General features: G+C 40.8%; 1 protein-coding gene and 2 long non-coding RNA genes across 3 annotated transcripts; 1 reads left to right on the top strand and 2 right to left on the bottom strand.

Moving 5' to 3' along the window:
• Positions 1-27,926: 27,926 nt before the first annotated feature.
• Positions 27,927-35,723, bottom strand: LOC136578911 (uncharacterized). Its single transcript, XR_010786685.1, has 3 exons — positions 35,105-35,723; positions 33,886-33,969; positions 27,927-29,861 (listed from the first exon to the last, which is right to left on the bottom strand). It is a non-coding gene; the product is annotated as an uncharacterized lncRNA (long non-coding RNA).
• Positions 35,724-36,065: 342 nt separating this feature from the next.
• LOC136578910 (uncharacterized) lies at positions 36,066-44,131 on the bottom strand. Its single transcript, XR_010786684.1, has 5 exons — positions 43,999-44,131; positions 43,463-43,533; positions 40,734-40,810; positions 38,063-38,158; positions 36,066-36,304 (listed from the first exon to the last, which is right to left on the bottom strand). It is a non-coding gene; the product is annotated as an uncharacterized lncRNA (long non-coding RNA).
• Positions 44,132-44,138: 7 nt separating this feature from the next.
• IRX2 (iroquois homeobox 2) lies at positions 44,139-50,046 on the top strand. The gene is made up of 5 exons (XM_066579087.1): positions 44,139-44,694; positions 46,153-46,558; positions 46,805-47,506; positions 47,885-47,947; positions 49,397-50,046. The coding sequence occupies exons 1-4, from the start codon at positions 44,458-44,460 to the stop codon at positions 47,926-47,928; spliced, it is 1,389 nt and encodes a 462-aa protein (XP_066435184.1). The 5' UTR covers positions 44,139-44,457; the 3' UTR covers positions 47,929-47,947; positions 49,397-50,046.
• Positions 50,047-72,089: the final 22,043 nt, after the last annotated feature.

Raw genomic sequence — 72,089 nt, 5'->3', positions numbered from 1 at the left:
TCACTTTTGCATGTTTTTTTGTGTGCAGAAGAGGGCTCCAACAAGAGCAATGAGGAGCTCCACATCAAAGTTCTTTGGTGTTGTGCCCTTCCTCCAGGGTTTTATAGTGTTCAGACAGGTTGAACAGAAGTTTTCAGGCATCCCCTGGGGCTTCCCCATTGACGTATTGAGTTTCATGTCCACAATCGCACATTTGATAGGACAGGTCCTTTTTTCATACAACCAAAATCCCAGATGTGCAAAAAAGAAGGTGAGAATGAGCCTATTGTCAGCAATGGGTTGTGTTCTCGCTGTTTGCGCACATAAGTTCTCCTGTCTATGCATGGAATTCATCTTGTAAAACCATGGCAGAAATCTGCTGCTCTTCTGACGCAGTTTTTGCATTGAATGTAGCCCTGTCAATGGGCTAAATCCATTTGCGGAATTCCAATGTGTTTCCGTGTGTATCGCGGTCAAGAACTGGAATCTCACCACTTCAAGCGGATCTGCAAGGAATTATGTCAGAATGTGACACAGATTTTGCCCAAAGACAGGGCTAGATGTGCAGCAAAAACCGCAGCAGAAATCCGCAGGTTTCTTATAGGCGGATTCAATGTGGAAAATCCTGAGGTGGAATCTGCCGTGAGAAGAAACCTCCCATATAATGCAGGCGGGAGTGCTGATAACAGCCGGCACCTCAAGTCAATCACTATGACAAAACCAGCTGCCGGCTGCTGTCAGCACTTCTCCCTCTGCGGTTGTTTATCTGTGTAACAGCAGCCTCACGGCTCACGCACACACATGTATATTCCATCCGTATGTTATCTGTGTATTTCAGACACAGACCCGTTATAGCCAATGGTCCGCTTGAAAAGAATCGCAGCGCATCCTGTTCAGTCCATATCACGGACAACAATTGGAAGTGCAATGTCTCGCGCAGTCCGTTGTGTGAGGAGGGGCATCCAAGAGCATCAGGCGCAGCTTGCGTGCACTGGTGTGTATGAGCCTCTACTGCGCTGTGAGAGATGGCACAACCTTGGTCATATACATACTGGCAGACAGCAGCTGTGAAGTGTCAGCCACCATCAGCAGCAGGGAATGGACAATTCCTTCCATGCTGGCTGGGGGTTACAGAGGTAGGTACTGCAGGACTGAGGTAACATACAGGTGCTGCCAGCCCTCCCTACGAAGCGCAAGAGAGGTGGTGGAGAAGGGGGCGTGGAGCTCTGGGGGAGGGGGCGTGTCTATGGGCGGTGTGTGTACGGGGGCGTGTCTATGGGCGGTGTGTGTACTGTGGGCATTTCTATTGCTGGCAGCCTGAGGGCTCATGGGAACTGAGGAGGAAGCGCCATAACTGAGGCTGAGCATGGAAACAAACAAACAGTGCAGCTGCAGCAGCTGCCATAGCAGAAAGACATGAAGAAACAAGCTAAAATGTATTTGGAGGTGTTTATTGAGTTGATTGCTATACGAGAATAGGCTTAGATAAAAATGACTTTGTGCCTTTAATATGTTTTTATAACTCAGGGTTATTGGTTCTCAATGACGGGCTTAGTGATTGTATGCAGATGTATTGGTTCCGGAGTTAGAGGTAAGGCGTCCCATCCAGCCGGCCATCACCCTGCACTGTGATGATGCCTTGCTCTTCCTTTTTGGAAGAGTCTCTGGTCAGGCTGACAAAAAAGAATTTGAATACAGATTGTTTTTTGTGGAAGGGATCTGGAGTCACCAAAGAAAGCCGTACAAATGCAGAGAGAACTAAGAACCCCCTAGCAGTATTGTCCATAATGGGGTTTGAGTAAACTGTCCCACTGCTAACCACAGAGTCAGCGATACTACTTACAGTGTAAAGTAACAATAACTAGCTTCAATTGAAAATGACATAGAATCAACATTGGAAAGATTCCACAATTAATAATAAAGCAATGGCTAATAATGACATGTTTGATGAAAGAACCATGACACATCACATGGACTGAGGCAGCACTTCAGAGATGTAACTAACGGCCTATTTACACGGGATGATTACCACTTAAAATGCATTCAAACAAACGAATGTGAGTGATAACCGTGAAGTGCAATGCACAGAGTTCGCTCACTATTCAGTCCTAGGTTTTTAAGCGGACTTTTTAGGAGTCTTAAAAACCATCGCTGGATTGTAGGTTTGTCGTTTTGGGTAAAAACTCCCTGCTCAGCATTCCACATAGAAGATGAAGCGCTGAGCGGGAAGCCAGTGAGAAACCCGCAATCCAGCAGGGAAGTCTTTCAGTGTAAACGCTCTGCATGAGCGCTAACAATGTTAGCGGGGTCGTCAGCGCTCGTGCAGCCGTTTACCCAACTGTTGGCCCAGGAAAATGTGCCATTAGCAAGAAATTCATATAACTTGACAAGCAAAGACTCAAATTGTGATGACCATTACACTACTGCTACTACTTATACTTATGGCACTTGAAAAATCCACCTTCCTTCAGTGATAAATGAAACATTATGTGGAAGCTCAAATACATGATAGTTCTAAAATGTAATACATGGACAGGCCTGGTCCTCTAGAGCAAGAGTTGCTGTTTGCAGTAGCTCTCTGCACTGGCTTTTATAGTTAAGCCTCTTTCACAGGGCTACAAAATCTTGAGATTTTCTAGCGATACAACATCACTACACTATGTGAAGCCCATGCTTCCCAATGGGGTATTTCAGGCTACAAAACATCTCATGTGAAAGAACCCATTGGAAAGCATTGGCTTCACATTGGAATCCCCTTTCCTTAAAATAAAAAATAACCAAAACTTTCTAAAATGCATGATGACTAATGCTAGAAGTGTGACCAATAAAGTAGACAAGCTGAAAGTAATACTTTCATAGGAAAATGACAACATAGTGGGAGTAAAGGAGACCTGGTTGAATGAAAGCTATGGCTGGATGGTGAACTTACAGGGTTACAGTTTGTTCAGAAGGGATCGTAAAAAACTGAAAATAGAGGGGTTTGTCTTTATGTAAAATCCTGTTTCAAGCCAACATTATGGGAAGATATATGGGAGTCACTATAGGTAGAAATACATGGAGAAAAAAACAACATAAAATCCTCATAGGGGTTTTCTATAGACACTAAATATGACAGAAGATATCTAAAAAATATATAACAAAACAAGAAGGCAGCGAAGAAGTAGTAAAAACCTATAGGGAAAAAAATAAATTGTGTAAAAATCAGATGAAAACACTAAAAATGGAGACAGGGAGACTTATTGCCAAAGAGAGTAAACTAACCCTAAACTGGTCTTTAATTATATAAATAGTAAAAGGATTAATTCTGAAAGTGTTGACCCCTAAAGAAATTACGTAGGGGAAATTGTACAGGGCAATGAGGAGAAAGAAAATCTTTTAAACAGCTTTCTCTCCAGTGTATTCACAGAAAAAAATGAAATGTCAGATGAGATACAGAGTGATAATGTAAACTCTCCACTAAATGTCACCAATCTAACCCAGAAAGAACTGCATACCCGTCTTAGAAAGATTAAAATAGACAAATCACCAGATCCCGATGGTAAACACCCATGGGTTTTACGGGAATCAAGTAATGTTATAGACAGACCTTTGTTTCTTATATTTCAGTTTTCAATTATGATGGGTTCTGTTTCACTGGATTGGTGCATTGCCAATGTAGTGCCAATGTGATTTTTGAATTAAAGGGGTCAAAAAGTGAATGTGGAAATTACAATCCGGTAAGTTTATCCCCATCATTCTGAACTTAATACCGCATAATGACAAAATGAAAACAGAGTGTTAGCAATAGTGATAAACAATTAGTGGAATAATTGGTTTGAGTCATCATCGGGTCGATTTCATGAAAACCATCATAAATCGGAACAGTCAATCCCAACTCCCATTTAAGTCAGCAGGAGTAAAAACCAGGTCCACTAATTTGCTCTCCAAAAGGTCTCTTATACAGCCAAAGCTCCTTAAATTGCATGGGAATACAGTCACACATCTATTCCCCAAAATTGTAATCCCCCTGGTTATGCTTGCTGGACCACGTGTCCATAGCCAGGTACAAACTGACACTGACAGTATCCTTCAGTGCCAAGGACAGCTTTTTGGGCAAAGAAATAGAAACTGGGCATCTGGTAGTGTGGGTTAGCATGGGGTATTGTGTTTTGTAAGGAATCTGTGTCCACTAGCCTGAAGGGCAGCATTTCCATTGCAAGCAGCTGTGCAATGTTTGTGTTCAGACTCTGTACTCATGGGTGGTTGGGCTGCCCATAGGTGGGGAATGGAGCAATAGCAGCTGAACTAGTGCATGCTGGGATATAGAGTAGATGTTTATGTCAGTGAAGGTAATGGTGATGGTGGCGGCTCAACTTCTGCTCTCCGTTTCCCACTCCTGGCTCTGGAGCCTGCAGCCTGATTGTGAATTGTGGAGGAGAGGCCTGAATTAGGCGTGCTACTACCCTTATACAAAACTGCCTCTCTGTGCTCTATATGAACAGGGAGGGAGAAAGAGGAAGAGACAGCTACAGCAATGGAAGAGGGAACAGGATGAGGCTGACTCTTTGTCCTCTGGCCCAGGTGAGCTCTTCAAGGCAGGTAGTGGTGGGAGTTAATGTGACTATTCATACACATTGTGTTGAGGTTGTTTACTTACTTGCTGCATTTTAAATGCTTATTTCAGATATTACAAATGACCACTCTCACATCATCACTTGTGATTTCAAAGAATGCCCAAGCTACACAAGTCCTGTGAGCAGACCTAGCTGTGGAACTGATGTTGCTGTTGTGACTAGTAGTACCTGATGGTGGTGGCACTTCCCCCTTTGTGGTTAGACAGTACCCTACTAGCTGCCTTGGCAGGGTATTGCCCTACAGTGTCCACCTCTTCCGCACCCCCCCCCCCCTCCCACTTTCCTGTGAGCTATTATGATGATTCTACATGTTAGATTGAGTTCTTAATCTTCTTGCACCTCCTTTTCCTCTTCATCATCCTTCTCCTCTTGAGTGGACTGTGTCACAGTGAGAACCAGGAGCTGGCACCTCCATTTACACATCCCCCTGAGTACACATTACCTGTGGAGGGCTGACTGCACACACTGACCCGCCCTCATCTTCCTGTTCAGAGGGAAAAAATGGTTAAACATCAGTGCATACAATGTCTTGGTCTTCTCCCGCTGGTTGTTTGGACTGCCCAATTGACATCCATGACACTGAATGACCAAACAGCTCCTCAGACTGATCTATGTAGACTGCTTCGTAAGGTGCTGGGGATTTGGCACGAGGTGACATAGAGGGGGATTCTCATAGCAAACTGGGGCAGACTGACTGCCTGTGACTGGAAGGAAGAAGAGGTGGTGATACTTACGGTTTGCTGTTTCATCCACAGTACAATTTGTTCGGCATGTTGCGGATGAAACACATGAGTAGAACTACTTCTAAGGAATGGTAGTGGGCTGACTCAGCTCCTGTAGAACATGGAGCAGTTGCATCAGTGGGAGCTAACTTGGCCTTCCTCTACCACCTCCACCACCAACACGTCCCAACCCCTTGCTTTCTTCATGTTTCCTTCTTTTTTTGTTTATTTTGTTGTGTAGTTTTATTTAACTTATCAGCTAAGTTTGTAGTAAATCATTGCTAGCTGTGAAAGACCTTCGAATAATTTGTAGTGCCAGACTAGTGACTTTTAATGGCATCTAAGTCCACTGACACACACTGTGTGTATTTGCTGTATCCCTGTTTATTTATTTTTTGTTTTATATGAACAAAAAAGCACCACCAACTAAATAAGCTGCAATTCATGGGAGGCACGATAAGTGAGAACAAAAGGCTATAAAGTATGGCTTGTATCTTTCTGAGCTGTCCCTGCTTGGTGCAGTGTAATTGAATTCCCGAAACCTCACTGCTAGCTGTGTAAGGTTTGCAAAATATTTGTAGTGACCGCAGTTACAGCTTTGAATGATGTCTGAGGCCACACACCAAAGAGTATTTTATCTGTCTGCTTTGCTGCTATATGTGTTGACAGCAGTAGAAATACACCCTCTCCAAATATACAGACGACGTTTCGTATAGGCATATAAACATGAGGCAGCTTCTTTGTCTGCTCCTTCCAATAGAACTCTGTTTACCTTCTCTGCTGATATACAAACTTTCACACACAGCAGCAATATATCATCTGTAGAATATCTGTCTCTATTAACAACAGATCACATGTTAAATAGGCATACAAACATGATGTATCTTCTTTTCTGGTACTTGCAACATAATCCCAGTACACAAACTTTTACACCAGCAGCAATATTTCCTTTGTGGAATATCAGTCCATAACAACAGACCATGTTTTATATAGACGTATAAACGTGGTGCAGCTTCTCTGTGCTCTTTTCAACTGTAAAATGGTCCCTAGTTATACTTTATCTATATTATATGTGGCATTCAATGAAACTGCTGCCCATATGCAAGATGGAGGACACATTAAGGTGCCCTGGCTGCTGATTGGCTGCATGCTGACCTCTAAAGCAGGCATTATGGGAAATGTCATATTCCTGTGATTTTCTCCAAAAATCGGTTTGGATTACCCTGATCTGACTCAGCAAAAATCAGGATAATTGCATCGCTTGACTGATCAAGATGAGCAACACTAGTTAGCAGTATTTGTTATTTTTTTCTTAGTAATGAAAAACTGACATTTTAATTATAGAATCATAGAATGGTAGAGTTGGAAGGGACCTCCAAGGTCATCGGGTCCAACCCCCTACTCAGTACAGATTCACTAAATCCTCCCAGACAGATATTTGTCCAACCATTTTGTATGACACTTGAAATTTAGCTCTGGAGGCCTCCCATTTCTTTTGATCACCTTTGAGATGTTTCTACTTCTTGATTTGAGTCACCTGTGATAAGTTCAGTTCGTTAAACATAATTTTAAAATACACACAATATATATATATAAGGTCCCACAGCTCACAATGCATATCAGAGCCAAAACCAAGCCATAAGGATGAAAGATCTGCCTGTAGATTCAGAGACAGGATTGTGTGAAGGCACAGATCTTAAAAATAAAAATTCTGCTGCACTAAAAGTTCCCAAGAGCACAATGGCCTTCATAGTTATTACATGGAAGAAGTTTGGAACAACCAGGACTCTTCCTAGAGTTTGCCAACCCACCAAACTAAGTAGGGAGAAGTTTCTTGGTAAAAGAGGTGACGAATAACTGGCTGAGCTCCAAAGATCCTTGTGCGGATGAAAGGAACTTCCAAAAGGTCAACCATCACTGTAGCATTCCACCAATTTAGGCTTTATGGCAGAGTGGCCAGAAAGAAGCCTCTTTTCAGTACAAGACGCATGAAAATAAACCAATATTTTGCCACAAAGCATCTTAAGGACTCCCAGGCAGAGAAACAAGATTCTCTGGGCTGATTAAACTAAGAATGAACTTTTTGGCCTCAATTCTAAGCGTTATGTCTGGAGGAAATCAGGCACTGCTCATTACCCACCCAATACCTACAGTGAAGCATGGTGATAGCAAAGTCATGATGTGGCAGTCTTTTTCGGTGGCTGGGGCATGGAGACTGGTAAGGAAGGATGGGAAGCTGTATGGAGCAAAGTACAGAGATATTCTTAATGAAAATCTGATCCAGAGCACATGGGAGCCTAGACTGGGCTGAAGGCTCACCTTCTAACCAGACAATGACCATAAGCACACAGCCAAGACAACACATGGGGGGGGGGGGCTTAGGGGCAACTCTGTGAATATTCTTGAGTGACCCAACCAGAGCCCAATCAAACATCTCTGGAAATGCCTGAAAATGGCTGTCCACACATAGTCTCCATTCAACCTGACAGAGCTTGATACAGAGCTTCTTCTGCCAAGAAGAATAGCAGAAATTCCCCAAATCCAGGTATGCAAACATTGTGCAATCATACCCAAGAAGACTGGAGGCTGTAATTGCTGCCAAAGGTGCTTCTGCTAAGTGCTGAGTACAGGGTGTGAATACTTATGTGACTGCATAATGTTAGTTTTTCATTTTTAAAAAATGTCCAAAGATTTCTAACAATCTGCTTTCACTTTGTCATTATGGGTTATTGAGTGCAGAATGAGGAGGGAAAATTTGAATTTTTATTAATTTGCACAAGGCTGCAAGATAATAAAATGTAAAGAAAAATGAGTCCGAAGACTTTCCTAACCCACTGTACATAAATATACTGCAACTTCATTGCAAGCGGCTGAAAAGAAGAGTAATGCCTCTGGAAATATGGAGAGCCAGCCAACCTCCGTATGTAACTTTACTGTTAAATAGTTTATCACCTTCCCTGAAACCATTAATACAGCTAATGGCCTCAAAGGGGGAGAATATTACTTGGCTTTATTGCAATCACTTGACATTTTTATGAGTCATCTTAATGAAGGTGTTCTTGTTTAAAGGCAGCCTATAACTTGGACCTTGATGATAATTACTTAGAGGAAACTAATTAAGTACTCATCATAGCCAAATAAAACTGATCATCTTTTAAATATTATATCTTACCACAAGTTACAAGTTTTCATTTACTTACTTCTGTTTAACTTCTGTAAAAGGTTGTATTACATCTGTGCCAGTTAATTGTCCCTATATGAAAATTCACAGGTAATTAATCCGCCTTCTATGCACAAAATAAACTTTTTAGAATATTTTAGATATTCTGTATTGATAAGTTAATTTTAAAAAATGATGAAGGAACTTTCACTGCAATGTTCTAAAGATAGGTATGTATATATAATCGTGACACTTGGGATATGCCAACTCACTGAGATTACTATCTTCCTAGGGGCTCTTTCACACAAGCGAATATCAGCCACTATTTTCACGGCCAGCTAATATACGCTACAATCTGCTGCATTCCAATGCATCAGTGTAAAAGCGCTCGGTCAAGCAAATAGCGCTGGGCACTTTTACTCCAGACCAGAAAGATAGTCCTGGAACTATCTTTCCATCCGGAATATGTCGGCCGCTGCATGGGCTTCTATGGGAGCCAATGACAGTGACCAGAGAAGGGAGGTGGGAGGGACTTTAGCAGCGTGACTGCTAAACTCCTTCCCCTTCTCTTCTCCTCTTTCGGATGTTTGCAATAGTAGGGGGTGGAGCTACGTTCTGCCCTGCCCCATCCCATTGCTAGCTGCGGACAAGGGGTGGGAAGCTTAGCATCCCCTCCCTTTGCAAACAGCCGGAGGGGAGGAGAGAGGAGGTGATCCAGCGAGGGGGAGGGAAGGGGAAACAGCTAAGCTGTCTCCTAATGCCCAATGGCATTGCGGCCTCGGCGTATATGCGCCGGGGTTGTGCTGTCTGAACGGGCGCACAAACATTAGATGGGAACAGTCCAGCACGGTACTGAACTGCAGGGACTGTCAGCTGGAACCTCCTCTACCAGTGAGTAACCTGTAATACCCTCTACTACATGATAGCTACTGTTTATGTGCGGGGCGTGATGATCCATTATGTGCTGTATGTCCCAGGGCGGCAGGCATGAGGGTGTTTATGTGCGGGGCGTGATGATCCATTATGTGCTGTATGTCCCAGGGCAGCAGGCATGAGGGTGTTTATGTGCGGGGCGTGATGATCCATTATGTGCTGTATGTCCCAGGGCGGCAGGCATGAGGGTTAGATCTGTGTTTGTATGTGTTTCCTCATATAAACATGTGTTTCAATGTGTGTGCTTTCCATTTTATCTGTGTTAATCTATGTGCATGTTTGTGTGCAAGCATATTGTTATCTGCTTGTGTTTAGTTCTGTTTATGTACTTAAGTGTTTGTACATTTATATTTTTGTTTGCACGTTGATACAACTGCATTGTTCATGTATGTAGAAGTGAGACACAAAGAGATGAGCGAGCGCCCAAATGCTCGGGTCCTCGTTATTCGATTCAAGCTTTTCGTAAAATTCGAGAGCTCTACTCGAGTGACCCATTGACTACAATGGGAGACTCCAGCATTTTTCTATGTGGGACGCCGGGTCCCGAGCTTTTTTTTTTTTTTGGTTCAACCCTCTCACTCTCCCCCTCCCCCTCTCACTCTCCACCTCCCCTCTCTCTCTCTCTCTCTCTCTCCCCAAAAAATTTGCTGTTGACGCGCGCTGCGGTGGGGAGGGGCCAAAACAGGCACGTCACAGCGGGGAGTAGCCAAAAACTGGGACGGGGTCGAACACAGCTAGATGCTCGTTCGAGTAACGTGCACCTCCGTGTATGCTAATACTCGAATGAGCACCAAGCTCGGCAGACTACGTTTGCTCAACTCTAGAGACACACAATGGAGTTACACACCACTCATTTTAACATTTATATATCTTTATTGATTCCGCAATCTTTAAAATGTTCGTATTCCCATGTACAAATAGATTACAAAACGACACATACGGTATATAGTTCGCTATCACACCATAATGGGACAATAATTCAGAATATATCGTCATATTTAGATTAATAAACACCATAAATCTGCCTATTGTATGTGCAAAGCTCAGCATCACACTATCCAAAGCTAATAAGCTACAAAATGCCATAATAGAGTGCAAATTAAAATTCATTTAATACATTCATTTAGTGATTCCCAAATACCCACAACAACAAGCAGATCCACATCAAACCCACATATATACTTATTACATGCAGAATCGTAAATCATCTACACACACAAATGATCCCACAGTGGAAGTAACCACATTATAGATATTAGTACACCACCTTCCATAATAAATAGGAAGTCCAATTGCAATCACAGGGGGTATAACTAACCATACATAATCAACAGTGATCAATAAGACAACATAATGTAATCATTCCATACCCACATGGTGGACTAAAATCCCGCATCAAACGTTACGACACACGTTACCTAGTATTTCCTCAGGAGGATCTGTGCCAAACTATCCTGCCCTCCGTGATGTAGCTACTGATAATGAAACCCATCTGCTGAATGCGGAGCAGCACATGCACCCAGGTAAAGCGGAGCACATGACCCCCATCCCGTCAATCACATGACAAGCATGTCGGAGTTCTGTGACGTCACCAGAGCTTGGTGGCTACAAACTGATGCCACTTTCGGAGCAATGAGCCGTGACTCCACAGAGCGCACAACACAGCGATCACAATAACGATCAGCAATCTGATTTGGAGCGATATGTTAAAGGGGTTGTCCCGCGAAACAAAGTGGGTCTATACACTTCTGTATGGCCATATTAATGCACTTTGTAATGTACATTGTGCATTAATTATGAGCCATACAGAAGTTATTCACTTACCTGCTCCGTTGCTAGCGTCCTCGTCTCCATGGTGCCGTCTAATTTTCAGCGTCTAATCGCCAAATTAGACGCGCTTGCGCAGTCCGGGTCTTCTTCTTTTCTCAATGGGGCTCCGTGTAGCTCCGCCCCGTCACGTGCCGATTCCAGCCAATCAGGAGGCTGGAATCGGCAATGGACCGCACAGAAGCCCTGCGGTCCACCGAGGGAGAAGATCCCGGCGGCCATCTTCAGCAGGTAAGTAAGAAGTCACCGGAGCGCGGGGATTCAGGTAAGCGCTGTGCGATGTTCTTTTTTAACCCCTGCATCGGGGTTGTCTCGCGCCGAACGGGGGGGCTGTTGAAAAAAAAAAAACCCCGTTTCGGCGCGGGACAACCCCTTTAAATTATATTAAAAATTGACATAGTATTTTCTAGAAATATGATGATTTCTGACATTTACATGAAGTCTTCCTCCACATCATAAATGTCCTCAAATTCACATGTATCCAGGATCAATCGTGGAAAGTGGATGTCAATATTCTCAGTATATAATTCCTAGAATATCCATTATAATCAGATATTCTGGCTACATTGACTACTTGTTTGGCAGGGCAACAACTTCATGGCTTTATGTCTGTTCTGAATCAGAATGAACATAATATTTACTTGACATATATTCACACAGGAAGGTGCTGGGGTCCTGGGTTCAAATGTAACAACACCTGCATGGAGTTTGTATGTTCTCCCTGTGTTTCATAATCGCCCTTATTTCTATAGCACATACATATTACACAGCACTTTACATCACTTGACATTTTCTGCCCCATTGAGGCTCACAATCTATATTCACCTATTGGTAAGAGAAAGAAGGAGAACGAAGAAAAATGGTAGCTCAGTGGTTAGCACTGTTGCCTTGCAGTGTTGGGGTTCTAGGTTCAAATTTGACTGAGGACAACATCTGCATAGAGTTTGTATGATCTCCCTGTGTTTGTGTGTGGGTTTACTCCCCTACTCCAAAAACATACTAGTAGGTGGGTAGAGATTGTGAGTTCCAATGAGGACAGAAAATATCAAGTGATGTGAAGCAATGTGTAATATGTATGTGATATATAAATAAATGTGATCATTATGAAACACAGGGAGAACATACAAACTTCATGCATATATTGTCCGATTTGAACCTAGGACCCCAGTGGTGCAGGGCAACAGCATCACCACCACACATCATTTTTAGGGTTATTGGTCAAGTTCCAGTTTAGACCTAACGGGAATTTGGCAAATCGGCCCAATCAAACTTTTGAAAAATGGGTTTTTCCATAGTTTTATGGAGAAATATTCAGTATAATTAGTATTTATTTAAACCTCTGCTCATTCTGAGCTTTGTGGTCCAATGGGCGGAGCTATCAGTGATTGACAGCTGTCTGTGCATGAATATAATAAAAGTTCTACTGAATCTTTCCCCATAAAACTATATATCAATTTCCTAAACGGTCACTAACTTTTCAAACAACCTATGTATGATAGCCAGTGTGTAAAAACTAGCAAAATTGCTATTTACTTTATTTACCTAAAATATTGCATTTGTGGTGTAAAATCACTCCAAAGTGACAGGAGATGCTACGATTTCAGAAGAGGAATGGAAGAGGGGAATAAGTCACCATGTTCATTGAACTGTACAGACAGCAGAGAGGAGGGGAGGAGAGTGGGTAGGGAGAGACACTCACATATAGATGTAGAGCTAATGGTGAATTGTCTGCTGCTGCTTATTCATGTGTATGCTGATCAGTAATGCTGTACACCCCTACATTATGATGTTATCTATCCCTGTGTGCTACTGACTGTTAGAGATGAGGATCTGTAGTCCAGTATATAGAATACAGTACAGCAGCAGGATCCCCCTATTAAGGATCAGATGTACATCTCACCAAGCAAGAAAATAGGGGAAAATACAGGATGTGCCATATAATGGCCAGGAGTGGTGTTACTCATGTATAGACACATGGCAGCTTCTTCTGTAAAGTTAGATACACTTTAAAACATGAGACATATAATATTGAAACTAGAGAACACAGAATGAACCAAACGTTAAAACGCCTGCAATATAATCAGGTGCAGTAAAGTGAAAGAGTTATAGCATGTCAATTTTATAAAGACAATGAAGTACTCGGGGCTCATGAACATGACTGCATCGCATGATTGGGGAATGCATTGCCCATATGATTCGATCAGCTCTATTGTACTTCTGTGTGCTTCAATTCCTGCTAAGGACAAATTGGTGTATTGTGGTGGTACATGAAGCACTGCACCTCCCACCGGTGTACAGAGGTACATAGTAAGAGGGCGATATTACATTCTGGAATTGTAGTTCATTTTACGTCTCTCAGGGTCTCGGAGTCATTAATAAATGCATGGCTCGCACTTGTCTAGTAGATGCATGGCATTGTTTAACAATGACACTGGTTCTGGGGGGTCTTTAGTAGTGCTGGTCTCTGAGAAGTAATGAATGGGCTTTACAAATGTGATACGGAGGCCAATTCAAATGTATGATTTGTAATGTAACATCCCATATTACACACAAACACACATTACGATCAGCACAACAGTAAGGATAAGATTATTAGGCAAGCAGTACCAAGCCTCACATTTCTTCGAACGTCCAGCATGAGTCGAAAGGCTTTCCTTTGACTTTAGATCATGTGATCTCAGTTTTAAACTACTATTGTGCGCTGCAGGGATGATAGGAGACAAGCTCAGGGGACATTTTATGCTATATATGCATTATATTATATTTTCAAGTTCAAAGTCAGCCATATTAAAAAGCTCAAAAGTTCTAAAGCCACATGCAGTAGATACAGAATATTCTAGTGCAGGAAATCACTTGGATTTTGTTTTTCTTCGGCAATTACTAAATACGTCCACTGATTGACAGATGCAGCAGCAGCTCAGTGAAGCATTTATTCTAGCATCATGTTAAATGGTGTAAAAAAACCCCAGTCTTCACAGAAGTATGTAGGTGTCGGTACGCAAAAGGCAAATAGCTGTTTTGAACTATAAAGACTATTTAAAGGTTTAGTGTACACCTTGGATTCCTACTGCCGACAGAAGTACAGAGACCTAAATCCATTGCATACTGGGACTAACTGATCAAAGCAGTAGTTAAATCTATCCATGGAAAATCTAAGTAGTCTTTGGAGGCAGCTCTTTGAATGCAGATTAGTGATTTCATTGAAGTAGTCAATCAACTGCCTTTTTCCCTGGCTGCTGAAATGTCATTCAGTAAGCATACAAGATAAAAAAAGATGAGTAAAAAATAATATTTCAAGTTGAACAAACTTAGTATTTGTAGACTTGATCACATGAATCCGCTTCAGTCAAGATCATTTCAGAGGTAGCTACAGGAATGAATCTCACAAAGGGACTTGGTTTAATCATCCAATCCCAGACTGTATTGATTTTGAGACTGCTTGCAATGACTATATAAATAAGCCATTTCTTTGCAACTGTATCTGGAGTCGGTCATGAACCCGAAAACCTTCACAACCTGGCCCAAAGTGAATGATGCCCCGCAGAAATAAATTAATAAAGCGAACACATCTCGGCTTCCACACCAACTTACTTTCACGTTTCAAGAGCTTAAAAATATAAAATCAATAATCATTTAGTCATAAGAGTAAATGAAGCGACATAACATCAAAGTATACCCTTTAGCCATTCCAGTCATTCTAGGTAATTTATCTCATCAAAAGCCACTGGTAATAATCCTTTTCATTCTGAGACAAGCAGTCACACAGCTGCTGCATTATCCCACAGTAAACAGGTTGGAGGGAAATATTAAAAATCAATATCTGTTTCCTTCTATCAGGCCAGATGGCATCCATCATAAATGTGCCTTTGTAAAGAGTTTGTTAAGTTTCTCAAACCATGGTGTGAATGACAACTGAATTAACAACATAAAACTAGGTCTGACTTAATGACAACTGACATCTGGATTTGTTTAGACCTTCAAATACGGAGAAAAGTGGAGAATGTGATGAAATCCAATAACTAGCCAAAGACATTAGTAGCGTAATTGAATAAAAACAACAATCACAACTCACATCACTCCTTCTGGCAAACAGGAGATCTGCTAACAGAAAGCAGTCTGCAAGATTACAGGTGAGCTGAAGGCACCTGGATGGCGTCCCTGGGTCAAACTGGAAGGACTTCCTAATCAATAGTCTACAGCAATCACAGAATAGAAGGGGGGCTCCTTTACCAGCATGAATGCCATTATTGTACTGAGCCTAATATCTATGTGTAAGTTACTGCAGGGTAGATACTTGCTGGTAGGTAGGTGCGAAGAAAAACCAGAATGACCAATCCACTGATACCACTGATTTCGATGGGTTCATTCGCATAAGTGCGTTTTGTGTGCGTATGTAAAAAAGTAGGAGCTGTTCTATTTTCCTGCACTTTGCCCATCAAAAGTCCCTTAGACGTTTATGGAAGGTGTTAAAATACGCAAGGGGAGTGGTTTGATACTATGTAAAATACAGGGGAAAGGAGACATTGGAGCTCATTAGGCTTCAGACAGCCTTGAAATCTACAGAAAGGGTGTGTCACACGTGCGGTAAACGTACAGTACTATGTGCAGGCGCATACAATCCTCATTCATGAACACATGCTGCATTGAGGTGGGTGTACTTGCACATGAACACCCTTAGGGCGGCTTCACGTGACTGAATGCACAATTGCGCATGCTTCGGTGCAATGCATCTGCTCAGTGAACAAGGTTTGTGCAAATATCAGCGCATAGTACTCACTTTTTGTGTATGTAAGGCCAGTACACATGCGCACAGCACACGCCTTCCGTGATTTAAAAGTGTATTTAGCCTAATGAGGTCCAGATATGTTCTATTGCCGTGTGCTGCCCAATTGCGTGGCTATTGAGTGCACATTTGCACACCTCCTGCAGACGTCCATGGGGCCCATTGTGCACAAATACACAGGAAAATAGAGCACCATTTTTTTGTGTGTGCAAAACATGTTTGTGAGAACAAACCCATTGAAGTCAGTGGGTTCTATCGCCATGCCGTGCTCACGTATAATTTATATGCGCAAAAACACATGCAAATACGGTTATTTGAAGAAGCCCTTACATCTCCGGTGGCGCATTGTCACGTCCCAGCAGTAGACGGAGGACAGAGCGGCTCTTTATACTCCTCCCTCCTTTTGTATCAGATTACAGCAGCCGGCAAAGTAGCAAAGACCGGAGAGGAACATGAAGGGTGGAATCTCCAGAGCCCCATGCCTTGTGTTCCACACCTCTACCTGACCGCACCTACAATAAGTGACCCGCTCCCCGTTTCTATGCCCCTAGTTACAGCTGGAGTCATGGGCACTCTATGTGCCGCTGTAGAATGGAGTTGTTCTACCCCCGTAGCAGTGCTCTGTACCACGGCATCTGAGGGCCACGCCACAATTATATCCATGGGATTCATATGAAATCTAGCATAAGAAAAAACGCTCTGTATGCCATTGTATGAAATCGGAGGCACACTATGCAGTAAGGGCTCATGTCCACAGGCATGGTCAGGAGCCCCTACTGATCATGGAGTCACACAGAAAATGGGCTGTATACTTCAGTATAGGCAGCATATGAAACGCTGTACATACCAATACATTGCCTGTGCAACCCCGCTATGAAACGGAGAATGTAAAGACTAATAAAAAAAAAGTCCCGCTGTGCGTGTGATACGTGGGCAGTACACTCAGCCATGCACGGTCTCTGACCATGTGCGTGTGATACGTGGGCAGTACACTCAGCCATGCACGGTCTCTGACCATGTGCGTGTGATACGTGGGCAGTACACTCAGCCATGCACGGTCTCTGACCATGTGCGTGCGATACGTGGGCAGTACACTCAGCCATGCACGGTCTCTGACCATGTGCGTGCGATACGTGGGCAGTACACTCAGCCATGCACGGTCTCTGACCATGTGCGTGTGATACGTGGGCAGTACACTCAGCCATGCACGGTCTCTGACCATGTGCGTGTGATACGTGGGCAGTACACTCAGCCATGCACGGTCTCTGACCATGTGCGTGCGATACGTGGGCAGTACACTCAGCCATGCACGGTCTCTGACCATGTGCGTGCGATACGTGGGCAGTACACTCAGCCATGCACGGTCTCTGACCATGTGCGTGTGATACGTGGGCAGTACACTCAGCCATGCACGGTCTCTGACCATGTGCGTGCGATACGTGGGCAGTACACTCAGCCATGCACGGTCTCTGACCATGTGCGTGCGATACGTGGGCAGTACACTCAGCCATGCACGGTCTCTGACCATGTGCGTGTGATACGTGGGCAGTACACTCAGCCATGCACGGTCTCTGCCGGCTGATCCGCTGGTTATAAAATCGGTAAAATGCTACATGGTATGGTAGAGCCATGAGGAAGACTATGGGTTCTATATCACAGCCCCTTACAATCCGCATGTTATGCAGGGCCACAGTTCTCTTGTGTGTGCAAGGCCTAATTTTGATATTAGCTACCGCACGCTTTGGCATTACTAACAGTCAAACCTTTGAACGCTTTAACTGATTTCCACACATTATACTGTATGTTAGATGGAATTTTTGGTCGATATGGTTTGAGTTTATTTATAAACAAAACATTAAATTTACAGAAAGTTTTAAGAAACTACACTTTTTCACTCGCCCCCCCCCCCCCCATTCCTGTCCCAGGCCAAGTCAGCACACACACAGCAAACGTGAGTCCAGCTTCATACGACCGGATTTCTATTGCAGAATTGGCATTACGGATGGGCAGTGGGTACCCACGTCGTCGCCTAGCAGCGGCACAGGTAAAATAATTTTTTTTAAATAATCTGTACTGCGCATAACCGACGGTGAGCGTCCGCGGTCGTTCACAGTACAGAGGGTTGCTGGCTGGGGTCACAGCCGAATTCTACTGTGGGAACCCGCATGCCGAATCCTGCTTTGCTGTATGCAGCCAGCCTGACTCTTTTCAGAATGCAGTGTGAGCACACTACCATAGAGATAAATGGGAGAGCACACTCCGTCACGCTTGCTGTGCATGCACTGACTTTGCCGAGTCACACTGCAGCAATGGAGGGACGGATGAGTATAAAGGAGGCTCCATGGATTCCGCATCACTTAGACTCCAAGCAAAATGACTTAGTTTCTGCTACTCTGGGCTCATTCTGACCACCGTATGTGCGCACATTTCAGGACAATGATTTTGCGCCATGAACAAGGTGCATAGTGCTGCACTTTTTGCGCAGACAGGACCTGGTCACATTTGCGAACAAAACACTCCAGTTTAAAAGGCCTTAATTAGTTTATGGTACGAAGTTTAATGAGGTCCAGATATGTTCTGTTTTTCACAGAATTGTCTATCGTATTGTGCATTCGTGCACCGACCATAGACTTCTATGGGGGCCTTTGCTACGCAATATTCAGAAAGATAGGGCAGGTCCTATTTTTTGGTGCACGCATTTCGTTCAATGCATTCTAGTGTCTGTCCATTTCACGCATATGATTTACACGCACAACTCTGGTGCCTGAAGAGTTGATGACAGGTTCCCTTTAAGAATAGTTATATAGCTAATTGTTTCATTATTGGTAGAGACCTATAGGGGGGTGTTTTTTGAGGATGAGCTGACATTTCATGGTCCAATTTTGTGGTACATATAACTTTTTGACTGTTTTTTATTCATCTTAGAAGGACTGTGCTAAAAAAAAAACAGCATTTCCGGCGTTGTTTATTAAGTTACCATGTGGTATAAACAATATAATAATTGTATTATGTGGTTCCCGACAAATATAGCAATATCAAGTATATAAAGTGTTTTTGCATTTTACTAGTTTTGCACAATTAAAAAAAATTCCTCATAGGAAAAAGAAAACCTTGTCTTGTACAGAGAGTTGTGATTTCACCTTTTTCCATTGACAGAACTTTGTGGGATAAGTAGATTTCATTGATCCCATTTTGAGGTACATATGATTTTTTCATCATCCTTGATTCTGTTTTTCTGGAGCTGTGATAAACAGCAATGCTGTCACATTTCTATTTGATGGCGTTCATTATGTGGACAAGTGACTGAATAATTTTAGAGTTCAGGTCATTAAAGATGTATCACTACTAGAGATGAGCGAGCGTACTCGGAAAAGCACTACTCGCTCGAGTAATGTGCTTTATCCGAGTATCGCTGTGCTCGTCCCTGAAGATTCGGGTGCCGCTGCGGCTGACAGGTGAGTCGCAGCGGGGAGCAGGGGAGAGCGGGCGGGAGAGAGGGAGAGAAAGATCTCCCCTCCGTTCCTCCCCGCTCTCCCCTGCAGCTCCCCGCTCCGTGCCGGCACCCGAATCTTCAGGGACGAGCACAGCGATACTCGGATAAAGCCGATTACTGGAGCGAGTAGTGCTTTTCCGAGTACGCTCGCTCATCTCTAATCACTACCAATTATATGTACTTTTTATCTACAATAAAGCATTTTTCATGGGGAAAGGTTTTTTTGTGTTTTTTTTAATCTTCAAACTTTTTTTCTTGCATATCTTTAGTCCCACTATTGGGCATTACTATTGGATTGCACTATTTCTGTATTGTATTCTGCCTGCTAGTACAGTTCTCCGACATGGACTAATAGTCTTCCATCATAGCAGATCAAGAGTCTAGTGTTAAGGCCCATTTAGACAGGACGAATGAAGGGCAAACAATTCCCCGCACTCGTCCACACACATACTCGCTGCGGTGCTGCTGCACGGGAGCTAGTATTGCCGGCTCACAGCGGGGCGGCTGGAGGTGATTTCTCTCCTCGCGCTCCCCCACCCCTCTCCATTCGCTTAACATTGCGGCCGTTCAGTACTGACTATTACACTATTATTGCTATTTACACTGAGCGATCAGCTGATCATCCATCATTTATGCAGCATAAACGATGGACGATGAGCTGATCGCTCAGTGCTCAGTGTAAATAGCAGCTGTTCAGCACTGAACAGCCGCTATGTCATGGCAATGGAGATCGAGGAGTGAAATCTCCTGCAGCCTCCCCGCCCCTTGCTTGCCGCTCTTTGAGCGAGCCAGTGATACTAGCTTCCGTGCAACAGCACGGGAGCAAGGACACACATGGACCCTTAGGCCTCTGGCTGCCGTAAGCCATTAACATCCTGCAGTCACATTACGGGGGTGGATGAGGTACAGAAGGAGCTACATAGATGCCACAGTTAAAATTGAGCAAAGCATTTAAGAAATTAAACAGCCGGCATCAGAGTTATCTCTGATCCCAGCCATTGCAGTAGGACAAACACGTATGGCATAACATGGGAGTCATTGTCTCTCATGACATACATGTATGCCAAATGTTGAGAAGCGGTTAAGCAATTCACTAATATATTGTACAAAGTTCACTAGGCCCCAATACAAGCAGAAAAATCTGCCACAAATTTTACAGGAAATGGAAGGCCGGGGTCCGGCCCAGACAGCTCTCTCCAGCTCTTCTAACTAATTGTTAAAATAGCAGCTGATTTAGGGAGCTGGGAAGAAGTGGGATCCCGACCCGGTCCTTCTGAATTCCATTCTAATGACTCTGTTAGAACACGGACACATTTGAGCGGTCTGCGGGCTTGTGCTGGGGCGTTGTACTTGTAGTACTGCCATTTGTTGGGGAGTTTTGGTGCAGAATCCGTGACAAACAACCCGTTTGCGTACGGACTTACTGTGAAAGATTACGATCACACTAGAAAAATACTCAGCGGAACACAAAGAAATGCAGATGGAGCTCCACAGTGAAATGCAGGCAAACGTCATCTCACATTTCCCCAATTACAGCCCATTACAGCGGGTGAGAGTCTTCCACTGATACAGAATGCCGCGCGCCCGGACTGTGAAATGGACTGAAAAAATAAAAATCATTTGCATTTTCCGTACTTTTGCTGCAGATTCAACACTGACAATCCATACTAAATCCACAAAGAGTGGACATATCTCACAGGGGTTGTCTGGGACGGGAAAAAAGAGTTTAAAGGGCTTAAAATTAATGAAAATTACATACTCGCCTATCCTGGCAGCTCCCCTTCTGTCACTGCAGCCCGGTGCCTGCCGCCCAGGACCTATAAGGAGAGGCAGACAGTCAGGTACTGTTCATTGTGCCCATCACTGCTCAGCCAGTCACAGGCTTCAGTCGTGAATCTCCAGTGACCGCTGAAGCCTGTGAGTGACTGAGCAGTGATGTGCACAATGAGTGGCATGTGACCGCTACATAGCGCATTAGCATATGAACAGGGTTTTTATTTTTTTTGTTTTTAATACTCAAACTCTACAAAAATGCACACAAGTTTGAAAAAAACAGCGGGAGGATAGGTCCTGCCCTGACCTTCTCACACATAGTATTAACTGCACGCAGTGAAAAAATGCAACTTGCTCTATTTTTGTGCACATTGGCGTACCAAGGGTCCACATAGAGTACTAAGGGAGGTGCGCAAATACACCTGCAAATACGCAATATGCTGCACAATTCCTTGAAAAAAAGAAAGATCACATCTGGACCTCGTTAGGCTAATAGTCTTTTAAAGGGGCTTGCGCAAACATGCGCAATTGTGAAGGAGCCCTGAACATCGATAAATGCATAGAAAAAATGCAGCAAACGCACATTAGCATCCGTATTCACAGCGTTTTTTATGCACTCCACCATTTTCCCCATGCATGCTTGGGTGGCTTCAGATGGACGTATTTGTGCTGCACATTGCGCACGTGGAATTAGAGCACGCAATATGCAGAGAATAGAACCCATTGAGGTCAATGGGTTAGTTCACATTAACAATTTATTTGCGCACATTATGTATTTGCGCACCAAAGAGCCCCATAGAAGTCTATGGAAGGAGCATAAATGCGCGTGCAATACACAAGAGGATGCAGGAAATGCACAAAACCGCGGCGAAAAGAACACATCTGGACTTCATAAGACTAAATAGCCTTTAAAATCCACAGGGGGTTGTGCACATATGGACTGCATACACAAAAATGTACAGGACTAAGTGTAGACACATGCGCCAATCAACCTCATTCACTACGCAAATACATTGTGCTGAGGTGAGCGTATCTGCACATATGCTCACCTGAGGCCGTCCTTAGCTCTTAAAGTAGAGTGCAAAGTGGGCGGGGCTTGCCGCTTAGCCGAGATTTAGACACCTTTATGAAAAGTCACAACATTCTTGTGCATTTGGTATGTGTGGCGTAATAACTGGAGTGGCTTCTCTAGATATATACATAACTCCATACGTTTACCGCTAGTAGTAGACTGTTGCATCCAGCAAGTCTACGGAGGATGTCAAAATATGCAACAGGAAAGGCAAAATGCTGCGCAAGACGCAGGAAAAAGAGGACAGCTGGCCCTTGTTATGCCTAATTAGTCAGTAAATTCCATGAAAGGCTGTCACGCGAGCGTGTGCACTGGCCATGTGTGCGAAAAAATTACAGTCATTTGCGCAGCAATGCACGAAACACACTGATGACCCTCTTCAAACCTCGTTCATGCGCTAAAAAGCGAGTGCATCTGCACAAATGGCTGTGTGCCACCGTCCTTAGGGCTTCTTCACCTGAGGGTATTTGCGTGCATCTTAGTCAGACGGGCGTTTTTTTGCGCGATTTGCGCATGCGCATGCGTCCGGCGATTTTTTAAAACCATTGCTTTGCAATGGTATCGGACACATGAGCGCTTTTTATGCGCTCGTCCGATAAATTATAGAACAGAAATCGCAGATCGCACCTATCTGCAATCTGCGATTCCTGTTCTCTTCACTATATGCGCTCAATGGGGCCGGCGGCAGCAGCGCCGACCCCATTGAGAACATATAGAAGACAAATCATTCTTCTCTGCCACAGCTGTAACAGCTGTGACAGAGAAGAACGATGTTTGCCCATTGAATTCAATGGAGCGGCAATACAGCCGACTTCATTGAAAGCAATGGGCTGCCGGCGTGCGCGGGGTAAATTGTCGGGAAGGGGTTAAATATATAAGCCCATCTCTGCAATTCATCCAGAAAAGTGTTAAAATAAAAAATATATACATACTCACCTGCTCCCGGCAGCCGGAGTTCCGCGCGGCCGGCCTGCAGTGGGTGTGAGTCAGACCTGCCACCTGATTGGCTCAGCGGCTAGGAGCAGATTTTTGGGCGATTTTCGGGCATCGGTCACGCGATTTGCGGATGCGCATCCGTCATGCGATCCGCAAATCGCGCGAAAAAACGCCCGTCTGACTAAGGCCTTAAGGAGAGAATAGAACTCACTTATTTTACTCTATTTTGGCGTGCGTTTAGGAGTCTATGGGGCTGTGCCAATGCGCACCAATCAATGCGCAGGTATGCGCCAAACACTGGGCATACCTGCAAGCACCGCTACCTTATTTGGCTTAGGGGTCCTGCAGATGGGCAATTCTGCACACGTTTTCATGCTCTATTTTTATGCACATTTGCGCACCCAAGGCACCATAGGAGTCTACGGAGGTGTGTATTTCCACATCCCGTCTGCACAAAAATTGTGCACTGAACTTCGTGTTAATCGATAACACGGGAAACTAATTAGGCTGCCCAGTCAGTCCAATCACAGCGTGGATGTGTCGCTCGCCGATGTGAATGGGCCCGCAAGCGTAGAAAAGTCCAGTAGAATGTGTGGATACGCATGAGATAGCCAGTGAGAGCACTCCCTTCATAGCACAATTACGTCACGATCTCGCGAGCGTATATATATACCTACTCACATCTGCAGGAGCGCTTAGTAGCCATTTAAATCAAGGCAGCGGTGCTTCCCTCAGCCATATAAAGTCGAGGTGCCTGCACAAACACATATACCTGTGCAGGAGCGAGCATTTTTGCTCTTACGCTCGTGTGAAGAAGCCCTTAGGGTTTAAACAAACGGGCCTGATTTTGTCCTGTTAAGCGGCTATGAAAATCACGGCTGCATAACACGACGAAAAGAAGCCATTGATTTCACTAGCAGGCAAGAAAAGATAGGACTTGGAAGGTAAAAGGAAAAGGATTTGTACCTTGTTCACGCGTAACCATGCTCCGTAGCCGCGAGTGTAGCTGCACAGACGCCCGTGTGAAGCCCTTAAGCTGTAAAGAAGGGACAAACCGTATGGCTCCAAGTGAGCGCCTGCCCATCAGTCCTGACGCTGATCCGCTGCGGACACGCGGGGTCGGTGGCCGCCGACAGCTCTCGCATTCATCTCCCACTTACAAGTAGACCTTGTAACTTCCCCTCTTGTGAACGATGTTTACATCTATCTGCGCTCCCTTTACAGGTCAGTAGGCATTCACAAATAACACTTACATGTCCCGCTGCAGCGGCCGGCCACGTAACTCTTCTATCAAGCGAGTCTAAACTTGAGGAATACACGTTCTTGGTCAACGCCGCTGACAGACATGGACCGCTGATTCTCTGAATGTTACACTTATCTGTCATGTTCTCAGGTATCGGCACCAAATTCCTTACAAAGCTGCTAAATGACACCCGGTGTTGTCGGGAAGATTATTATATATCACAAGCAATGATCATATGTCCCTCCCAAGATCTTCAGACTTTGGATGTGATGAGCTTGAGGCCTCTTTCACACAGGCGACAGTGATATTGCTGCAAAAAAATTTCATCTGTGTGATATTGCTGCGGTTTTTTTGCGGCAATATCGCGATTTTGTGCTGCTACAAAGTCGCATTACTTTGTAGCACTCTTTTGCTGGGATTTTCGGGAAGGGGCTTGAAATATAAGCCCTACCCCAAAAATAAGCCCTAGCTACATCCAATAAACTCCCCACAATACCTAATATGGCGCTGTCAGCTCCGCCGCGTGTCTCCTTTGCAGCTCCGGCAGACTTGCTTCTTGCTTACAGTCAACCCTTCCTCGTTTGGAGGTTCAAAATCCCACCTCGAGGAAGCACTGGCTGTGATTGGTTCTTGAGCGCCGTGGCTCAGCCAATCACTTGCGCGTACTAGCGCTGAGTTTGAAGAATCCGGGAAGAAAAAAAAACCCTATGTAGTAGCGAGTGTAGTTTCACATGCGGCCAGTTGTTTTTTTGCCCTTAGGCCGCCTTCACGTGGGCCAAAAATGCAGCCGAATTTTCGCTCCAGAATCTTTGCAAAAATTCCGCAGCCCTTACAGTACAAGCCCTGTGGAGGGGGTTTAAAAAAATTTTCTTCACACGATATGGAAATTTTCCACAAAAGATCCCCTGTCTTTTTGTAAAACTATATATTTTAATATGAGCGCAGGCACAAATACGCTCGCCACAGTATATTTGCACATGAGTGAGATTTGGAGAGAACTACCATCAGGCTGTTGCTCGCATGTCTGCACATAGTACTGTAATTTTTGCGCACAGGGCCAGTTCAAACACACCCTTTCTGTGGAACTAAATGGCTATTAAAACCTACCAAGGATCAGCTGTGTTATTTTTCCTGCATTTTGCGCAGTGCCATGCCCCCACCCTTGCATATTTTGGAACCTGACATAGACCCTTATTGCAGCTTCACTGTGCAAAATGCAGGAAAATAGAGCAGTCCGAAATCAATGGGAATAAAAAAAAAATCGGATCCAATAAGACGTGTTTTTCTATGATTGTGGCAGGATTGGGTGGGGTCATCCCAACCCGATAGTTAGAAAAAATCTACAGAAAATTGTTCTACAAATAAAAAGGAAACAAAATGGATGTTATGAATGTGGTACAGTTATCACTGCTGCCTTTCAGTACTAGGATCCTAGGTTGAAATCCCATCTAGGATGCCATCTGCATGGACTGAAAATTCCATCCAGATGTTATCTGTTACGTTCGTGTGGGCTAGTGAGCACCTGGCCCACATGAACGTTACCATGGATTGGGAGCACCATGTGAAACAACCACCGATTGACACCTCTCCCTATCTTCTACAAATGAAGATGACCAAGGGCCTACCTGAGCGGGGACATCGCCCCAATAGGGAATGGCCCAGAGGTCTTCGGATCTGGGCCTTTGCTACCCCTAGGAACACATGCAGCCAGACTAGAATGCATACACATGTCACCACTGACAGGGACAGCTGGACAGGATAAGACATAATCACACCATACAGCAGCCAATACACAAACTCTAGTAGCAGATATTAATGCTATAAATGCCTGGTATTTGTTGACTTTTTGGCCAAAATATGAAAGCTAACAGGGCACGTCACGATTCCTGGCAATACCACTAGTCCCTAGACTAACCAGTGACATAACCAAACAAACATAACCAAAGAGAAGCCCATGCAGTTGTTTTCCTTGGATGGATTTAAACTTAGGACACCAACACTGCAATGGAACAGTGATAATGACCGAGCCACCATGCTTGTTCTTCCTGCTTCTTGTTCTTCTTTATTCTCTTTCTTCTACTTTCTTCTTCCTCTTTTTCTTGAGAAGAGGGAGAAGAAGAATAAAGTAAAGAGGTTGAAGAATACTGAGGAGAAGAACGAGACGAAAGAAAAGAAGGAGGAGGAGAATGAGGCAAAGGCGGTGAAGGACAATGAGAACTCCTTATTTTTCTCCTTTTCTTACTCATTCTCTGAAGAAAGAAGGAAGAAGCTTGATGGCTCAGTGACTAGCATTGTTGGCTTGTAGCACTGGTGTTTTAGGTTCACAGCTGGTTATGGACAACATCTGCATGCAGTTTGTATGTTCTCTTTGTGTTTATTAGTCGTGTTCTTGTTCACCCTTGGAGAAAGTTGAAGAAAGAAGTGTGGGTTTAGTTGTTAGCACTACTGCCTTGCAGTGCTGGAGTTCTAGGTTCAAATTTGACCATTGGCAAAATCTGGATGGAATTTTTATGTTCTCTTTGTGTTTTTTCTTGTTGTTCTTCTCCTCCTGTGGAGTAGAGCAGGAAAGTGTGATAGCTCAGTTGTTAGCACTGCTGCTTGGCAGTGCTGGAGTTGTAGATTCAAATCTGTCCAAGAGCAACAGTGCTAACAACTACGCCATATTCATTATAGCACTCTTTTTTCCCCCTTTTTATTAGTAAAATGATTTTTTTCATTGGTTTTTGATAAGTGTCTGGTGGGTAAGTTCCCATCCAATTTTGCTAAAATTGGTACGATTTTATTGCTCAGCTGATCATGATGAGCAATACTACTTGCAAATACTGAAACTAAATATTGATTAGAATACTGCCACATGAATGAAACTTTATGTTTATCTTGCATGCGTTTTTAAGGTAGCTTCATAAACATCATTTTTAGTAAAAGTATGATGTTTTATTAATGTTTTTATGGCTTTCATTTTCCTGCAAAAACAGTGGCCAGATGTTAAGAGTAGAATACCAAGGAAATAAAAACTACACTACAAACTGTTTTTTTTAGAATTGTTTTCCCATCTTTTTCTTGTAGGTTTGCCATTTTTCCCGGTTTATTTGCATAGGCTTTTCTATAGGGGAAAAAACGCCACACAAAACTGCATGTAAAAAAGTGTGAATAAAAAAATAAAGTCTGATAATGGCTCTAAAAATAGTTACAAAATTGCTGGCTTTTTAACATGTTTTTAGGGGGGGGGACATAAAAAAGAGAGCATTATTTAACAAAGAGGACAAAGAAAAAAAAGTGGATATGCAATTATCCCTAAACCAATAATTCAACCAAACAATTATAATACTCCAAATATGTATTGTTGTATTAATTAATACTAGAACAGTTCATTACATAAATACAGTCCCAGAACAAACATCAAAAAAAGGATAAACTGTAAAGTTAAATTAGTTCCTGTTATTTAAGTTTGTGCTTCCTAATATGATCTGAACAATGGTGAAGTATGATTGGAGTTGTCAATTCACAAAAAATAATGCTACTAGCCATCATCACTCTACAGACCATACAGAGGCTACATGACTGATCAGAAGTAGCCAGTGGCAGAATAAACAATAACAATGACTTACACTTGGCATCATCTTGAATTAGCATTGTTGTTTTCTTCTTCATCCAGTCCAGACCCACATGACAACTTTTCCTGTGCATAACTTGTTTCTTCAGAAGTAGCCACACAGATGACTTTGGTTCTCTGTAATCCTTATATTAAGATAAACTTTCAATAGTGCCACACATGATTTTCCCTAAATTCTGTATAATAGTATAACTAACAGCACCCCGTGAAAAATGAACTACTCCCCTGTAATGAACAATGATCTATACTGCAATAAATAAGGAGCCATACAGTTTTTCTGTAGTAGTTAATAGCTATAATGTCCCTGTAGTAATAAATAGCTATAATGTCCCTGTAGTAATAAATAGCCATGATGCCGTCTGTAGTATTAAGGAGCCGTACTGTGCCCCAATAGTAAATAAATAGTCATACTGTCCCCTATAGTATTAAATAGCCATAATGCCCCTACAGTAATAAATAGCCATAATATTCCCCTGTCATAGCAATAGTCACAATATCCACATGCAGTTGTAATACATAACCACAATGTCCCTCTGCAGTAGTAATGGCCACAATGCCCCCCTACAGTATTAATAGGCACAATATCCCCTTGTAGTAGTAATTCATAGTCCCAATGTTCTCCTGTAGTAGCCACAATGTCAACTACAGTAAAAAAAATAAAGCCACTCACTTCACCCATGTTCCAACAGTGCCTGCTGTACACTGCTAGACATACCCAGTGTCCTGCAAAACAATGCAGGCAACACAATGATATCATCGTGTCATCTACATTACATAGAAGGTGCGGGGTGGCATTCCAGGGAGCTCAGTGTGGTTTCTGACGCTACCCCTGCCACCGTTACAGTTTACCACAGATACATCTAACTTATCCTTTCTGTGACAGAGGAACAACAGGCGGCGCTGGTAGCCCGCTGAGCCCAAGCAGGCAGTGTCTACATTGCCGCCCCCCTGCTGTGCTAGAGAATGGGCACCGCCTTAGGTAGAGTACTCACCTCGCCTCATAGACAAGGCGCCCCTGTGTATAAAGGACGATTGTCTCACGGATCTATGATGCTGTGAGTTCGGGTCAATAGACCTGTGGTTTTGCTGGGACACTTGTTTGCTAAATGTGGCTCTAAAATGTGTCTGCAATGCAGTGACGTGACTAAGGTCTCACCCAGTCCTAGCTGTACAGGAGGACATATCACATGTGCAGCACATGTGTCCCAGTAAGCAGAGGAGCAGTCTACCTTCAGGGGTTCTTAGATTTTATTAAATTGCTCCAACATTCTGTTTTTTACAGATCTACAAACTTCCAGCTCTACTTCATAGAGACAAATACATAAATGATACAATTCTGTTAGTCTGGGGCCACCACTGTGGAGAGCTCATTGCATACAGTGGGGGTTTATGAATCCATATGCAGTGAGCTATTGCTAATGACATCTGCAGGCAGCAAACATTTCATGTTTTTTCTTACCATAGTAAGTTATGCTATATTACTCAGATTAACCATCTAATTGGAGGGGTCTGACTCATCGTTAGCCACAGATCTCTTTAACGAGCCATTACTGCCCCTCTGGAATTTTCTTTTCCAGGGTCCATCTTGCCAAACTTTGCCACCTTACCATGAAACTTTCAGAAGAGGCCACTGTGCTTTACTAGTGCTCTGTTCACTTTGTTTCTTACACTGGGCCTTTCTGAGGTCTGTGTCCACATTCAGTTAAAATATATCCTAAGACAAATCACAGAAAACAATAAGACTCAGGAATCAAATCAATGAAATCACAGCCTGAGAAATATCCCAATTAAAAAAACAGCACCATTAATAGATATACATTACAGACAAGTCCCACAGTTCAAGATAAATCATCAGATTCATATATATGCCAAGTAGGTGGCACACTGTCCCAAAACTTCAGTCTCAATAAATTATATGAAGAATATTCATCGTCAACGTGGCACCAGAGGGTACACAGATACAGATTCCAGGTGTTACTCACTGCTGGGAGAGGCGATGAGAGGACATCCTGATTTAATCCAATTGCATCTAATAAAATGATGCACCTATCCCTGCACCCATCTTATTGTGCCATTGCTTAACAACGGGGTAACCTTCCAGAGAACAACGGTGGCTGCCCCTATGATGTCCACTAAAGCACCCTATAATGCAGCATCAGAGTCATCAGTTACAGATGATAATAACCAGCCCCCATCGAGTCATTATGGGGATCCAAAGTTACTGAATCATAGCTGCCACAACACCGGGTACTGACATCTAAGATGGTCTGGTGTAGAACAGCCACACTAAAACATCTGAGGTGTTGCAAGGCATGTACACCTATTTCTTTAATTCTAGCTCCTTTAGAATAGTAAATCTTCTCTATTGTGATTTTAAAATATCACAAATAGCATTTGCATTCAAAGAAGGCTTTTTTTCACACCAGGGACTCTGCCATTGTTCTATATAGAATAAATGCATTATTGGAGCTCAACTTATGAAGAAGAGTCAGTTCAACTCTAAATATTCTGTACTAAAACTAACTGCTAGTAGAGCCCATTTTGCACCGCAAGAGTCTAAAATAGCCAGTTGGCATCAGTTATAAAACACAGGAAGCACAAAAACCGTGCCCATAGATTGTAGCATGGATTCCCCCTTTGGATTGCAATGGGTGAATTTCTCTGTAAAATCTGGAAGAAATCTACAGTTGCTGCAGGTAGAGTATGAAGATCCACAAGAGGACATGAAAGCCATTTGTTGTGTAGCATGTTTAAAGACTATTCTAAAATCTCCTACACATATTCTACTGTACTTTGTGGTTAAGAAGAAGAAGACGAAGATGAAGGAGAAGACTGAATCAACCAAGAGCACATTAACAGCATTTTACACTCTATATAGATAGAATCGTAGCACAATGTCTAATACATTTGTAAATCTAGTTTTTTGCTCCACTTATCTTGTATTGTTCTTAGAGCCCGTTTTGTGTCTTGGGGCGGTACTGGTAATTCTGCTTGTTGTTATTAGATAAAGAACAAACTTGTCATCAGGAAGAGTTCTAGAAGCTGAACTGAACTCCTCTATTGTAGTGATTCAGTTACTACAGCGATTACTGTAGAGTACCTGATCAGAAGTATTGGGACATTATGGTTTGGGAGGAAACACTTGGGGAACTATTCGGAAAGGGACACTTGATTTTACTACTACGGTGTTTTGAAAAGAGCACTTTGAGCCATTGTTATTGTACTTTGGAAGAAGCACTTGAGAACCATAATTATCTTGGAAGGAAAACTTGAGAACATTATTATGTTGGAAGGGGCACTGAGGGCCATAATTATGGGCATAATTCAAACCTTTCATGGGGCATTCAAAGGACATTATTACTTTCAAGGGGTCAAAAAGTATTATTTTGTAAGTGGCACTCTGCTGGGCATTATTATTATATAGGGGCACAAAAGATGACACTCTGCTGGGCATTATTATTATATAGGGGCACAAAAGATGACACTCTGCTGGGCATTATTATTATATAGGGGCACAAAAGATGACACTCTGCTGGGCATTATTATTATATAGGGGCACAAAAGATGACACTTATTGTTTGGGCACAAATGGGCACTATTTGTGTGGAACCAGTATTTGAGGTACTTTATACATGACACTATTGTTTTCAGGCATGCTGGCACTATATGTATGGGACATAATCATAGTTATGGCATTATTTCTAAAGTACAGTATTACAGGTGACACGTGCCAAACAGCAGGAGAAGTGATAGAGACGGATTTGACAGCAGCAGACACAAAATAAAGGTAGCAGCAGGATGAAAAGTTTGTGTAAGTTAGTAAAAAGGTGGGACACTGAAAGAATGAAAAGCCAAAGATGTCTGTGGTGAAAATGTTTACCCCAAATACACCGACCCCAATCGATCGGCTGAACGGGTGCATGCTGTCAGCGCCGCAAATACACAGAGGTCGAAGCGGAAGCAGCGGAAGTGTCCATGCCAACCTCTGTGTATTTGCAGCACTGACATGACAGTATGCGCCTGCTCAGCTGATTGGTCGGGGTCCCGAGCGACGGACCCCAGCCGATCAATTATTGATGACCTATCCTAATGATAGCTCATCAATAGTACTTCCCTAGAAAACCCCTTATTGCTACCAGCAATTCCGCATCAAAGTCTGCATTCAGACTTATGGATTTTGGGGTGGATTTCTGCAGTGACACGTTCCTCTGCTTGTTGAGGAACAATTCTGGTCCATGTGAAAGATCCAATGTGCAGTCTATAACTCAGGATGAGGGCTCCCTCACACAAGCGTATGCATTTATACGTTTGCCCGTATGCATGAATGAGTTTTTGCCACGATCGACTTCCGATTGTAATCGCAATATTTAAAGCCATTCACACGGAGCGCTGCTGCATGCATGTTAAAAGACACGCAGAAGCGATGGCAAGCAACGATCAGAAGAAATCGTCAGAATGACAATAAAATACCTAATTAGGGCCGTTGTACGCAAGGTAACTCACTCCACCTCCCTTTTTTTCAGCTGCCATAGAAGTCTATGGCAGCTCTCTGCGTTACACGGCGAAAGATAGGTCAAGACCTATCTTTTCACGCACCGTATAAAAAAACGGCCGAAGAAGATCGAGCAGGTCCTATTTTTTATTGCGCAATTCTTTTGCATGGAAAAAACACATTTGTCTGAAGGAAGCCACTGAAGTCCAATGCTTCGCATGGTCGCGTTTTATGTCTGACTTTAAATGTGTGGAAATATGGTCGACTGAATAAGCCCTCAGTGCAAGATAAATAATTCAATGTATTTTCATAGTGAAAATAGTATGCAGTGGTGGGCATTCACCTAAAAGGATAAGTACACTAATTGGGGATTGTGAGGGGCGCACATCATGGGCATTGCTTCTTACCGACTATGCCAAGTTTAAGAGCATTTGGACCTGGCCTATCACCCATAACATGGTACCCCACATGGGGATGGCACATAGACTTCCAAAGACTCAGCAAAGTTCACCTTGAATAGAAGTTTACTCAGATTAAAGCAATTAGTATAGCCTTTATAGTCTCACAATCTTGGAAGTTATACACAAAATTAATGCACCGAGCTTGGCAGTTACACTCGGATTTGTGGCGCAGGGTTTGGCAGTTACCAGTAGCAACTGCACCGTCTCTAAGTACAGCTTTCAATGCAAGTTTAACAGGAAGTTGCCAATAGCAAAAGTAACAGTCTCAACAATAGCTCACCGGAACTCAGAGCTTCCCCCCATTTGTCTGCCTCCTCTCCTTTCTCTTCTTAGCTGTCCCCCCACCTGACCGACACACTCAGCTTCCCCCCATTTGTCTGCCTCCTCTCCTTTCTCTTCTTAGCTGTCCCCCCACTGGACCGACACACTCAGTGCACATCATACAGATATACGCCCTAACTCTCTTGTGACATCAAAACACCCATATTTATAGAATTAGCGACTTCACCCGATGGGGTCCTACACACAGCAGACTTCATGGACTGCAGAACCTGCAGACATAGTCATGTAAGCCCAGGTGCTGTACACATTCAACAGAACAGCTTCAAAATAATGCATGCAATGCATAACGGTAAAATGCAGCTCAATATGGAGGTACAAAGTACTAGCAGTCATTGTTACCAATTTAAAGGAATACTACCTGCAAAATGAACACGTTAGTAACATGTGGCATAATATGGCACAAGATAAAATAGCATGTCATTACAAAGAATAGCATTGTTCACCACTTAGCTCCAAGAGGATATTAGGTAAGAGGCGGATGGATCACAGCTCTGGCAGTCTTCATCAGAGGGTCCCCTTTCAAGTCTCTGTTACCACAAGGGAAAAAAGATGCCTTATTTTGCACCACAAAAGACCAAAATAGGCAGTTTGCACCTGTTATAAAACACAGGCAGCAGAAAAACATTGTACATAGTTTTTAGTATGAATTTCCCTTTTTGGATTGAAATGGGTGAAATCCTCTTTAAAATCTGGAAGAAATCTACAGTTGTAATGCATTGCTGCGAGAAGAGTATGAAGATCCACACCACGACATCAAAGCCATGTGGATTTGTTCTGAAGCATGTTAGAGGACCATTGTAAAACCTTATTCACATATTCTACTGTACTTTGTGGCAGATCTTCAGTGTATTAATCCATGCCAAAAATGTGTGACAAATTCACATTGCGTGAACGTATGGCTGCATTGTGCATGGAGCAGTAGGAGGGTAGACATGGAGGCACGCGGACCTCCATATGCTTCCAATTTCATACAAGAGCAAACAATGTATTTTTATGTTGCATGCTTCATAAAACTCCTTATGTACAGACATTTTTAGTTCTAGGGAAGAATATCCCCTTACATATAGCCCAGAGCAGACCCTATAGGGAAGCACATTTAGGCTGCACCGCTATGTTGTACTATAGAGGAGCTCTATGGCCTCTATGTAATGGCCGGTAGATTCTCTGCCCATGTGCCTGAGCATTTAGTTATATGTCAACCAGCTTATTGATTGTTTCCAATAACTACCAGTATTGAACATGTGCTTTCAATTACTGAAAGCCAAAGCTGAGACCTAACAGCCCTGTTCCCCTCCTAATGTTTTGAGGTGGACAGTTTTATTTCCATGCTCACGTTTTCTATTCTAATAAGTTAAGCATATTTTTAAAATCCAATGTTTATAAACTTCTAACTCTCTTCACGATCTCTGCTTACAGAACGCTGTTAGTTAATGTTTCTATGGTAAATATGGTGTATATACTGGCATTTTTTCAGACTTTCAAATAATTGATCTTATAGCAAAAATGTCTAATTAGCAGATATATTAGAGACAAAATGACTAAGTACGGTGATATTAAACAAAGACTCCTGCTGCCCAGATATTAAAGGTCACATAACCAGTTATTTCCCATTTACCAAACACAAGTTCAGACCCTCATTACGTGACCCTGAGCAGTTTTTACCTTTTCTTGGTGCTACTCAGATTATTGTTCTGACACTTTGCAGACTCACTTGCTGTTATGAATATAAAACAAGAAAAAAAGGAACTGAAACTCAAACATAATGTACAATGTTCTTCAGTAACCACATGTGATGCATCTGTATGGGAAAAGGATAAAAACACAGAAACAATGAACAAATTAAAGTAAGAAATCAACTTTTTCAGGGTCCTTTCATACAGGCCAGAATTAGGATGCAGGGTGCACCGTAAGCTGCAGTAAATTCTACACCAAAATCTGCAGGCTACCAGTGGACTTTGACGTGGAATTAAAAATAGCTTAACCCTTTCCAATCCAATTTGTATCCTGGTTTTCCTAGGGGGCTTACTCTTTTTCTGCGGTCATACAATTGCACTATCTACTGGCTAAAGCCAGTACTGCATGAGGTGACACATTGAATAGGCTCTGACAGCAGAGAGGCTGGCAATATACAGTAAGAGAATCCCGACGGACGTCTTACAACATCGGGGCTGTACAGCCTTAAATCATAATGTCTTCATACGTCAGACAGTGGATTGGAAAGGGTTAAAACCTGCCTGCAATTCTGCATCAGAATCTGCAGTTAAACCTGTGGATTTGGGTGTTGAAGCTCTGGATTTGGTGTGTCCTGTGGACTAATTGAGGCCCATGTGAAAGCACCTTAAGGCCTCAGTCACACGGGCGCATCGGCACCCGTACACCGGCGCCGATGCACCTGTGTGACTGACACCAGCAGACGGACGTACCTGCAGACGGCCGTCTCTCTGCAGCGCTGGAGGAAAGAACATGTGACTGGCTTCATTGCCGGTCATGTGTTCTTTCCTCTGGCACTGCAGAGAGACGGCCATCTTTAGGTACGGCCGTCTCCTTCCTGCAGTCACACGGGCACATCGGTGCCAGTGTACGAGTGCCGATGCGCCCGTGTGACTGAGGCCTAAGAGTGCAATGTATCTGGCCAGGCAAAACTTTACATTGTGATAACAGTTAATTACTAAGAGGGTTTCAAAGCCAATCTATTAACAATCAACTGGCTTTTTTAAAGGCAACTTCACAAACAGGTTTTGGTTTACAGTTTCATGCAGTTTTTGTGCCAAAGCCAGAAGTGGATTCATAAGATATGAAAAATGTAACGGAAAGACTTATACTTCCCTTTCTTCTTGTTGCTGGATCCACTTCTGGCTTTAACTGCAAAAAAAAGAAAAAACTACATGAAAAACTGCCACAAAAATGTGTGTGTGAAATCCACCTTAGACAGGGGCTGTTTACTTGAGACATCCCTTTTTAAGTGAGCTAAAAATGCCTTTCATATTCCCTATGCTAAAGCTGGCTCTGCGCATAAGATAGATATTAGCTCAACCTCCCAACTCTGGAACAAAACGTATTGGGATAGTCCGAATCCTCTGCTTCTCCAGGGAATAATTATTGTCAGAGGCGTCTGGCAGCAGCTTATCCTCCCCTCTCTACTGAAATAATCATATATGCTACAAGCATTCATATTTAAGGGGGATGTGCTATGTGAAAGCTGTCAGCTGAAGGAGCTATTTCATGTGTATGGCCGTGAGGAAAGTGAACAACAGTTCCTTACATTTAAATGTATTTAGAAAGGAGTTGTTACTAATGTAATTTTGTAACAGCAAACAATGAAACAATGCTAGCAGAGATAGAAAAATGTTCATTCCTAGAAATATTAAACCTGTATGTCTTCTGAAAAACATAATAATAATGGAAAAAATAGACCATGTATACAGCTGTCGCAAACAATGCCACCATTTGGTGGCAAAGCTAATTAATTGGAACCACTGCAAAAACTACACTTTCCCCGCAATGAAGAACTGGTGGGATCATAAGCCCGAAAAAGTGGTTGAAAATGAAGCATTAAAAATACTGAGGGATTTCCGTATACAAGCAAAGTCTTGTCCCAAACGCTTGATTTGACCATCATTGAAAAGAAATGGGTGTGACTTGTCAACATTGCTATACCCAATGGTGGCAGAGTCAATAAGAAACAACAACAGAAAATGACCAAATATGAAGATTTGAAGGTTGAAATACAGCATCTCTGGCACAAGTCGGCCAGGGTGTTCCCAGTGATAATCGGCATACTGGGTGCTGTGCCTAAAGATCAACTCTTAAAACAACTCATTATTGACAAAATTAACACCTGTCAATTAGAAATGGCCACACTGCTGGGATCTGCATCCATGTTATGCCAATACATAACATCACTCAAGGTTCCTGCGTGGTTCCAGATGTGTTATGGATAGGCTCCACCACGCTGTAATCTCCAGCTTGTATTGTACTGCTCATTTGTGCATAATAATAATAATTTTTGCATTGCTTCAATCACTCCAGGTTGACTTTTGTCCACTTCAGCACTTGTTAGCGGTATTAACCCAGTGAAACATTTAGCACATAATATTATGAAAGGAATGTCTAGAAGCAATCTAGTTGACAATGATCTAGAACAAATATTCTGAAATACGTTTACATTATTTCTAAATACAATTCTAGACAAGATCACTATATAGTTATATGCCAACTGATTGCTTATTCACCCTTGAGTTACAGAGCTCTGAACTGTAGCGTTCTGTTCTTTTCTCTGTAAAGGAATTGTATATAATGTATGTAGCAGAAAGACACATTTGTATAATGATCTACATTTTTGTGTTTCTAGATAAATAAATGCTACAATATTACAATCACTGAAAATGTTGCTGCTCTTGTATATTATTATTATTACTGCTACTACTTAGAATAATAACTATCCTCTCTTGTTTTCTTGCAGAAGTGATCATTTCTTTTTCATCATTTCCTTAAGTGTAATTAGCTAAGTTTAGGTAACAATGACAATATGTATTCATTTCCTCAAGAGGCTTAGCATTTTTTGCCAGAATTTAACGTTACTTCATTAAGTACAAAAAAAGCAGGAGAAATGCAACAAACCTGTACCCCAATGCAAAGGCTCTTCTTATGCAAGTTCAATAATTTCCTCTTTTGCTGACGCTGCACTTTCCACGTTCCTTTTGATGTTCTTTATTTCTGTAATTAAGAAGAGTAGTTATTGAATGGGCTTCCAACAGCAGTATGAGCCTCGGATGCTTATGTTTTCTGGGAAGGAAAGTCTGTATCTAGAGGAGTTTCTTTGCAACAGGTGCACTCTAGTGTCAAAAGTGCTGAAAAGAAAACTCAGTGCAAGCAGCTGCCTGCATAGTTTGTTTTTTTAACTTCCCACCAGTTATACACTGAATGACAATAAGACCTATCCATTGATAAATCTTCATGTTATGTGCTGAAGGGAAATACAAATGTACAACACTGTACCATACACCCCAATGTGCAGATTTAATAATAGCTGGTTTTAATATACAGTACACCTATATAATGAGCATGTAAAGATCAAGTTGGTAATGTTTAGTACCTGATGTTATGACAGATCGTCACTATGTTACTTATAGGGAAGAAAACTTTAAATACACCTGCTTTCATGAACGCTCTATTTTGCAGTAACTTTTCACCAATTGCTGGGACTTGTAAAGCTTCATTTTCATAGTAGCGTGTTTATTATTATTTATTAATACTGGGAGATTTGTAGTGTGATTTATAGATACTTTGTTTTTTTCTACATTGACATTTGAAACATTTACATCAACATTTACTGGAAAAAACTAGTGTATCATTCTATACATTTTAATCACAGTTTTGTGTTTTTCGTACAAAAGGGATAAATCTGCTAAACACTCCTAACCATGACTTACATAATGCAAGGAATGCACTGCTTATATCCCTCTTAAACTAGTTACTTTATATATAGAATCAATATGATGATTTCTGGTCCTCTGTACTATTACAAAGGAGCTAATGATTATAGCTGCAAAATAGCACCCTGATTCAAACACATTGCTCGTTGCAGTGGATGACCCTCAGCACAGAGAGCGCTTCATAGCATTGATGTATTTGCACATAAGGCTATAGTGTTTTACTAATATTATAACTATATGATCATATAAGAACAATTGAACAGGCTCTTTTATCATTAGAAAACATTGATTGCAGATATTAATATTCAGATTTGCAATCTCTATACGGATGATCACCAAGGAAGCCTGATATTTCTTCTATTTGTAATATCTATGAAAGAGATGAGGAAGCATGTGTGCATGGGACTGACACACTACAGCCATCATATAGAATGATAATACAAGTCACATCACTTGACCAGTTTGCAAATTAAGCCAATTATAATCTTTCTCTAATCATCTCCACCATAAATTATTCCCTCACACCCTTCAATTTACAGCCTGACACCCAGAACTGCCTTATAATACTACAATCATGCTGCAAAAATTTTAATCGGAATTACTGTAAAAAATATAAAAATGATGACTCAACTTTTACATTATACAAAAACAAACCATAAGATATTTCGGTTATTAATGGAAAGAATTTTGAATTGCTGCTCTACTATTTTTCAAGGTTTCTTAAAGCTTATAAAATGTCGTAAACACTTATTTAAAACACATTTTAATGTTCTTTTCAACATTTAACTGTAACTAAAATGAGAAAAAAAATGAAAAGCAAGACTGAATATTATTATTTGACACAAATGCAAAAATGACAGTGGGAATTGCAAATGATCTTGTTCTATAGGATAGATAGATAGATAGATAGATAGATAGATAGATAGATAGATAGATAGATAGATAGATAGATAGATAGATAGATAGATAGATAGATAGATAGATATGAGATAGATAGATAGATAGATAGATAGATAGATAGATAGATAGATAGATAGATAGATAGATAGATATGAGATAGATAGATAGATAGATAGATAGATAGATAGATAGATAGATAGATACTCAATGTTCTTCCTTGTTAGTTTTCCATGAATGCATAATATTTAATCATAACCTAAATTATTTTATTCTGCCAGAATCATTTTAAGAGTCACTCATAAAGTATGCAGCTATAAAATAAGTGAAATATTTCTGGTCCATATTCTGTTCTGTAATTCAATAGTCATAATATAACACACATTGTGACCCTTTTTTAAGAGACTTCCATCACTGCTGGTTAAGTTTGACGTGCAAATATTAAAGAGTTATGCATAATTAAATGTCCATAAATAGCTTTAGTTATATTGATAATAATCAATCGACTATATAATCAGTAATTATGTATGAATACAATTATTGACTGGATCTTTGTATATTTATACACAAACTATTTGTTTGACAAATACAACCTTAACTTGCATTGTTCTAAATTGTAGCTTTCTGTAATTTTTTCTGGTATACCTTGTATTATTTGTATCAAACAATTAAATGCATGTACTGACTTATATATGCGTGTAAAATGTTTAGACTATTTCTATTGTACATCGGTAAATAAATTGCTAGATGCATATTACAATATAATTAAAAAGGTAGCAATAATAATTTCTTGCAGAAGTAAGGCTTATTGTTTAAATCATTGTTTTGAAGTGTATGCAATAGTTAGCGATGATAATATGTAATAATTTAGTCAAGCAGTCATACATGTCTTGCCAGTATTGTAACATGTTACTTCATAAAGTATCAAAAATAGTAGCAGAAATGCCACAAAACTGTACCCCAATGAAGAAGCTCTTCTTATGCAGGTTCAATAATTTCCTCTTTGCTGACGCTGCACTTTCAATGTTCTTTATTTCTGTAATTAAGAAGAGTAGCACAATAGTATGGGCTTCCAACAGCAGCATAAGCCTCGGATGCTTATGTTTTCTGGGTAGGAAAGTCTGTATCTAGAGGAGTTTCTTTGCAACAGATGCACTCTAGTGTCAAAAGTGCTGAAAAGAAAACTCAGTGCAAGCCGCTGCCTGCATACTTTATTTTTTCTGACTACCCACTGGTTATACACTGAATGACAATAAGACCTATTGGATAAATCATCTATATACTTATATGTTATGGGAAAATAAAGATGCACAATATCCTAATATGCACATCTAATAATAAATAGTATTGGTATACACATTAATACTGATCATCAAGTGGCTAATACTTTAGTACCCGATCTCATGACAGATGTCCATTATATTACTTATAGAGGGGAAAACTTTAAATACACCTGTATTGATGAACACTCTATTTTACAATAACTTTTACTGAATTATGTCACGTAGTAGCATGTTTAGTAGTATTTAATAATACTGTGTGTGGGATTTATAGTTGTTCTGTGTTTTCTACATTAAACATATGAAACATCTGTATCAAATTTTCTAAATAAAAATCTAGTGTTTTATTATCTGAACTTTACTATTTTGTCTTGCTTTATGTATACAAGTAATCTGCTAAATATTTCTAACTGTGTAGTTATATAATTCAAAAAGCTGTGCCATTTATATCACTAAAGGTCAACTAATTACTTTACATATAGAAACAATGTGATGATTTCGAGTCATCTATATATGAAGGAGCTAATGATCATAACTGCAAGATAGTGAAAATGTTTTTACATCCTGTGATGTTGCTTGGAAAATGGCTAAAGCCATGCTGCAGCGCCCTCTTTCAAACTTAATGGACATTGCAGAGGGTAATCCTTCGCACACAGAATGCTTTCTATCATTGATTTATTTGTAGATGGGGTTTTAGTTTTTACAAATATCCTAGCCTTATATGATCATATAAGAAGAAAGGAACAAGATTATTTTCATCATTAAACATTGGTTGCAAATATTAATTATCAACGTTGTTATATCAAGACAGATGATTGGTGAGGGAGTCCAGTATTTCTTCTATCTGCAATATCTTTGGACCTATGAAACAGATGTGAAAGCACATGTGCATGGGACTGATACACTACAGTCATCATTAAAAATGATAATAAAGCAAGAATGTATGCCTCAATTACATCACTCGTCCAGTTTGGATATTAGGCCAATTACAATCATTGCATAATAATCTCCACTATAAATTATTCCCTAGTACCTCTCCATGTACAGCATGAAACCCAGCACTGCCCTATAATATTACAACCATACTATACAAAATTAGTATTAAGATTTCAATTTTCAGATAAAATAAAAATGCATTATTGTCAGAAATCTGAAAATAATAACGCAACATTCTCATTATGTAAATATAAATTCTAAAAGATATTTCCGTTAATTTAAAGAAATGGGAAATACTAATCTGCTACATTTAAGATTACTAAAAGCTTAAAAAATACATCAAAATATAATTTAAAATACACTGAAATCATTTTTTGCACACTTAACAATTGCTAAAAATTCTTTTAAAAAAAAAATTATATATATATAAGTGGAGTTGAATATTAATGTTTGACACAAATGTAAAAATTACACATACCAGCAAATGAGAATAGAATTATAGAATTATAATGTGTGTGTATATATATATATATACACTACTTATTCAGAATCTACATTTCTTTTGCTTCAAATTTAACTTCAAAGATAAGTAGCACCAAAAAAAGATATTTTTAGCCTAGATTCTGTTTTGCATTAATTCAGTAGTTATAATGTCACACATATTGTGACCTATTTTTTTAGAGACTTCCATCACTGCTGGTGAAGTTTGGCTTGCAAATACTACAGAGTTATGCCGAAGATATAACATATCTAAATAGACACTGACAATTATATTTCAAACAAAATATCCAGAGTAAGATCTGTCATCTACCACCCATCCAAACATCCCCTAACCTGAAGTTAGTACCTATAGATATAGTAGACGTGTAAATGAATGTACTTGTGTGCTCTGTGGAATAACCCGTACTGTATACAAAGAAAGGAGTGATGTGTAATTTTTGGAGTCTCCCTCAATATTAATGTAACCAGAGCTCTATGCTAATTTTCTTCTATGCAATTGATTTAACTGTCACAATCAAGTGTCTGAGGCTTTAAGGATAAGGAGAAATCTAGAATTAAACTAGGAGACAAAGACAAATCTTTTATTCACATACTACAGCTTGCTATTGATTATTCTTCACTGACTCTTCTGTAGAAATGTCCAGTATTGTTTTATAACATTTAGGTAATGATGAACATTAGACAGGTGACTGCAGACTGTCATGCTACTGGGGAATTGTTATTACCATTTCATTTCATGGGGATACTATCCCCCAAAGTCTTCTGTTCCTGCTACAGGAGAGACATTTAGATCACCTATGCTTATTTTATTTTGGAAAAGTGTGCCTCCTGCAGGCCAAATCACAGATCGCTCTTTGGAGAAAATAAACATCTCTGATTACTGTAGGCTCCAAATGTGTTCTTATGGTGAAGTAATGACACACATACAGAAAGATAGCAATACATGTATTATAATTTGAGATGCCTCCTACCTGCGTGCTACAATACAGGTACATTTCTCCTCTGTCTCTAGGAGAAGTGGTTTGGGCTATGGCATGTGTCCCTACAAAATGGAAAAATATGGATATTACATTGTTCACAGGTTTTAACAAAGTATGAAGTTGCAGATTAGGAAAATGGTTAGTATTATTGTGCAGTACTTGTTCCCCTGTGTAATTCTCCCAACATATTAGAAACTTCACGAAGCTCCTGTTCCCACAGCAAGTTACAAAGTTTCCTCTCCAGGTAACATGATGCAAAGGTGCACTTGCCAAAAAAAGAAAAAAGTGTGTCTGTGTAAATAAAAAAAATATATAAATATATCATATATATGTGTGTATATATATATATATATATATATATATATATATATATATATTTATATATATATAATACGCATTTCCATGCACATATATCCTGCATAGAAATGACATCTGCACATTTGTATATACACATGTGACTGTGTGAAGCTGCTGCCATTTGTTGTGTCCAAGTGCAGAATGTGTAATGAAGAGTCAGAGTGACTTACCTCCCCCAGCTCCCTCCTCTTGGAGGCGGGTTACCCCGGATATGCAGATGACACCTCGGTGATAGACAGCTCTGCTCTACAATGTGGCTCAGTAAAGTCCAGAGCTGCTGCTCCTCTCTTCCCCGGATCACACAGTGTTCGCTCCCTCCTCCTCCCTCCTCTCCTGCCGCCTGGAGTTCCATATGCAGCAGCCAGCACTTTCCTGATCACCTAGAGCTCTGTGCACTTGATGATCGGCTTCTCCCCTAGATCGCGCCGACTCCAGTGATTGGATCGTACGTGTAGATGATCTGAGCTGCGGCTGGAGGGGAGGGGAGGAGGCAGGACACTTTTATTTTCCTGCTTGAGTCAGGACAGAAGAGACAAGGCACAGCTGATAGAGAATACGAGTGTTTATTGACCTCCCCCCCTCCCTCCTTCACCCTCACTGAGCCCCGGTGATCAGCAGGCAGAGCTGCCATGTCCTATCCTCAGGGTTACCTCTACCAGCCCCCCGGCTCCCTGGCACTCTACTCCTGCCCGGCATACGGGGCCTCGGCGCTGGCTGCCCCCAGGAGTGATGAGCTGGCCCGCTCCTCATCAGGCTCTGCCTTCAGCCCTTACCCCGGCTCCGCTGCCTTCAGTGCCCAGGCGGCCACGGGCTTCAGCAGCCCCTTGCAATACTCCAGTGACCCGGCCGGATTCCCATCCTACATGGTGAGTACAGACTGAGCCCCATGAGCTATGCCTACTGTGCCTGGACTGCCCCGTGTACCTATTGTGCCCCGACTGCCCCTGTGCCATGACTACTCCGTGTGCCCGACTGCCACCAGCCTCCTGCGCTGCTCTTTACAACTTTTATGAACACGACTTCAATAACTTTAATAATTCGGCGTCTTTGCGCTTTCTGATACTTCTGGCCATCTACCTTCATTCTGCCATAATTGCCACGTTGTTATTGTTCCTACATATTATAAGGTGCTTTTGACGCCATGTTATTACTTGTAAGGCTTATAACAGTTAGTACACGTGTTACATAAGCAATAGGGCCAGCATTACCTAAATGCTGTTATTATATAGTTAGGGCATATAAGAGTTGTGGAGTTAGGATATTGTAAAAGCGTTATCAATGTTCAATGCTAATTCTATTTACTCATTAAACCTTATTGCATTACAGATACTATGGAGCCACAATGCTCTTTTTATATTATTATTATTATTTTATTATGTCCTATATTATTGGGGAAAAAAGTTCCTTCTGACGTAAACAATTTATTATTTTGTGTCATTGGTGAGAATACTTCAGCCCTTCTAGTAAATGAAGAGTCTATTATAATTCCAAGTCTTTATTTTTACTCGGATTTGTAAATGATCTAAATAAAATTAGATGAATCATTTGTAGAGCAGCGAGCGAGGTGTAATGTGTCAGCATCCAAAGGTATAATTGCAGGTTTCCTTTACAAAGGCTATAATGAGCTTCCAGTGTTAAGTGTAAACTTTGCTGGGAGGAGGACAGAGTTCTGTCTTATTTTTGTCACTTTGCTTTTAAGCGTTTTAAGTCCATTAAGGTAATAATCTGGCAGGACAATGGATGTGTTGGGAGTGGAAAACTTATCACTAAAACTTGCTTGAGGGATATATTTAACTTTGCTGCATTATACGGAGTTAAATAAAGGCAATTTGAACTCTAAAGAGTGAATTAAAATGCAAATTGCATGCCATTTGAACACTTCCAAGTCATGCATATCTGCTGATTTGCAAATTGGATTTACAGTGCATTAAATCAGTGACTTGTCCATTGTTCTATGTACCAGCTTCCAAAGAAAAGAACTGTATGTGTACTGGGCAAGTATAGGAAGAGTGCATGGAGAAGAAACAGAAGAGCTTTCTAATAATTAGGTTTTATTTGTAGGATCTATACGGAGCCAGGCACAAGTGCATTCAGGATGACGGCTGAGGTGTTTAACTGTAACATAATGGCTTCTGGCAGCTGCGATGTAGTTAAGATTCAGCAAGGGAATAGGGTTAATCAAAATACAATTTTAGTTAAAAATTATTGCGCCAAAATAGTTTATGGCTCCGCTGCTTCTTGTGTAATATATAAACATGAATATTACATGAATTTCTCCATCACATTGATCTGAAAGGAAGTTTTTTTTTCTGATTTGTTTAAAGGGTTCTCCTTATGATGCACACACGACTGGCATGACAGGAGCTATCAGCTACCATCCATATGGCAATCCAGCTTATCCTTACCAATTAAATGACCCAGCTTACAGGAAAAATGCTACCAGGGATGCTACGGCCACCTTGAAAGCCTGGTTACAAGAGCACAGGAAGAACCCTTATCCCACCAAGGGTGAGAAGATCATGCTAGCAATCATCACCAAGATGACCCTCACCCAGGTCTCCACGTGGTTTGCCAATGCCAGGAGGAGGCTCAAGAAAGAGAACAAGATGACCTGGGCACCGAGGAATAAAAGCGAGGATGAGGATGAAGAGGATGGAGATGGAGAAAGGGGCAAAGAAGAACATGGAGATAAGATCCAGGACAGCAATGAGACCTCTGCAGAGGATGAAGGTGAGACCATATTGTCTATCTACAGCAGGCCGTGGATAAAGTTAACAGATTAAGTGCCAGACGTAACCTGATAGACGCTGTTTGTCCAAGACAATATAATACAAATAAAAGGTAAATAGGAATTGTGTCAATATTATAGTTATAGCCACATAAATAAATATGTGAATCGAGACGTATAATATCAGTATATATCGCTACAGAGGACACAGTATGACAATAATATGATAATTAATTTTTATTTTCCAGGAATAAGCCTGCATGTCGATTCCCTGACTGATCATTCCTGCTCTGCCGAATCAGACGGGGATAAATTGTCTTGCAGACCTGGGGAGCACCTTTGTGAATCAGGCACTGAATCCAAGGACAAATATGAGGATGAAGACGATGATGAAGACATTGATGAGGAAGACAGAGTTCTGCCAGTGAAGCCTGTGACCTCTTCACCCCTGACTGGTATAGAAGCCCCTGTACTGAATCATCAGCATGAAGGGAGCCCCAGAAGTTCCAACAAATCCACCCTGGACAATAGGATATCCCCCAGTTCACAGACACAGGCCAGCAAACCCAAGTTATGGTCCTTGGCAGAGATAGCCACCTCAGATGTTAAACACCAGAATATGGGCCAGGGCTGCCAGCCTTCTGCTGTGTCCTCTGCCACTTCCTCAGCTGCATCTCACAACTCTGCCTACCCTTCCTCTTCCATCCTGGGGAGACATATATACTATACATCGCCTTTTTATAGCAATTACACGAACTATGGGAATTTCAATGCTCTCCAGAGCCAAGGAATCCTAAGATATAACTCAACAGCGGTGACTTCTAATGAGGGACTAAGTCAAACAGTATTGAACAGTAACTCTCTGCACAAACATACCAGTGACTCTATAAAAACACCCAGCAGTCATCTAGATCAACACTACAGGTCAACCAGCTATGAATCCAAAAAAGGTAGGTTTCGTATTATAACCTTTTAAGTGGTTATTAAGGATATTTATGACAAATGTATGTAAAGGAGTTAATGCATAGAGTCGTCTCAATAGTTTAAGACTGTGAGATGGCAGTGGGATACAAAATGCACTAACAAATATATATGCAATGCTGTATAGAAACAATTGATGAATGCAATATTTCTCCCCTGTGAGACATTTGCCCTGTTTTCATGCCCTCTTTGTGGATGTGAATGAGAATAATACTGCTAATTCAATGCAGAGTATCTAAAGTACCTCCTAAACCTCCTGCCTGTAAACCGAGTTTGTAGGAGGATTGAACATATAATCTAGTTAGCTGGCTGTGTCCTGTGACTAACTAATGGTTATATTTTGACAGATCCTACAGAAGTGTGCACAGTAGGAGTACAACCATACATATAGATGTACAATCACACAGCAAGTAAGTGAAAATAGTCCGTCTATTGACTTGATTATCTGGGACTAAGTCCAAGACTTATTGTACAACCTGTGAGTGGCCATTACTTGCTTCATTACGTGGTCCTTTGATTAGAACCTCAAGCAATAGTCTGGTCTGACAACTATTATTTTAAGCTTAAATTCATTATATCTCCGTTTTGAGCCCTCATAAAATAATTAAAGTTGGACTCACGTTATTTGTTGGCCGTTTATTTAAATATCGTACGTAGTTATAATGTTTATCATTGCAGTATATTTTTCGTTGTGTGCTATGTTTTATTTTTTAATAACAGGTTATACATTATGTATTGTATAGCCCAATGCTAGTTTATTTTTGTTCTTAATAATTACTTTATTTGGTTGTTTTTGTTTAATTTTCTAATAAAACTACATTTAGTTTTATACATTATATATTATATTGTGTAGACGAGAACAGCATATTTTATATCATACATGGCTTTGCTGATATCATAATAGGATATCTTTATAACAATTCTATTGCATTATACAACATACATAATATCAGCTTGTTGTTATATCTATACACTGTTATAATATCATAAACAGGTTGTGTTTATATTAGAATACTATATTCTTGTATCATATTATATCATGGGAATAATGATGATACATATATGTGTTCTACAAATAGTTCTGCTTGATTATAGAAATAATATCACATTAGGTATATGTAGATAAGTGTAGATAAACAAAATGTATGCTTTATATTTATATTATGATAATATACTTTTATTTTGATTAAATCATATAGAAAAGAAAAATCTCTATCTTGATTGTTTTTAAGCATTACGTTCTTCATATGCCAACAGTTTATTTTGATTATACAAAGAATGTCACATACTAAGTAGAAATAAATATCTACTATCTATTTGAACAGAATATATGGGCAATGTGTATATGATGAGTATTATAATACTCGTTTCAATAATATATCAACTATGACAACAATTCTATTATTTGTTTGCCTTGATTATACAAATAACATCAAATTACATCTATTCAGGGTTGTGTTTATATTTCAATTCTCTTCTTGTTGGCTTTTATTTCTACTATATCATGAGTGGCGAATAATGATTACAATGTGTGTTTATTTGTGTGCACACACGCGTGTATGTGTGTGTATATATATATTGCACAGGAGTAGCAATCGTTACATTGACTGACACATTGTGATGACAGTCATGTTAGTACATTGTAGTGCAGTTGGCATATGTCTAGGTCTCTCTTTTTTCACTGTCTTTCTATAGTAATAATTATGATGTGTATATATACATGTCTATATAAGTACGTGTGTGTACATAAGTTTTTTCTGATATATAAAATAGTACGATACTGTATTTAAATAGCAATGTTTCGATGTTGTGTAACAAAAAACATTTAGTGATGTGTTTTTTTTTCCCTTGATTCACAGGTAGGTGTCACAATTGCTTTGAAAAAAAAAGTCAGCAAGCCATGATGTCTCCCCAGCTAATAAGTAGAACCTTTCTAAGAGTAAATCCGGATCACATCTTGTGCCACTGTATAAAGGAAAAGCCACAGAGCACTATTACATCTCCAGATTATTTTTCAAGGAGAGTCCCAGTCTACATATGTGAAATCCTTGGTATAGTATAGTCCTCCCAATGTATCTTGTGACTTTACCCAACAATCTATTTTCTCAGGATATCTTGACCTGATCACTTCATTGCCATGATATATATCCTATAGGTGTGATAGAATTTATTGTGTAAGAATGGACAGAGCGAAGAGAAACTATTTCTAAAAGATCTATACAATAGAGACATTATTACGTCGACATTGATGAACTGGAGTACATAATATGTGGGACAAAGAAAGGAAAAAAATTTGATATTTATTTTTTTAATAATATGAAAAAAAGCTTCTAGTAATTTATGCAAGTTGTATTGCAATGAGATTTAAAATCTTTTTTTGTAAATAAATCTTGCCTGGTTTTTATTTGAAAACGGATGATGACAGTTAATGATTTTTGTCTTGATTGTCAAGATTTCTTTAATAATTTATATATTAAATTGTAAATAAACATTAGTCTGAATGGCTGTGTTCTAGTTATGCTGCTGCTCACACACTGGCACACATTCAGCGTGCTTTATACACTTTGCACATAAAAACCTATATATATGCAAGATTACATACAACGTATACCTATAGGTATATGCCGTAAAAAAAATCCAATTATTATATTATTATGCACAGACTATCAGATGTGTTTTTGACCTCCCCTTGCCACTGACCATTAGCAATATATGATGATAATAATCATGGAGCTGACAGTCTGTGGTCTTGTTGGTCTAAGTCATGCAGTGAAATCACAAGATAACCGGGAGCAGTTAATGTGATATAGCTTGCTAGCAGGGACAAAAACTCAGCAATCATTTGTTTCCTGTAAAGATAAATTGAGTGAATATAGCATACGGTAATAAAACAAGAATAATAGCTTCTTGCATTGGCCTTTAATCAATCATACACTTATTTTTCAAGAGGCTCATCTATTTCATTGGGTGATTAATAAGGCGGCAGCGTCGGGGCATTATTAGATCCCAGCAGGGGAGATCCTGTAAGCTTTTAGCTGCTCTAGAATGGTCAGTCGGGGTTCATTATGAGCTGATATTGAACAATTTATAAAATCGTGTCTAAACATCTGCCAGCTCAGATAGGCCCATGGGTGCGAGCGTGGAGGATTGCTGCACCGACTCAAATTGACAAACACATCTCTCTCCAGTGGCCTTTTATGTTGCCAAAATCACTGGCCTCTGCTCTTGTTACAAAGGTCGTTTGAAAGTGATCTCCAATACTGTACTTATCAGCCCTGGCTACGACTGCTGCCTTTCAGTTGAGTGGAGATGGTTTATTTCAAATAACTTTCATTTCTAAAGTAGGAATTTAGTGCTAAACTAGGATTTGGCAAATCAGTGGTTAATCACACACCCGCTCTTCATTGTGAGCTCTACTAGTTCACACATTGGCGCTTGTGTTTTTTGTCTCAGACAATCACTGTTTTCACTTTTCTCAAGAAAGGGAACTCAACAATGTGTTTATATAATAAGTAACTTCCAGCCCTTGGCTGTTGTTTAGGAATTCGACTGCTCAGTCCCAAGCCAACCATTATGTTTTCTATGTGTCACAGCACAGGAGTTTTTTTCCTGCTTGCACATGGGCATTGATAGTTTCAGGTGATCATTTCATTCAGCCAGGGTTGTTTCAAATTGACATAGCTTCAGCTTTTATGATAGATAGATAGATAGATAGATAGATAGATAGATAGATAGATAGATAGATAGATAGATAGATAGATAGATAGATAGATAGGAGATAGATAGATAGATAGATAGATAGATAGATAGATAGATAGATAGATAGATAGATATGAGATAGGTAGATATGAGATAGATAGGTAGATATGAGATAGATAGATAGATATGAGATAGATAGATATGGGATAGATATGAGATAGATAGATATGAGATAGATAGGAGATAGATAGATAGATAGGTAGATAGATAGATATGAGATAGATAGGTAGATATGAGATAGATAGATAGATAGATAGATAGATAGATAGATATGAGATAGGTAGATATGAGATAGATAGATAGATATGAGATAGGTAGATATGAGATAGATAGATAGATATGAGATAGATAGATATGGGATAGATAGATAGATAGATAGATAGATAGATAGATATGAGATAGATAGATATGGGATAGATATGAGATAGATAGATATTAGACAGATAGATAGATAGATATGTAGCAATCATTAACACGGCTGGCACAACAGGATAATTTGATTTACAGTACTGAAGTAGAATGTAGTTAAATTACGTTACATGCTCTGATACATTATTATATAGATAGTATAAAGATAGACAGACATGTTTCGTAACATCAGTGTACAAAAATTAATGTGGTTTGTCGTAATTAGATATTCAGCGTGCTACAGAAATGAAACGGTATGGTAGACAACTCTCTTTATATTTACACATATACTATAGATTTAATGAGTACTGACTTCGGGGAATTAAATGAATATTTTTTTCTTATTTCTTGAATTATAAGTAGTGACAGTAAGATTTGCATTTGTTTACAATGACGTGAGGAGTGATTATATGTGACAGTGTTAACAGGCAGGTATTTAAGTCATGATTGACAATTACCTGTGTGTATAACGCTTTATAAATTATTAATCACCGCAGTCAGCAACATTGGTGTGATTATTGCGGCACACTGCTGAAATGAAGATTTATTTCTCCCCTTCCACCCGACATAATTATTCGGCATCACGTTGGAATAATGTCGCAGACCATTTCATGAAGGTTCTGCTTCTTCCTTCTGCCTGGTCACATTATTTCACTATAGAAACTTTCCCCAGGAAACAGAACGCAGAGTGATTAATGCCGCTGGTGCTGGGCTGTATTATAATAAGCAGTAGGTTCTAAATCTGAACAGATGACATCAAGAGTTACGTATTTTTTAGTAGATCAAGAGCCTGGAGAAAGCTGCATTTTAACCTTTGACCCTGAGAAGAGGACGAAAGTTTCTGTTTTCTATTATCACTAATACTTGGTGGCAGCAGATCACAGATACCAGAGGAGGTGTCAGATAAACCTGGAAATAAACGTGTTTCTTTTGTGTATGTGAAGCTATAATTTACAGTAATTGGGTGATAATGGCACTCATATGTTGTCATCCACTAGTAACAAGTATGAAAGCAAGCAACTTAATAACATAGTAGCACAGCAGCAACATGGGCTGATACACATCATCCTCACACCTCAATAATAAAATAGCAGTATGAATGAAGTAACTAACGTGTCTGTGCTAATACACTGCTCTATTGTTTAGAGAAAGGGCAACATTGTCATTAAAACAAGGACAAATACATGGCTTATTATTAATGCACACATCGCATGGCAAGGCAGAATGTCCTGGAGATTGATAAATGCTCATAAAGAATATAGAAGGGAATGATTAATGAGTTGTTCTTCATAAATCTGGGCACAATGTTGGGTTTTCCTTGGTCTTTTATATGCTTGTGATCTCATTCAGCCTTCTTCCAATCTGATCTTCTGTGCGATCTGTTCAATGACAGATGTGGATTGTTATTCTCCTATGGAGCTATTTAATTACAATAGCATGAGCATCTACTGTGTGATCAGCAATTAGAAAGTTTCACTGTTTCTAGTACACAAAATAATTGAGTCTGACAGCTCTGACATCACAGAGTGACATTTTTCACACAACTGAAAGTCGTTTGCACACTATATACAATTTGTCACATCAGAGGAAACAGAGGCTGCAAAACAAACGCAAACAGTGAACATTGCTGCAACAGGTCAAGAGAGCAGACTAATTGCTAACTAATGGTTCCTCCCCAGATCTTACCACATTAAGAAGTCCTTGACAGCAGTGCAAGAGAAAAAAGTTTGGTACCGTGTTAGCCAGTGGATCGAAATGTGATTGTTCTCAGTAAGACAAACAAAGTAATCCTGTAGCTATGATACCTTGTAACGGCTAACAAAAAGATATTACAGCAAGCTTTTGAATCTACTTAGGCCTCTGCCTGAGGAAAAACCCTAAGTAGCATTGAAAGCTTGCTGTAACATGATCTCTTTTTGCTGGCCATTAAAAGGTCTCATATCTACAAGATTACTTGGTTTCTCTTACTCAACAGTGCGAGAGTTAATACTCTGGCTGAGACTCGGCCCTTATTCACAGCTCAAAGTCACTCTAAACTCTAGCAAGATGTATAGCAAAACAGCGTGTTTTTTGTTTTTGTCAACCTGTCTGATGAAGGGGCCTCAGCGCACAGAAAGCCTGCAAATAGAATTGCTCTAGTTAGCTAATAAAGATATCACTTCTAGAATACATTTATCTTATTTCTACACATCTTTATTATCACACAAACTCTGAGAGAGAATTGTGACTGCTCTACAGAATTCTATTATTGTTAGAATATACTTCTCTGAAGCCTTCGGCCGGGTTATTTCTCTGTTTAATAAAAAAAAAAACTAGAATAGAATTAGAAGGGATTTTTGTATCTTGAATAACTCTTTATTGTCTTTCTTAATATCTTTTATGGTTTCCTTTTAATATCCTCAAATTCTTTTCTATGCATAGATAAAAAATTCGAATGATTTTACTTGAGTATCTAGGAGTGAGCTTTGTTCTTGGGTTTGGAAAAGACTAACCTATAGTACATAGCTATGCCATTGATAAACATCTTGTCCTTCATTGAGATATATATGAAAGTGTTCCATAAATTACAGTATACATTGTTCTAATTGCTAACCTGAGTCTATTAGAAGACAGCAGTGATGACCAGAAATCAGAATAAATGCGTAATAAGCCGCAGTGTTTGCTGTGATCGGCGACTGATTTGCTAGTGCAGAATACTGGAGGTTGCTCTCATTAGCACTAATCATCTCGCCATTAGACATGAATGCAGGCAGTGTAGGCCTCCTATTTCTTTTCTACCATCCACATTACATTTGTGTCATACTTTTCAGCAGAATACGATATCCCCATAGAGGAAAAGAGCTATCCTGGCAGCGAGTATTAGTTGGAAGCACACCGAATAAGAGCATCAGGACTAATGAAGATTGTGTTGAGCAGCTTTGCATGGAATGTTAATGTAGCTTTGACTAAATGCGAGTAAACAAGGGGAAAAGTGCATTATAAGTGGAATGTGGGGTGATAACATCTCTCACTTCAGCCGTCCAGGTCTCGTCATGAGCTCACATTACAGCACATTGGGCTAGCACAGGTCCCCTGGCATGGAAGTTCTAACTTGAGCCCAGCACAGTCAATACCCTCTAAGAGCTCCAAGTGAATGAGGCAACTATCCACCCAGCCAGGAGAGCTGCTGGTACCCGTCACTAGGGCACACAGAACCAGAATCCACCAGGCAGATTAATATCTGTTGCTGGCGTCTCAGCACAAATCCCTGAAGGCGTTCTGACCCTTTGAAGTTTCTTCTATTTTGCTTACACAGAAGTTTACATGATTAAGTCAGGTTTTTACAAGGCTCAACAAGGCAAATTTAATCACCTCGGAACATTCCACACCAGAGAAAAATCACAACAGTTGTCCTGCTCATTTACCAGCCGGAGATATACAAGAGGCTCTAATGTGTGAGGGAAATTAACGCTGCTAATTCCCATGACAGCAAACTACAGTCTATTATCAGTGCACAGGAGCAGCTCCTAGCTATGTTATCAGCACTGTCATTACTGTGGCGTGTTCACTACATACACAAACACCTCAGACAATAGCACGTACTCTATCTCCTATCTATCTATCTACCTCATATCTATCTATCTATCTATCTATCTCATATCTAATTATATATCTATCTTTCCATCTCATATCTTTCTATCTCATCTAACTATCTATCTCATTATCTATCTATCCCATATCTATCTATGTAGCTCATATTTATCTATCCCATATCTATCTTTCTATCTATCTTATACCTATCATATCTATCTATCTATCCTATCTATATTTCTATCTATCTAATATCTATCTATGTCATATCTATGTGTCTTTCTATCTATCTCCCGTTCTATCTCATATTTATCTCTCTATCTCTTTAGGTCATATCTATCTCATATCTATCTCTCATCTCTCTCTCATATCTTATCTATCTCTCATATCTTAGCTATCTAATCTATCTATTTATATATTGCATACATTTCTATCTCATATCTACCTATTTATTCATCTCATAGCTATCATATATGTTTATCTATCTATGTATCTATCTATCTTTCTATCTATCATATCTTTCTCATATCTATCTTTCTATCTATCTCTATCTATTTATCTCATTTTTCTCTATCTATTTATATAATGCTTATCTTTCTATTTATCTATATATTTATTCCATATCTACCATATCTATCTCATATCCATCTATCCTATATAGCTATCTATCTATCCATCCCATATCTATCTCATTTCTATCTATTTATCTATTTTACGTATCTATCGATTTATCTATCCCAAATCTATCTTTCTATCTATCTAATATTTATCTATCTTTCTATCTATATAATAACTATCTCGTATCTATTTCATATCTATCTCAAATCCATCTATTTATCTCTCTATCTATCGATCTATCTATCTATCTATATATCTATCTATCTCATAACTATCTTATCTATGTATCTATCTATCATATCTATCGTCTATCAATTTATCTATCTATCTATTCTTTATCTATGTCATATCCACCTATTTATCTATCCTATCTATCTATCTATCTATCTATCTATCTATCACAAACCTATCTATCTATCATCTCTCTATCTCAGATCTATCTATCTATCTATCTATCTATCTATCTATCTATCTATCTATCTATCTATCTATCTATCTATCCCATAGCTGTCTTTGTATCTATCTCATACCTATCATATCTATATATATATATCTCATAGCTATCTATCTATCTATCTATCTATCTATCTATCTATCTATCTATCTATCTATCAATCTATCTCATATGTATTTCATATCTTTTTTTATCTATCATATCTACCTATTTATTCATCTCATAGCTATCTCTCATATATGTTTATATATCTATGTATCTATCTATCTATCATATCTTTCTCATATCTATCTTTCTATCTATCTATCTCTATCTATTTATATATTGCATAGCTTTCTAACTCATATCTATCTATTTATCTATCTTACATCTATCATATCTATCTATCTATCCATCCTAGATCTCTCTATCTATCTATCTATCTATCTATCTATCTATCTATCTCATTTTTGTCTATCTATTTATATAATGCTTATCTTTCTATTTATCTATATATTTATTCCATATCTACCATATCTATCTCATATCCATCTATCCTATCTATCTATTTATCTATCTATCTATCTATCCATCCATCCCATGTCTATCTCATTTCTATCTATTTATCTATTTTACGTATCTATCGATTTATCTATCCCAAATCTATCTTTCTATCTATCTAATATTTATCTATCTTTCTATCTATATAATAACTATCTCATATCTATTTCATATCTATCTCATATCCATCTATTTATCTATCTATCTATCTATCTATCTCATAACTATCTTATCTATGTATCTATCTATCATATTTATCATCTATCAATTTATCTATCTATCTATCTATCTATCTATCTATCTATCTATCTATCTATCTATCTATCTATTCTTTATCTATGTCATATCCACCTATTTATCTATCCCATATCTATCTTTCTATCTAATATCTATCTATGTCATATCTATGTGTCTTTCTATCTGTCTATCTCTCGTTCTATCTCATATTTATCTCTCTATCTCTCTATGTCATATCTATCTCATATCTATCTCTCATCTCTCTCTCTCATATCTTATCTATCTCTCATATCTTAGCTTTCTAATCTATCTATTTATATATTGCATACATTTCTATCTCATATCTACCTATTTATTCATCTCATAGCTATCTCTCATATATGTTTATCTATCTATGTATCTATCTATCATATCTTTCTCATATCTATCTATCTTTCTATCTATCTCTATCTATTTATATATTGCATAGCTTTCTAACTCATATCTATCTATTTATCTATCTTACATTTATCATATCTATCTATCTATCCATTCTAGATCTATCTATCTATCTAGCTATCTATCTCATTTTTGTCTATCTATTTATATAATGCTTATCTTTCTATTTATCTATATATTTATTCCATATCTACCATATCTATCTCATATCCATCTCTCCTATCTATCTATCTATCTATCTATCTATCTATCTATCCATCCCATATCTATCTCATTTCTATCTATTTATCTATTTTACGTATCTATCGATTTATCTATCCCAAATCTATCTTTCTATCTATCTAATATATATCTATCTTTCTATCTATATAATAACTATCTCATATCTATTTCATATCTATCTCATATCCATCTATTTATCTCTCTATCTCTCTAGCTATCTATCTATCTATCTATCTCATAACTATCTTATCTATGCATCTATCTATCATATCTATCATCTATCAATTTATCTATCTATTCTTTATCTATGTCATATCCACCTATTTATCTATCCTATCTATCTATCTATCTATCTATCTATCTATCTATCTATCTATCTATCTATCTATCTATCTATCTATCTATCATCTCTCTATCTCAGATCTATCTATCTATCTATCTATCTATCTATCTATCTATCTATCTATCTATCTATCTATCTATCTATCTATCTATCTATCTATCCCATAGCTATCTTTGTATCTATCTCATACCTATCATATCTATCTATATATCTCATAGCTATCTATTAGAGATGAGCGAACGTACTCGTTCGAGCATGATACTCGTTCGAGTATTAGCGTGTTCGAGATGCTCGTTACTCGTGACGAGTACCACGCGATGTTCGAGTTACTTTCACTTTCATCTCTGAGACGTTAGCGCGCTTTTCTGGCCAATAGAAAGACAGGGAAGGCATTACAACTTCCCCCTGCGACGTTCAAGCCCTATACCACCCCCCTGCAGTGAGTGGCTGGCAAAATCAGGTGTCACCCGAGTATATAAATCGGCCCCTCCCGCGGCTCACCACAGATGCATTCTGACATAGCTCAGGGACAGTGCTGCTGGTGCCGGAGCTGCTATAGGGAGAGTGTTAGGAGTTATTTTAGGCTTCAAGAACCCCAACGGTCCTTCTTAGGGCCACATCTAACCGTGTGCAGTAGTGTGGAGGCTGCTTTTTGCAGTGTTGCACTTTTTTTTTTTTTTGTATATCAGCCGTGCAGAACATTGCGTCCTGCAGTAATTTTACATTTTCCAGGGCCAGTAGTGTTGAGGCAGGGACAGAAGACATATTTAGTGTATATAGGCAGTGGGCCTTTCCAAAAATATTTGGGAAAAAAAATCTATTTGGGCTGCCTGTGACCGTCCTCAGTGTACTGGGTCTCTGCTGGGGGTAGTTGTCCTAATTCATACCCAGCCAGCTAAGTGTTACAGCAGGCTTGCGCAAAATTCTTTCCTGGCTCTGTGTTGCCTGTTACATCACCGCTGTATTCCTGTCCACAGTGAAACAGTCTGCAGTAATTTCACATTGTCCAGGGCCAGTAGTGGTGAGGCAGGGACAGAAGACATATTTAGTGTATATAGGCAGTGGGCCTTTCCAAAAACATTTGGGAAAAAAAATCTATTTGGGCTGCCTGTGACCGTCCTCAGTGTACTGGGTCTCTGCTGGGGGTAGTTGTCCTAATTCATACCCAGCCAGCTAAGTGTTACAGCAGGCTTGCGCAAAATTCTTTCCTGGCTCTGTGTTGCCTGTTACATCACCGCTATATTCCTGTCCACAGTGAAACAGTCTGCAGTAATTTTACATTGTCTAGGGCCAGTAGTGGTGAGGCAGGGACAGAAGACATATTTAGTGTATATAGGCAGTGGGCCTTTCCAAAAACATTTGGGGAAAAAAATCTATTTGGGCCGCCTGTGACCGTCCTCAGTGTACTGGGTCTCTGCTGGGGGTAGTTGTCCTAATTCATACGCAGCCAGCTAAGTGTTACAGCAGGCTTGCGCAAAATTCTTTCCTGGCTCTGTGTTGCCTGTTACATCACCGCTGTATTCCTGTCCACAGTGAAACAGTCTGCAGTAATTTTACATTGTCCAGGGCCAGTAGTGGTGAGGCAGGGACAGAAGACATATTTAGTGTATATAGGCAGTGGGCCTTTCCAAAAACATTTGGGAAAAAAAATCTATTTGGGCTGCCTGTGACCGTCCTCAGTGTACTGGGTCTCTGCTGGGGGTAGTTGTCCTAATTCATACGCAGCCAGCTAAGTGTTACAGCAGGCTTGCGCAAAATTCTTTCCTGGCTCTGTGTTGCCTGTTACATCACCGCTGTATTCCTGTCCACAGTGAAACAGTCTGCAGTAATTTTACATTGTCCAGGGCCAGTAGTGGTGAGGCAGGGACAGAAGACATATTTAGTGTATATAGGCAGTGGGCCTTTCCAAAAACATTTGGGAAAAAAAATCTAATTGGGCTGCCTGTGACCATCCTCAGTGTACTGGGTCTCTGCTGGGGGTAGTTGTCCTAATTCATACGCAGCCAACTAAGTGTTACAGCAGGCTTGCGCCAAATTCTTTCCTGGCTCTGCTGTGCATTCCGTAAGCGAAGTCAGCCTCCAACCACAGGCCAATAAGCGGCACATTTAATTACTGCAGACTGTAATACACCATGCTGAGGGGTAGGGGTAGGCCTAGAGGACGTGGACGCGGCCGAGGACGCAGAGGCCCAAGTCAGGGTGTGGGCACAGGCCGAGCTCCTGATCCAGGTGTATCGCAGCCGACTGCTGCGGGAATAGGAGAGAGGCACGTTTCTGGCGTCCCCACATTCATCTCACAATTAATGGGTCCACGCGGTAGACCTTTATTAGAAAATGAGCAGTGTGAGCAGGTCCTGTCGTGGATGGCAGAAAGTGCATCCAGCAATCTATCGACCACCCAGACTTCTGCGCCGTCCACTGCTGCAACTCTGAATCCTCTGGCTGCTGCTCCTCCTTCCTCCCAGCCTCCTCACTCCTTTACAATGACACATTCTGAGGAGCAGGCAGACTCCCAGGAACTGTTCTCGGGCCCCGGCCCAGAATGGCCAGCAATGGTTCCGAATCCTTTCCCACTGGAGGAGTTTGTCGTGACCGATGCCCAACCTTCGGAAAGTTCCCGCCGGGGTCCGGGGGATGAGGCTGGGGACTTCCGGCAACTGTCTCAAGAGCTTTCAGTGGGTGAGGAGGACGATGACTATAAGACACAGTTGTCTATCAGTGAGGTAGTAGTAAGGGCAGTAAGTCCGAGGGAAGAGCGCACAGAGGATTCGGAGGAAGAGCAGCAGGACGATGAGGTGACTGACCCCACCTGGTTTGCTACGCCTACTGAGGACAGGTCTTCAGAGGGGGAGGCAAGGGCAGCAGCAGGGCAGGTTGGAAGAGGCAGTGCGGTGGCCAGGGGTAGAGGCAGGGCCAGACCGAATAATGCACCAACTGTTTCCCAAAGCACCCCCTCGCGCCATGCCACCCTGCAGAGGCCGAGGTGCTCAAAGGTCTGGCAGTTTTTCACTGAGAGTGCAGACGACCGACGAACAGTGGTGTGCAACCTGTGTCGCGCCAAGATCAGCCGGGGAGCCACCACCACCAGCCTCACCACCACCAGCATGCGCAGACATATGATGGCCAAGCACCCCACAAGGTGGGACGAAGGCCGTTCACCGCCTCCGGTTTGCACCACTGCCTCTTCCCCTGTGCCCCAACCTGCCACTGAGATCCAACCCCCCTCTGAGGACACAGGCACTACCGTCTCCTGGCCTGCACCCACACCCTCAACTCCGCTGACCTCGGCCCCATCCACCAATGTCTCTCAGCGCACCGTCCAGCAGTCGCTAGCGCAAGTGTTTGAGCGCAAGCGCAAGTACGCCGCCACACACCCGCACGCTCAAGCGTTAAACGTGCACATAGCCAAATTGATCAGCCTTGAGATGCTGCCGTATAGGGTTGTGGAAACGGAGGCTTTCAAAGGTATAATGGCGGCGGCGGCCCCGCGCTACTCAGTTCCCAGTCGCCACTACTTTTCCCAATGTGCCGTCCCAGCCCTGCACGACCACGTCTCCCGCAACATTGTACGCGCCCTCACCAAAGCGGTTACTGCCAAGGTCCACTTAACAACGGACACGTGGACAAGCACAGGCGGGCAGGGCCACTATATCTCCCTGACGGCACATTGGGTAAATTTAGTGGAGGCTGGGACAGAGTCAGAGCCTGGGACCACTCATGTCCTACCCACCCCCAGAATTGCGGGCCCCAGCTCGGTGCTGGTATCTGCGGCGGTGTATGCTTCCTCCACTAAACCACCCTCCTCCTCCTCCGCAACCTCTGTCTCGCAATCAAGATGTGTCAGCAGCAGCACGTCGGCAGCAGTCGGTGTCGAACGGCGTGGCAGCACAGCGGTGGGCAAGCGTCAGCAGGCCGTGCTGAAACTACTCAGCTTAGGAGAGAAGAGGCACACGGCCCACGAACTGCTGCAGGGTCTGACAGAGCAGACCGACCGCTGGCTTGTGCCGCTGAGCCTCCAACCGGGCATGGTCGTGTGTGACAACGGCCGTAACCTGGTGGCGGCTCTGCAGCTCGGCAGCCTCAAGCACGTGCCATGCCTGGCCCACGTCTTTAATTTGGTGGTTCAGCGCTTTCTGAAAAGCTACCCACGCTTGTCAGACCTGCTCGGAAAGGTGCGCCGGCTCTGCGCACATTTCCGCAAATCCCACTCGGACGCTGCCACCCTGCGCACCCTGCAACATCGCTTTAATCTGCCAGTGCACCGACTGTTGTGCGACGTGCCCACACGGTGGAACTCTACGCTCCACATGTTGGCCAGGCTCTATGAGCAGCGTAGAGCTATAGTGGAATACCAACTCCAACATGGGCGGCGCAGTGGGAGTTAGCCTCCTCAATTCTTTACAGAAGAGTGGGCCTGGTTGGCAGACATCTGCCAGGTCCTTGGAAACTTTGAGGATTCTACCCAGATGATGAGCGGGGATGCTGCAATCATTAGCGTCACCATTCCTCTGCTATGCCTCTTGAGAAGTTCCCTGCAAAGCATAAAGGCAGACGCTTTGCGCTTGGAAACAGAGCCGGGGGAAGACAGTATGTCGCTGGATAGTCAGAGCACCCTCCTGTCTATATCTCAGCGCGTTGAGGAGGAGGAGCATGAGGAGGATGAGGAGGAGGGAGAAGAGACAGCTTGGCCCACTGCTGAGGGTACCCATGCTGCTTGTCTGTCATCCTTTCAGCGTGTATGGCCTGAGGAGGAGGAGGAGGAGGAGGATCCTGAAAGTGATCTTCCTAGTGAGGACAGCCATGTGTTGCGTACAGGTACCCTGGCACACATGGCTGACTTCATGTTAGGATGCCTTTCTCGTGACCCTCGCGTTACACGCATTCTGGCCACTACGGATTACTGGGTGTACACACTGCTCGACCCATGGTATAAGGAGAACCTTTCCACTCTCATACCCGAAGAGGAAAGGGGTTCGAGAGTGATGCTATACCACAGGACCCTGGTGGACAAGCTGATGGTAAAATTCCCATCCGACAGCGCTAGTGGCAGAAGGCGCAGTTCCGAGGGCCAGGTAGCAGGGGAGGCGTGGAGATCAGGCAGCATGTACAGCACAGGCAGGGGAACACTCTCTAAGGCCTTTGACAGCTTTCTGGCTCCCCAGCAAGACTGTGTCACCGCTCCCCAGTCAAGGCTGAGTCGGCGGGAGCACTGTAAAAGGATGGTGAGGGAGTACGTAGCCGATCGCACGACCGTCCTCCGTGACGCCTCTACCCCCTACAACTACTGGGTGTCGAAGCTGGACACGTGGCCTGAACTCGCGCTGTATGCCCTGGAGGTGCTTGCCTGTACTGCGGCTAGCGTCTTGTCAGAGAGTGTGTTTAGTGCGGCTGGGGGAATCATCACAGATAAGCGTACCCGCCTGTCAACCGACAGTGCCGACAGGCTTACACTCATCAAGATGAACAAAGGCTGGATTTCCCCAGACTTCTCTTCTCCACCAGCGGACAGCAGCTATACCTAAGCAATACGTAGGCTGCACCCGCGGATGGAAGCATCGTTCTCTATCACCATCAAAAACGGGGACATTTTTGCTTCATCAATCTGTGTATAATATTCCTCCTCCTCCTCCTCCTCCTGAAACCTCACGTAATCACGCCGAATGGGCAATTTTTCTTAGGCCCACAAGGCTCAGTCATATAATTTTTGTAAACAATTTTTATGCGTTTCAATGCTCAATAAAGCGTTGAAACTTGCACCTGAACCAATTTTTATTTTAACTGGGCTGCCTCCAGGCCTAGTTACAAATTAAGCCACATTAACCAAAGCGATTAATGGGTTTCACCTGCCCTCTTGGTTGGGCATGGGCAATTTTTCTGAGGTACATTAGTACTGTTGGTACACAATTTTTTTTGGGCCCTCGCCTACAATGTAATCCAATTAATTTTTGGCCCACTTGCATTAAAGCTGACGTTACATCAGCTGTGCTGGGCACTGCAATGGGATATATTTATGTACCGCCGGTGGGTTCCAGGGAGCCACCCATGCTGTGGGTGCACACGGAATTCCCATTGCGGAGTTGTACCTGCCTGTGACTATTTATAAAAAACCGCGGTCTGACTGGGGCATGCAGACACCTTGACAGAATGAATAGTGTGTGGCACATAGGTTCCCCATTGCTATGCCCACGTGTGCAGCTCCTGATGGCGGTGGCACAGGATTATATTTCTCATTGCTTCTGTACAGCATTGTGGGCTATCGCCCTGCCCCTTTTAAAGAGGGTCGCTGCCTAGCCGTGCCAACCCTCTGCAGTGTGTGCCTGCGGTTCCTCCTCATGGCAGATGCACTTATAAATAGACATGAGGGTGGTGTGGCATGAGAGCAGCTGAAGGCTGCGCAGGGACACTTTGGTGTGCGCTGTGGACACTGGGTCGTGCGCGCGCGGGGGGGGGGGGGGGGGGTTGGGCAGCATGTAACCCAGGAGAAGTGGCAGCGGAGTGTCATGCAGGCAGTGATTGTGCTTTGTTGGAGGTAGTGTGGTGCTTAGCTAAGGCATGCATTGCTACTGAGGGCTTTTCAGAAGTAAAAGTTGTTGGGAGGGGGGGGGGCACTCTTGCCGCTATTGTGGCTTAATAGTGGGACCTGGGAACTTGAGATGCAGCCCAACATGTAGGCCCTCGTCTGCCCTATCCGTTGCTGTGTCGTTCCCATCACTTTCTTGAATTGCCCAGATTTTCACAAATGGAAACCTTAGCGAGCATCGGCGATATACAAAAATGCTCGAGTCGCCCATTGACTTCAATGGGGTTCGTTACTCGAAACGAACCCTCGAGCATCGCGATAATTTCGTCCCGAGTAACGAGCACCCGAGCATTTTGGTGCTCGCTCATCTCTACTATCTATCTATCTATCTATCAATCTATCAATCTATCTCATATGTATTTCATATCTTTTTTTATCTATCTCTCTGTCTCATCTATCTATACCATATGTATCTCTATCTATAGAAATCTATCTCTCTCTCATGTCTTTTCTTTCTAATCTATCTATCTATTTATATTTTGCTTATCTTTTTATCTCATATCTATTTATTTATTCATCTCATATCTGTCTATCTATCTATCTATCTATCTATCTATCTATCCCATATCTATCCTATTTATCTATCATATGTTTATCATATTCACTACCGTTCAAAAGTTTGGGGTCACCCAAACAATTTTGCGTTTTCCATGAAAAGTCCCACTTATTCACCACCATGCGTTGTGAAATGAATAGAAAATAGAGTCAAGACATTGACAAGGTTAGAAATAATGATTTGTATTTGAAATAACATTGTTTTTACATCAAACTTTGCTTTCGTCAAAGAATCCTCCTTTTGCAGCAATTACAGCATTGCACACCTTTGACATTCTAGCTGTTAATTTGTTGAGGTAAGCTTGAGAAATTGCACCCCACGCTTCTAGAAGCATCTCCCACAAGTTGGATTGGTTGGATGGGCACTTCTGGCGTACCATACGGTCAAGCTGCTCCCACAACAGCCCAATGGGGTTCAGATCTGGTGACTGCGCTGGCCACTCCATTACCGATAGAATACCAGCTGCCTGCTTCTGCTGTAAATAGTTCTTGCACAATTTGGAGGTGTGTTTAGGGTCATTGTCCTGTTGTAGGATGAAATTGGTTCCAATCAAGCGCTGTCCACTGGGTATGGCATGGCGTTGCAAAATGGACTTATAGCCTTCCTTATTCAGAATCCCTTTTACCCTGTACAAATCTCCCACCTTACCAGCACCAAAGCAACCCCAGACCATCACATTACCTCCACCATGCTTAACAGATGGCGTCAGGCATTCTTCCAGCATCTTTTCATTTGTTCTGCGTCTCACAAACGTTCTTCTTTGTGATCCAAACACCTCAAACTTGGATTCATCCGTCCACAACACTTTTTTTCCAGTCTTCCTCTGTCCACTGTCTGTGTTCTTTTGCCCATCTTAATCTTTTTCTTTTATTGGCCAGTCTCAGATATGGCTTTTTCTTTGCCACTCTGCCCTGAAGCCCAAAATCCCGCAGCCGCCTCTTCACTGTAGATGTTGACACTGGTGTTTTGCGGGTACTATTTAATGAAGATGCCAGTTGGGTACCTGTGAGGCGTCTGTTTCTCAAACTAGAGACTCTAATGTGCTTATCTTCTTGCTTAGTTGTGCAACGCGGCCTCCCACTTCTTTTTCTACTCTGGTTAGAGCCTGTTTGTGCTGTCCTCTGAAGGGAGTAGTACACACCGTTGTAGGAAATCTTCAATTTCTTAGCAATTTCTCGCATGGAATAGCCTTCATTTCTAAGAACAAGAATAGACTGTCGAGTTTCAGATGAAAGTTCTCTTTTTCTGGCCATTTTGAGCGTTTAATTGACCCCACAAATTTGATGCTCCAGAAACTCAATCTGCTCACAGGAAGGTCAGTTTTGTAGCTTCTGTAACGAGCTAGACTGTTTTCAGATGTGTGAACATGATTGCACAAGGGTTTTCTAATCATCAATTAGCCTTCTGAGCCAATGAGCAAACACATTGTACCATTAGAACACTGGAGTGATAGTTGCTGGAAATGGGCCTCTATTCACCTTTGTAGATATTGCACAAAAAACCAGGCATTTGCAGCTAGAATAGTCATTTACCACATTAGCAATGTATAGAGTGCATTTGTTTAAAGTTAGGACTAGTTTAAAGTTATCTTCATTGAAAAGTACAGTGCTTTTCCTTCAAAAATAAGGACATTTCAATGTGACCCCAAACTTTTGAACGGTAGTGTATATATATATATATATATATATATATATATATATATATATATATATATATATATATATTTCTCTATCTACTTCAATCTATTTATATATTGCATAGCTTTTTTAACTTCTATCTATCTATCTATCTATGCATCCAACCATCTTAGATCTATCTATTTAGATAATGCTTATCTTTCTATTTATCTATATATCTATTCCGTATCTATCATATCTTTATATCTATCATATCTATCTATCTATATATCTATCTCAAATCCATCTATTTATCTATCCTATCTATCTATCTATATATCTATCTCAAATCCATCTATTTATCTATCCTATCTATCTATCTATCTCAAATCCATCTATTTATCTATCCTATCTATCTATCTATCTATCTATCCCATATCTATCTATCTATCTATTTATCCCATATCTATCTATTTATCTATCTATCTCATATCTATTTATCTATCTATCTCATATCTATCTATATTTCTATCTATCTCATATCTATTTATTTATCTATCTTTCTGTCTATCTAATATCTATTTCATATCTATCTATCTTCTATCTATTTATCCATCCTAGATCTATTTATATAATGCTTATCTTTCTATCTATATACCTATTCCATATCTATTATATCTTTCTATCTATCTATTTATCTCATATTTATCTATCTTTCTATTCCATATCTATCCCATCTATCTCATATCTATTTATCTATCTATCTATCTATCTATCTATCTATCTATCTATCTATCTATCTATCTATCTATCTCATATCTATCTATCTTTCTATCTAATATCTATTTCATATCTATCTATCTATCTATCCTATCTAACTTTCTAACTACCCCTTTCCCCCTAAAATAAGACAGTGTAGGGTTTATACTTCAAGCATCCTCAAAAATCCAGAAGAAGCATTCTGCATCCTCAAAAATCCAGAAAAATCATGCTAGTCTTATTTCCAGGGTAGGTCTTATTTTTTCAGGAAACAGGGTATCTAATATCTATCTATCTCATATCTATGTATATTTCTATCAATCTATCTCATATCTATTTCATATCTATCTATCTATTTTATTTATCTCTCTATCTAGCTCTCTCTATCTCATATCTGTCCCATATGTATCTCTCATATCTATCTATATCTATCTGTTTATCTATCTATCTATCTATCTCTCATATCGTATCTATCTAATCTATCTATCTATATATTGCATATCTATTTATCTCATATCTATTTATTTATCCATCTCATATCTATCTATCTATCTATCTATCTATCCCATATCTATCTTATCTATGTATCTATCTATCTATCTATCATATCTATCACCTATCAATTTATCTATCTATCTATTCCATATCTATCTCATATCCACCTATCTATCAATCTATCTATCCCAAATCTATCTTTCTATCTATCTATCTATCTATCTATCTATCTATCTATCCCATATCTATCTATCTATCTTTATCTATCTCATATCTATCTATTTATCTTTCTAACTCTATAATATCTTTCACATTTATCTATCTCAATTCTGTCTATTTATATAATGCTTATCTTTCTATCTATCTACCTCCTATCTATCTATCTATCTATCTATCTATCTACCGTGTTTCCCCGACCTATGTGTAATGTTATTGTCCTCTGCTTTGTCATGCATGTGTCAATCATCCTTGCATGTGAGAGGAGCTGCTGCAGCACATTTGCTGTGGTTGGGGTCATACGTGTTATTCTTTTTGTGCGAGTCTGTGTTTGAGTTGAGCACAAAATAAATATATGAGCGGAGAGTAGTCCAAGTCTGGTAAATGATTCCTGCTGTGGAACTTTCCATAAAGTAGGAAATGGGCAGGAAATGAATCTCTGTACCTGGTTGTGTCTCTATTTGTGTTTTTGTTGCCAGTGCTGTGCCACTGTTTCTCTGGATTACACATGCTGCCAGCATTCCCTTCACCATGTACCTGACTGGACTATGCAGTCAACACTAGTCTATCTCCTAGACAATCACATCACTAGTTAGTACTACTTGGAAACAGGTTGTTCTGCATTGCTGTGCATTGTGACATACAATATGTTCAAATTATTGCAACCCTTGAACATTTTGCGCTACATCCTAAGAACACTTTCCGAGCTGTCACTCATTTCCTTTTGCACATTATTGCATGTACCAACAATCCAGTCAGGTATTCAGTGTTCGCCAAGTCCAAACTCATCACAAATCCTACAAAAGTAATAAGGGCTGAGAATGAATAGAATGGCACAACATAGGGTCAAGGCCATATTTACAGTTCATGCTGCCCTAGGAACTAAGCCTGAATGCAGCCCCATTGAAGACCCATTTACACTCGCTAGTTATTGTCATGATTCACTCGTTTCTGGGCAATCAGAGTGATAACTTGTTAGTGTTACCAAAAGAGAAGATAAAAGCAAAACTATAGTTGATTATTAATTGTAGTGGCATGAAAATAATTGCTATCCCTTTAATGATGGACCCATTTAAGACCTTAATAACTAACCAATTTTTCATTTTTTTCAGTGTTGCATTCCTGGAGGCATAACTTTTTAATTCTTCTGTCAACACAGCTGTATAAAGGCTTATTTTTGGATGAACATGCTCTATTTTTTAGATACATCACTTTAGGTTACTTATAATGTATTGTTTAACTTTATCTTTTTTTTGGGGGGGGGGGTCATTTATAAGGTTGTTCAGCATGCAGAATAAATCGTATAGTAGTGTTATTCTCTAGATCAGTAAGATTCTAGCAACACCAAGTTTATACCGTTTTTTTTTTTTACAAACTAAAACACTTTTAACGATTTGTTTTTGTGTCGCTGCATTCCAAGAGCCACAACATTTTTATTTTTCCATCAACACAACTCTTTTAAGGGATTGTTTTTCCAGGATGAGCTCTAGTCTTCATTTATTTAATTTTTGGGAATATAATATTTTTATCACATTTTGTTCCATTTTTTTCTAGAGGCGTGATTAATAAAACTGCAATTCTGACATTTTTTATTTACAGCTTTCACCATGCAGTATACATAATATGCTCAATTAATTCTGTGGATCAGTAGAATTATGTTAATACAAAATTTATAAAGTTTATTTTGTTTTTCACGTTTTTAAAAAGATGTATTTTTTTCTATAGCCTCATTCAAAGACTCCTAAGTTTTCTTTCCATCAATTGTATTGTTTGAAGGTTTTTTATTTTTTGCTGGACAGGTTGTACTTTTTAATGGTACCATTTAGTGATTCAAATGGCTTTTCAATCGCTTTCTGTTTAAGTTTTTGTGAGGTGAGATATGCAAGATTAGCTATTTAGGCCATGTTTTTTATATTTATTTTTTCCACAGTGTTCCCCATGCTGGTTAAATAATGTATTAGCTTTTTATGTGAATCATTACACTAGGCAACACTATTTTTGTGTCTAAGAAAAGTTTATTTGTTCCTGTTAGCTTATTGTAAAATATAATGGAAAATAGCTTTTAGTTTAAAAAAAGTTTGCTTTGATTTTTAATTTTGAATGTTTTAAGGACATACACAGTGAGAAAAGAAATTACTTACAATCATGAGTTAAAGTCATTATACAATGCAGAGTACGTCCATACAGTTCAAAATAAATGAAAATGTCCGGTTCTTTTTGATTGACAATTGTGTACTTAATCACTTTCATGGACCGGCCCCCAGATTTAGTCACCCTTCATATTCCTATTGTATAGTCCTTGATAGCAACGATCAAACTGCTGCATATCTTGGTGGAACCCTTCTCCTTGTTCCTCAGAGTATGCTCCCATGTTCTGCTTGAATTTATGTAGATGAGAATCCACATCATGCAGCCCATAGCATGGTATTTCTACACCTTCGTTTCCACCAACTCCACATAGTTGTCTGGTTTGTAATTTCCCAGGAACCCTTGAACCACAGCAACAAAACTGTTCCAAGCTGCTTTCTGTACTTCTGTGAGCATGTCAGGAAATGTTGGACATTCTATGATCCTCTTGATTTGTGGTCCCACAAAGATGCCAGCTTTTACCTTGGCCTCAGTCAGCTTTGGGAAGAAGTTTAGTAGATATTTCATCACTGTAAATTCTTTATCTAGAGCTGTGACAAACTGTTTCATAAGCCTGACTTTTATGTGAAGAGGTGGCATCAGAATCATCCAAGGATCAACTAGGGGTTCCCACTTGATGTTACTTCGTCCAACAGTGAAGTCAATACATTCTGGCCATCAATGGTAGTGTTCAGTTTAGGCTCTGCTATCCCAAGGACAAAGATTGCAAGGAAACTTTGTGAAACCATCTTGAAGACCCATTAGGAAAGCAACAATTTTAAAGTCTCCAATTACCTCCCAACCATACTGATTGTACTTCAGAACTTGCAACAGGAATTAAACACTACTGTACTCCTCCTTGAGATGTGCAGAGTGAGCCACTGGAAGGGATGGAAGTTGATTTCCATTGTGGAGCAGAACTGCTTTCAGGCTCTTGGAAGAACTGTTGATGAAAAGGCGTCAATTCTGTGTGTTACAAGATATCCCAATTTAACTGACTAGACCTATCATGTCATGGCCGTAACAGAGTCCATCTTGAAGGGTGAAGAAGGTAGAAAGCATTTAATGATCTTTACTTTGACTTGTAACTTGCACACTATCATCCAGCAAGTTCCAACAAATAAGGGGTGTCTTGATGGATACCTGTGAACATAAGTGTTATGTGTGCTGCTGAGACATGTTGTACTACTGTGCTTCCAGCAGCACAGCACTCTTAGGGTTAATGATTGAGCTGGCTGGGTGTGGTTCTTCCTGCTAGCCAATCCCCTGGGTCTGTGCTCACATATAAACCCAGCTCCCGGTCAGTCTGAAGCTGGTCTTGTACTGTTTGGATCTATCTGTGACATGTGTCCTGTTACTTGTTCTCTGTTCTGTTGCAGCTTGCTGTGTGATCTGTGCCTTGTGGTTCATGTCCGTTTGTACGTATGTTTGCTATGTCTGCGCTAGGTTGGCCCCTAGGGCCCTCTAGTAGATGTGTCTTGCTAGTGTAGGGACTGCAAGTTATGAGGGGTCTTGCCGGGGCTTGCAGCTTAAGTTCATTGGCCAATGTATGAACTAACACCTCGCATTTATATTCAGCTTATCATCTGTTACTAGTGGTTGCATTTTGGCTGC

The sequence above is a fragment of the Eleutherodactylus coqui genome, chromosome 9, assembly GCF_035609145.1.
Source record: "Eleutherodactylus coqui strain aEleCoq1 chromosome 9, aEleCoq1.hap1, whole genome shotgun sequence".
Lineage (NCBI taxonomy): Eukaryota > Metazoa > Chordata > Amphibia > Anura > Eleutherodactylidae > Eleutherodactylus > Eleutherodactylus coqui.
This window is presented reverse-complemented; position numbering and strand designations above follow the sequence as displayed.

Coding starts and splice junctions, on each gene's coding strand:
- IRX2 (XM_066579087.1), top strand. CDS start 44,458: ATGTCCTATCCTCAGGGTTACCTCTACCAGCCCCCCGGCTCCCTGGCA. Junction 46,559..46,804: donor GACCTCTGCAGAGGATGAAG/GTGAGACCATAT, acceptor TTTATTTTCCAG/GAATAAGCCTGCATGTCGAT. Junction 47,507..47,884: donor CAGCTATGAATCCAAAAAAG/GTAGGTTTCGTA, acceptor ATATTTTGACAG/ATCCTACAGAAGTGTGCACA.